Source organism: Suricata suricatta, chromosome 4 (genome assembly GCF_006229205.1).
Source record: "Suricata suricatta isolate VVHF042 chromosome 4, meerkat_22Aug2017_6uvM2_HiC, whole genome shotgun sequence".
NCBI lineage: Eukaryota > Metazoa > Chordata > Mammalia > Carnivora > Herpestidae > Suricata > Suricata suricatta.
In genome coordinates, this window is record NC_043703.1 from 5,394,561 (window position 1) to 5,465,996 (window position 71,436).

Below are 71,436 nucleotides of genomic sequence, written 5' to 3' on the forward strand. Positions count from 1 at the left end.
TCCTTTCTAAACCGCTGGCCCCGAACTCTGCGCGGTCCAGTTAGTGCACTTGATTTTAAGGGCGCTCTCTGCCCAATCGTCGGGCCCTGCCCAGTCGACGCGGCTCCTGAGGCCCTGGCGCTTGGGGAGCCTGGGTAGGAATGGGATCCTTGCATCCGACTTGGTTGTATGGAACCGTGTAGCCGAGGGAAAGCTAGGCCTCGTGAAGATTAACTTTCAGTGTGAGCTACCAGCATAAGGCATGTTTAGAATTTAGAAAAGGCGATTCATCCCTAAATCTATACGATGGTGACCCTTAACTAGGTACCCGTGCGATCAGTTTTGCATATCAGCTCCTTCTTAGGGTACGTTTCGAATCAGATGCGAAGGTGTTTTACAGAATCATGGGGTTTTTAGCCTGGGGAAACTTGGGGAAAGTGTGGAAACGCTGGCTCGTTCCTGGATAAGCCTTTGAGTTGAGAAGGAAAATCAGTGGCCTAATTGAAGACAGGCAAGTTGGCCGTGGATTTAGGAGAAAGGAGATGGAGGATTGATTTACAAATCACATTTTAATGAAAGAATTACATCCACGCTTTTAAAAGTGATACATTTCAAATTCACCAGCCTGTATACCGAGAATTCCCTGTTATAAGGTCAAAAAACGTCCTAGCGATAAATCCGATTAAACACATTCTTGCAGGATGCTAGACGGCACTTTCCAACACTGCTTCTATTTAAAAGTTACTCAGTGCAACCCCCTCTCGTCCGCCCGGCCTTGGGACTACTGTTTTTTCCTTAAGGTAAGATCTGTGTTTGCTGAGAAAGTAGTCGGAGTGACATCTCTACACAGATCCGGAGTGGGGAGGCCCCCTGAGGTGCGGGAAGGCGCCGGGCTCAGACCTGCGCGCAGCGGCCTGCGTCCGGGCCGGGCGGTCCCCGGGAGCCGGGGCTGGGCGAGCGGGACGAGGCCAGCCTGTGTTAGCTTTGCGCCTCCAGAGGTCACTCTTCCCCGCGCAGTGCTCCCGGCGCCAGCCCTCGCCTCTCCCCCCGGGCTGTCTGCTCCGCTCCACTTTGCACTTTCACTGACGGATTGTTTGGGGAGGTTAGTTCCCCTCCCCCCGTCCCTCCACCAGGATTTAATATTTACATTGAAATCTCTCCTCGGAAGAAACTCCCCATTAAGCCTTCCATTGCTCAGCTCAGTGAATATGTGTCTCTGTGTTTACTCCTCACTGTGTATCCGGAAAGATTAGCAATGTCTACTTGGAAGAAAATGTAGAACAATGATTATTCCCACCACAGACATCAAGATCTTCTTTTCCTAATGTGTTTGGGGTGGGAGGGAGGTGACTGGTAATTCCGCTCACCATCCTGATGATTAGGGTTGCTCCTTTTCTGTGCTTGGGCCACAGATCCGGAGACCCGCTGGAGGCCTGAATTTTGGAGAGGCTGGGCTTCCCTGCCCTGATGAGCGGGGTTTCAGTTGGCTGTGACCGCTCCAGCCCTTACGAGTAGAATTTCTTTTAAAATCCTCGTGATAATGGCTTGCCTGGAGGACTGGATAATTTGTCCCTGGAAAAGGTTTACTTAAGAAAGTATGCAGCTGAATGCTAGCTTGAGAGATCAGAAAGATTTCTTCCTGGAGCAATGATATGAAAGAGCCTTTTCTAAGTTGGAGGATGAATAAAAACCCCTCGTGCCAAGGGGTTGCTTTAGTTGGGGGAAGTTGCCTCTTTATTTTCAGGGAAAAGTTTCAGTCTGTAAATGTGACGCGGCAGGAAGGTAATCAAATGCATGGAAGTTTCACATCAGTTCGTATGGACTGCGGAAGAATTCACTTGTAATGAAGCAGCTATCAGTAATTAGATTTGTTTCATTCGGAGGTCAGCTTTTTTTTAGCAGGTGGTCCGCTGGGGAGGAGGAGCAGCTGTTTGGACGCAGGGTCCAGAAAATCCTTTGTAAGTTCACCGTCTCCATAACTGCTTTAATCACACTGTCTTCTGTCCCTTGGAGTTTATACAGCCGTCAGAAGTTCTGTGTCCTGAAACGTTAGCGGCTGCCCTGTGAGCTGGGTCACCCACATCTCACCCACAGGCTCTGGTAGGCTTGCCTCAGTTTTTGCCCAATGTTTAAGCCTCCCCACCACCACCACCCCCCAACATAGCAGAGAATAGCAAAGCCTGGCTTTCATTTCCAATTAACATTTCAGTAGAACAGCTTAAACAAGCGTGAGGTTTTTGCCAGAATAAACTAGTTGCCTCTGCCTAAAGATGGCCATGTTAGAGCGAGCAAGGCTGCAGGGCTGGGGTGCCCTGCAGTGCAGCGCACTGGCCTCCTGGAAGGCTTCAGCCGAGCGTTAATTTCCTACGTGGAGGGAGGCTGTTCCCCGTGCACCACATACTAGTTAGTTAACAAAGCCTTCTGCTTCTCCCATGTCATTTTTCCCTGCAGAATGCTGAATTCCTGTTATCGATTGGCTTCATACAAAAGAATGGCTGGATAATATCCAGATAACCTATGATACGTGGGCCCCACCGCAGTCGGGCTCTGAATAAATAGGGACCTGTCAGAGATTGATAAAATAAACTACAAAGGATAGTGCTGTTTAAACAGTCCATTCAGTGCCATATATAAGCCAGCCTGCCTTCCATTGTGTCTGAAATTCTTATTTTTGTAGATAAACAAATGCACATTCAATGCTGATTGAATAGCCCCTTGAACTATGCTCCACAGTTTGCGTTTGGGTTAATCTTGTCGGTTTTAATATAGAGAGAAAAAAGCGCAAAACACCAGGGGTGAAATTGTTAGTACTTTCCCATCCACATTCCTCGCGCTTTGTCAGGATGATAAACTGTAGGTGATGGAGTGTCGTTGTTCCACAGGACAACTGAGCCAGGGCGAGCACAAAGACGCAGCTAAAGCGGTATCTCACAACGTGCTTGGTCGCCTCCTTTTGAGGCAAGAAGAGAATTTATTTGGGAATCGTGTGTCTAGGGACCGCACTTTTTAACCTCGGCAATTACAGCTTCAAGCCTCAGAAACGGGAGCTGGAGGTTAAGATGATTTGTTAAGCACTTGGTTCTAAATCTTTACAAAGCTTAGCTGTTGACACTTGTCCTACGGATGTAAAGAAATGCAAATGACTGCAAATTTCCCCGTTGGCTTCTGACTCCCAGGCTGTGGTGGAAGGACAGGTGAATTCCCCCGGCCCCCAGACCAGCTGAAAACTATCGATCGGCACGGTGTCTCCCTGTGGAGTTAGCTGAAGAGCCATCAGGGCATTTCGATTCCTTATCGGAAAACCTCTTATCTGTAAATTTCCTGAGAGAAATCCTTTGGCTGGTGGATCAGTGCAGTAGTTATCCTCAGAGGGACACTGCAGCGGGAGCAAGTGGATCCGTGCTACCTCGCCTTCCCCTGAGAACTCGGGGCAGCTCCAGGGAGGCCGAGGGGGACGTCTACCTCAGCGTGATGTTTCCCAGAGCGTCTGCCTGATGGGGGACGATCTGAGATCCCTGCGTGACTGCGGCCATGCGTCATTGGGATGGGAGTGGCGGGGAAAGGAAATAGAGACTATAGACCCTCAGCAAGAAAGGACGTTTTCTTTTTATAGGAAGGATATTTCTTTACCGTCTTCCGAAAACTTTATTCTTAAACCGTTCCATCACAAAGTCGACAAAAAGCAGGGCTCTCGTAAGAGAAATCGTGGTGAAAATGGCACTTCTGTCTGTCTAATCTCTGCTTTCGTTGGCTGCTGACATAAAGAGCCTGTTTTTCAGGTCACTTATCATACATCTACATAGATTTGCTTATGAGCTCAGCCTTTGTGTAGCGGAGGAGAGCCTTAAATAGGAGTGTTCAACTGTTTAAAATATTTTGATTAAAATATGCAGAACCCATAGAGCTATAAGCTTCTGGGCAGGAATTAGCTCTTTCAGAGACCAGCTCTCCCCCCACTCCCCAACCTTTTTTTTTTTTTTTTTTTTTTTTTTTTAAGGGATGGGATTAGAATGGGCTGGGAAGAGGGATGGAAGAAAAGCAAAGAGAAGGATGGCAAACGGGACAGTGTTCCGAACAGCTTGGAAAAACTCCTGTGGCTTCATTGTCTCCATAAAGCCAGAGAATACAAAGACATAAGGAACTCAGCCCTTCTCCCATGATGGAAAATGTAAACCGGTGACATGGGCCCCTGTTTAACTTGTTTAATTCTTGTTTTAAATTCAGTGCTATGCGAGCCGTGTGAACTCTGAAGATTTCTTCAGTAATCCATTTTGTAGTTCCGACTCAAAAACAAAGTGAAAGGGTCTGACACAATTTGCTTTTATTTTTAGGCAAATCAACCCTGGTCATAGTTAATAAGGGATTACAACCCAGACTAGGTCTTTACAGATGTAATGTAAATCAAGCGCAGAGTATAAAGAAACTGATCCCTTTTGATTGAAGTATGGTAAAAAGGCATAGAGAACCCAATGGCAGTAATCTGATTGTATGGCAATAAAACCACCATTTTCTGTCTTTCAGATAAAAATAATGTGGTAAATCCATGCAGTTCATAAGATGTAAAGGCAGATAAAGGGTGAAGCCATGGCAACATATAGATTAGCTTGATGTTGGAAATGACACGTCCCTGAAAAGGGTGTGGAGGCGCAGCCCCCTTGCTCCAGGCTGCGGGCTATTATGTGAGAACCACACAGACTTGGAGACTCGGATTAGAAAGTATGAAAGCCCTACTTGTGGCCCGGGATGGTTAAAGCAGCAAAGAAAAGCAGCTCAGTTCTTGCTCATTGATGGTGGATAATATGGCAAAGGTAGATTGCATTGGCCGCCCTTTCTCTTAGAGGTTGAGATATGGGGCTGATTAAAACTTCAGATCACCGCTGTGGTGAAAGCCCGCAAGATTTTCCCTTTTAACTCCTGGCCTGACAGCGACAGCCATTCTGTAGGATTAACTGCCCCTGGCGGTCCTCGCCTTCATCTCTTTGGGCCGGAGGCAGGGCCATGCTGGGAAGGCTCAGAAACCAGAGGGGAAGGTATGGCCGGAGCTGCCCGCAAAGAAAGGGAGACCTTTGGATTGTAGCCAGGTTTCCGACCCAGCACCATCTCACACCGTGTGGGAGAAGCAAAGGTAAACATTCCACATTGTTCCTCTCCCTGGCCAGAGAGCTCTCCTCCAAGTTTGGTCCTTCCCACCCTGGAAAAGAATATATAATACACTAAATACCAAGGGTGGGGGGTATTTTCATTCCAATCAGCAGCAATCCAATACGACCCAACCAGTGGGCTCTATCTAGATGACGTTTTACTCATCAAGGCGAGTCTTCACCTTCAACTTGAGTGGGATATGGGATGGTCGCCCTTCTCGGTAAAGGGCAGATTGTTAAGTGTTAGCACTGCCCCGCTTTAAAGTTAAAAACAAACACGAAAATAATCCCCATGCTGGAGGGTCGTACTGCCTTTCTGTCTTGAACAACCTTGGGAGTAAGCTGGACTTTTGTTTTTGCCTTCCGCGCTCTCCATTTTAGTCATTAAAACAAGCCATTGAAAGCACGGTTGGGTTTCAGGCTGGGTGACAGCCACCAATTGGGTCACGCCAGAGAGGAAATATTTGCTTTATTGCCTCCTATTTGGTGTTTTAGAAGAGTCTCAGCGTTTCTTTGGGAGAGTCTGAACTCTCAAGACGTTGACAATACTGAAAGCTACAAACACCCCCAGTGTCTTTCTTGATGGAGTGGGTGAAGGGGGCGCCATGCTGTTCTCTGACAGCAACATGGAGCCCTTCTAGATGGACGGACTCACTCTGGGAGCGGCTGATCTTCCTCAAATTTGAACTATCCTATTTCAGACCCATTGCGTTGATTTCGTTCCGAATACACAGCTGACCGACCCTCTGCTTGGGGCTGGGATTTATCACCTGTCTGTTCTGGTCACTACTGTGTCGCTTTCATAGATCAGAAACCATTTAAAACTTCCCTCACAGGCACTTGCCCAGGCCCGGTGCCTGCCACGTTACCTTCCTTTCTACTCTAATTCAGTAATCCATATCAAAAGATCCTTTGCACTTGTCTAGATTCCCCAAAGAGAAGGGACACCCCCTAATTTACAAGCTGGTCACATCCAAGCACCTTGCATTCTACATTTGACAATGATTGCTAATGGCCCATTCAGCTAAAGTATTTGCTTGTTAACAGGGAACAGAGCATGATAAATGTCCAGCAAGCTTGCGGCCTCCTTCAGCTTTTCATATGCAGACTGGTGCATATTTATGGCAGGCGAATGACAAAAGGAGAAGCTGAATTGCCCTGGCCTCCGGCTTTCTGCTAGGAACGGGGTTAAAGTGATTAAATGGAGCGGGCAGCCCTGCCTCCGGTCCCGGGTCCCGACCCGTGCGGCGTGGAGGCCTCTCCTTCTACCTGCAGAAGCCTGTTGGAGCAATCCCAGAGATAAGGATGGTTGGGTCTGGTGCGCCGGTGAAAAAAGTAGGTGATCAGTTATGACATGTTTTCCATGCACACTGGATTCCAGGTGAGCCTATTTCTGCCACTCCCGCAGAGAACTGGCAGTGGCTCTTTATTTTCCTTTTTCCTGTATAAACTCAAACGTGTAATTCTAGTTAAAAGCATTTTGTGGCTGGTGAGTGCGTGCTTGCTGAATTAAAAAAAAGAAAAACTAGTAGGAGAATGCTCCATTAAGGGAAAAACAAGCCATTTCTGCCCTTAGTAATTCTCTACCGGAATATGAAGGGGAGATGGTTGCAGTGAAGTAATAATAGTTGGCTATTTTCTTTTTTGAAAAGCACTGATAGGTGAAGGTTCTAACAACTCAGTGATGGGCAGACATTCAGGATTGTCGGAATCAACCACAGGTGACGTGCTTTGCTTTGAAACCTCGGTTTCTCCAGAACTATAGACTCTTTTATGCTTTCTGTACAAAATGAGAGAGGCTCCTGGGGGGCTCAGTCGGTTAAGCATCTGACTTCGGCTCAGGTCATGATCTCACGGTTCACGAGTTCAAGCCTGCGTAGGGCTCTGTGCTGACAGCTAGCTCAGAGCCTGGAGCCTGCTTCCAATTCTGTGTCTCCCTCTCTCTCTGCCCCTCCCCGCTCATGCTCTGTCTCTCTCTGTTTCAAAAATAAATTTTAAAAAATGGGAGAAGGGTCCAGTTTATTTTCTCAGTTTAAGCTCATTTGCAGAGGTCTTCCGATACTTGCTGGCGCGTCCCTGTTGTGCCCAGGGCGTTCCTCGTACAGATTCCTCCCGTGTCACCCCAGAGTAATTACGAGTGCTACTCTCATTTGTGACCCCAGTAGAGGCAGTGTGTATGTATTGGAGGAAAGTGATGGCGGACAGTCCTTTGGTTTGGGTGGTAGTTATGGGCTGTGTGCTTGTAATGCAGTGCCCGTGTGTGGGATCTCTCGCTCGCTCTCTCTCTCTCTCTCTCTCTCACTCACTCTCTCTCGGGTGTCACACTCTGCGGTCCGCCCACTGTACTGCTCCCCAGCCACATTCCCTCTGGCAGATCAGAGTTTCCGGAGTCTCCTCCACAGCCTCCAGGGTTGCCAGGAGTGACCTGAGGCACAGTGTGATGAAATGCCTTTGAATCCTGGTCCTTTGCTCTTTCCACTAGTTGAGCCGGCTCGCGGTGGCCTGACACCTTTGCCCTCGAGTCACGGCTGTCTTACGAATGAATGGGGCCAGGCCGGTCGTGTTCCGGGCTAGCTCGGAATGTAACTTATCTGCCAAGGAAGTTAGAAAATGCCAGTTTTCAGCTAACTACCAGAGCTAAATTTGGGGTACATGTTAGATAAAAACAAGCCCTTGTTAGTCCCCAACTCCCCCTTGTCTAAAGGCAAATGGATCTGTGTTATTGTAATGGACTGTCTCATAAACCTTGCAGATTCCCCCAGCTGAGGACCCTCTTTATGACATAGATCGAACATAATTTCTTTAAATCTTTTCTCCATAATCCCACAGCTCTTTAGTTAAATAACTAGGGTATAGAGAACCGTATACACTGCAGTGTCATGATTCATACTGCAAGTCTTAATCCCCGTTAGGGCCCTCTCTCTCCTAGGAAGCAGGGACAGGGGCTTTTCGATTTTGGCAGTCTCCACCTACCCCCCAGTGGTGACATCCAATAAGAATTAGTCCAGTGACCAGACACAACCCAGGTATATGTTCATGGCTGCTCGTGTTGTGTTGACATGTCACTCTTTACTAGAGATCTACCCTCCAGAGCAGCGGCCCTAGAACTTGAGGCCACAGAGTCACCTGGAAGGCTTGTTCAAACAGGGTTTTGCTGGACCCCACCCCGGAGTCTGCATTCGCAGGTCTGGGCGGGACTTGGAATCTAGTTTCTCACCAGCTCTCAGCTGATGCTGCTGCACTAGGAGACCACGCCTTCAGAATCATTGCCCTAAATCAACTTTTTTTTTAAACAGCTCAACATGAGCTCATCATTTTCTAAGGCTGTTTTGAAATCTTGAAGACACCTGTGGTCCTTGCCCTGTTGGAGGCCATAGAGGTCATCTCTGCTCTGATGAGAGACAGAGCAGTTGCTACCCTCAAGCTACCCTCAAAAGACTTAAATCCTCAAGTGAGGAGAGGGAAGCCATGGTGGAGATGCAGTCCCAGGAGGTCTCTGAAATACACAGGAAGCAAGGCAAAGTAGTAACATTGCAGCTGAGAGACTGTGTGTGTGTGTGTGTGTGTGTGTGTGTGTGTGTGTGTGTGTCCAGCAAGGGTACATCCGTACTGCAGACATCTGAGCATAGCTCAGAGACGGACCCTGCAAATAGGGCACTGTGGGAAAGTGAACAGTGATTTCAGCTACCTTTCTGGATAGGACAGCTAGCAGTGCCTACTGGTCTTCAGGACGCATGCGATAGTCATGGAAAGGTCAGGCAATGTGATTTAGCCAAGACAACCAGGCAAGTGCTATTTTCGTGGAGTTTAGGGTACAGGCTTTGGGATCTGGCTGCTTGCGGCCAATCCCAGTGCAACTCTTTACTCACTGTGAGACTAGGGGAGTAGCCTCCGTGTCCCATCTCAAAAATGGAGGCAGTAATCCAGTAGTGCTGAATACAAGAGTCATAAAATTGTGGTCAGGATTGAAAGAGCTTAGCTCTGTACTTGGCACAGTGAAGCAATAAATGTCAACCATTGTTAATAAAAACCAATTGGATATCTGTGTGGCTGGCCATGGTTCACTTTGCCTACTGTTCACAAATGCAGAAGACATAAAAATGACGTTAATAAAGATGACAACATGACCTGTTCACCTTTTAAGGTTTGTTATGTTGTATTGTGTTCACCTGCCAGACTTCTGCTCGTCCTCTAAGACTTCATTGTTATGTGAAGCACTTTACTTTCCCTCTCCTATAAAGTAGAAGCTCTCTCCTCTCTTCCTCTACCCCTGATGCTTTGTTGTAACATTTATAACACCGAAGAAATCCGTTTCTCCACCGTGGACTGAGCAGAGCCTGAGCTGAATCCACTCTTTGTGTCCCTGTGCAGGATGGAGTAAGAGATTGTGTTGTTGAACATGAGTCAGCCTGTAGGGATGGGCAGAGTAGCATTTTTCGCATTACTGTTTCATGTTATTTCTTCTTTAGAAACCTACTTACCTGGTGGACTCAGCTGGTTTTAACAACAGTGGGACAGAGTTCCTACTCTATGCCAGATGCCTCTCTAACAGCTGACAAATACTGACTCATTAAACCTTCACAGTAACTGTCTGAGGGAGGTGCTTTGATGATTCCTGTAATATCGATGGGGAAACCAAGGCACGTTAATTAACTCGCCCAAAGTCATACAGCTATTAAGTGGTAAAGTCTGCATGTGAACCTGATAGGACCCCTTCTCCTCTCTGTCTCTCTCTCATGTGATTGCACAGAGTAATTAGAAACCGTGTAACTAAATTAAGCCTACGCTTACCAAAAACAGTGTATCCAAGGTGGGTTAGGAAGAAAAAAGTTTGAGGTGTAACTCTTTCCTTGTCAACTTTGATTTATAACCTTTCCTGTGACAGATACTCCAATTCTAAATGGCCCCTTTGAATCTTTGATAACAAAGTTCCAGCCCATGGAAACTAGACAGCTATGAAAGTATGTAATATTAATGGCATTTATCGAATATTATTCCTCTGACTATTAACATTATCCTCTAAAAATTTAAATATTTGATCGTTTCTTCCCTGGGAGATAGAGAGGTCAGATTTCCGAGGAGAGTTGCATTTGGTTAGGCGCTGAGCATGTGTGTCAGGCAAAGGAGATAGTATGACATCTTTTTTAGAGTCTAGTCACAATTAAATGCCATTTTATTTTGGATTTTGGGAGCCATGCCAGCTTCCAGCTTGTCAGAGCTGAGAAGACTCAAATCAAGCCCAGGCCTATTTCTACAGCAAACTGGGATCCTGGCGTCTTGCCTGTGGACCCATTCAGTATATCCCATCTGGCTTTGGATGTTCTGCACGTTTGAGGCAGTTGGTTTCAGGAAGCCAGGCCGCCGGGCTCCTCCTTTCTCCAGAAGGAGCCTCTCTGCTCGCTTCGCCCCCAGGACGAGGTGTCCCGGCTGCTGACCACACAGCGGCCGAAGGCCTCAGCCAGGCCCTCCTCCCCGGCAGAGCGTCTCCCCATCTGGCCACGTCCTGTGTCCCTCCGTTCAGTGCAGTCATGCAGCCTGCTTGAGTAGCTTGAGTGTTTCATTCCTGAGCGTTTTGGGAGGTTTGGGGGAAGCCCCATCTGAGCTGCTCGTGGTGCCTGAGCAGGGCACATATTGTGCACAGGTACAGCCATGAGCCGTGGGCATTTTCCTCCCCTTCTGGGGGGATCTGCATGGAAGGTTCCAGTCGGTCATTTTTGTGATGTCAGCAGGCCAGACCAGGCTGCTGTGGGCCCCAGTGTACTTCTCCCCTCCCCTCTCCCTGACTCTCTGGGCTGTCTCCCCTCTGGCGCCCACAGCACACCCATCCCTGACCCTGCGCCCCAGCCTGGGAAGCAGGAAGGGTGCTTCGGTGCTTGGTTGTAACTCAATTGCGCACAGCCTTGTGAACTGTTGGCAGGATTCTACCAAGAAAGGACAGAGATTTGTCCCTTCCGAAACCATACTTATTGAAGTGCTCGTTTGGAGCGCCCTCTCCGTGCAGGGCTCTGGGGTGGAGGGCCCGGCATCCATCCATGAACACAACAGGCTCACTCTTGGGGTCACACCCAAGCCTGAGGAGCAGGAATGGAACCCCCCTCCGTGTGCTTCCTTCTCTCAGCGCTGGTTTCCCCACCAAAGGGGAGAGGTTTCATTCACCCGTGAAACATGGGCGAATTGCTTTTCTAAATAGGCAAGATTTAGAATTTAAAAAAAAAAAATGTGATGATGGGGAAGAAAAAGATGGAGGGAAGAAACACCCACACTGTAGACTGATGTCGCTGAATGTGCAGATCTTAATTCCATTCCTTCCAGTGTTTAGAAGGCCAGACTCCTCCCTTTTGTGAATTACATGTGCCTTTCAGCTCTGCCATGTTGCCACTCAAGTAGATGAGCAAACGGACTGCACACCTCTGTCTAAAACAACAGAGACCATCTGGAAATGCCCCTTGAATTTCTATATGTATGTGAAAGCCACTCTTCTTTCTGGTGCCTCACCTATAAATAACAGGAGTCCCACCTTCTTTCATAGACTCTTGCTCGGAGCACGGTCTGGAGCAGGACCTGGCAGGTGCAAACACGTCCCCGTTGGGAAAGCAGCTCGCAGACTCTTGCCTCAGCGGGTTCTGAAATACCTGTTTCGCTAATGGGACTGGCGTGGATCACCTAGCCTGACAGACGTGGCCTGACTGACTCACCTCCCTCTTGCTTCCCCACCCCGCCTCCCAGCACCTCACTCTTGCCTTCTTTAGCCACACACTTCATGGGGCGACGTTTTTGAAAGTTTTGAGAGAAGGGGGAGCTTAGATCAGTTCCCATAAATAACAACCTCTATTTTTTGTGGTGAAGTGGCCATGTTTGTTTTTAATTCCATGGCAGAGATCAGCTCGTCTCTGTGAACCTGGGAAGAGAAAATAGTGACACGCTTACAGATGAAGATACCTTTTCCTCTTTTTCATTAAGTTTTTCTTATTTTAATTCCAGCATAGGTAACACGGTGTTACATTAGTGTCAGATGAGTAATAGAGCGACCCCACAATTCTCTACATTACTCGGTGGGCATCGTTAAGTGTACACCGATACACCGAAAAAGTACAAAGATACTTTTTCAACCTCAGCTCGCTGTAGGCCGGCCTGTGAATTGGAAGTTTTTATTACAGAGGAACAGATAAAACTTAAATAAATCACTTGCACTATTTTCCTGAATGGAAACATAAACCATGAGAATATTTGAACACCCTAAAATAAAATTTACTTTAGCCCACCAGTGTTTGAGCACTATGTCACAAATAAAAAACAAGATTATCATCAAAAGGAGTCAGTTTTCATTCAATTGTGCAGCATTCCAGGCTGTGAAATTTAATATTATTTGGACTCATACAGTAATTGTAGAATGACAGGGAAACGGATTACATTTAAACAAAAGCTTACACAGCCGTGCACACAGACGGTCCAAGGCAAGGCGAGGTCGTCGGCCGGAGTGAGGCCTCTGGCTTCGCATATAGGGATTTTATAAATAAGGCTTTGCCTTTAGACTGGAGTTCAGTGCTTTTTTCCAGAATTCACAGCAATGAAGAGGCACAAATACTATCCTGCCTCACCTTGGAAAGTGGGAAAACTGGTTTGTGCAACCATCGACTCCCAGTGCGTTTGAATTTTGTGCATCTCAGCTTTCCTTTTCTGGAAAAGATTCTGCTTGTCATTGGTGAGAAGCTTGAAAGGCAGCCCTGCCCCCCCCCCCCACAGAGCCCCCCACCCCCAGCTCTCAGATTTATAACACTTTAATGGTCCCAGATTGTGTAGCCTGCTTTTATGCACAACTTCTTTTCCTTGAATAAACCAGGTTCATGTTGCAGATGATATTTGTCTGAGAAAAGTGTGGAAGAAGGGCACCTGTGAAAACAAGCAACTGTCCCAGCACCCACTTTCGGATTAAAGCAGAAAATGTCAACCAGGACCTCCAGTTCCCTCCTTATTTCTTGGAGGTCTGGAGGCCACGAGCTTTAAGGTGATCACCTGCTACTTCGAGCCGTGGAATCTGGTGACCTAATTCTGGATAAAGCTGACACCCTGTAGCGACACCCTACTCTCTCTCTGGTTTTAGAGAAAGTTTGTGCAGAATCTTGTTCTGATGTGAAAGTGCAAAAGGGGGCAGTAAAGTGCTATCCACACAAAGGGAACTTTTTCCAAGTCTTTCTCAGGGTTGATACAGCCTCTGTCTGCTGTGGGCCCTGCTTTTATTTCTTCCCTTTGTAACAAACCCTCTGTGCGGGACACTCAGAGCCTGTCTCATTAAGCTGTGGCTGCGATGTAGCATTGAACGACGTGATACAAGGAAGTATTCTGCTTGTTGATGAAATCCACATACAAAGTCCTGCTTCTGCAGCATTTCTATTCTCTGGGACACAGAGGGTTTCTGAAGGGATCTTGGGCCTCTGCGTTGGAGCCCTTCTAGCTCTGTGTGGACGCGGAAGGCCTCCGGGGCATGGGGAGGTTCCTGGTCATGCCCGGGTCTGGGCTAACCCAGAGCCATGTGCACTGTCTGTCTGGGGTGACCAGAAAGCCCAGCTGGTGCCTGCCAAACTACAGAGGGCTCCTCCTCATTCAGATGTGAGACGGACTCGTGTCCAAAGAGCCGCTCCTTTTCCCTGCAGCCTTTGACATTTAATTAAAAATAGGAGCATCTTATGGGAAAAGGGCATGTTTTCCAAAACGTAGTGAATGCGAAGTGTCCTTAGTCTAGAACTCTGGCTTGCAAATAAACCCATTCCGTGATCGGATGTGATTTTTTTTTTTTTTTTTTTTGGTGCCAGCTCCTGGGGCAAACCAGCTTCTAAAGCTGGAATTCAGATTCCCTCCAGTGTTAGCCAGCTTCCAGAGTTCTGCAGCACAGTGATTCAGCATAAGCCATTCCCTTCCCGTATTTTTCATTCATGTGAATACACTGCTTGTGCACTAATTACTAGGCTTTTGTGGACTCAGGAACTGATTTCTTAAATAGGCCACCCTCCCCCCATAATAACTTTATTTAGTTACTTTCTAAGGAAGGGCACCACAAAGGTTAAAACGTCTACAGGCTTGATTTTTAAGTGCGTATTTTTAAAAACCAGAATTAGGAAAGATTGCTCAGGAAGAGGCGACAGTTTGTTCTCTGAGACTAGACTCCGAACATGATGTCCCAGCCTGAGGACAAAAGCATTGAATGTTTACCGTAGAAACCTCTGAAAACTGCAGGACGCTGGGAATCACCCTACACCTTCCACCCGGGAGCCCAAAGCGGTCTCAGGCACAAGCCCTCAGTTCGATCATCGGGGTGGGTTTTCTGTGTCCCTAGCAGCAGCAGCAGCAGCACGGCGTTGTATGTGTGCGTGTGTTTGCAGTTGAAATCAACCACGTTCTTGACGATCGTGTGCTCTGATGTGGCTCTGAGACAAGGAAGTCGACCCTCCATGAAAAGAGTAACGTCTGTTCATTAGGGATCTTGTTTTGCTCTGTCTGTGCTCCTGAGGTAGCACATCAAGGCGCCCCCCACTGTCTCCCCAGTTTGCCCACGGGCAGGACCTGACAGGGGCTTGTTCTCAGGACCTGCCACCTAATGTAGAAAGATTAGATGCTTAGGTAGATTCCGTAGGGACATAGCAGTAAATAGAAGTGGCTCTGGACCCAAACTGAGAGTTTTTAAATTAGAAGCGCAGTCATGACGTCTGGCTGGAGGGGGGTTGCCAGACCCAGTTACTTGTGCGGACACAGAAACTGGTCAGTCCTGTCCGCATCCTTTTCTGATCTCTGCTCTTCTGTGTCAGCTTGGTCTTGCACGTGGCTCCCACGCACCGAGCTGCCCTGGCTTGGGTGGTGCTTCGGCGCGTGCTCGCGTCGCTGGCCCTCCCGGGACTGGCTCGCTCAGGAGAGCCAGGCCTTCTCGTTTTCATGTCTGTTTTCACAGACGGCAGCAGCGTCGGGGCCCACTCGGCCACGGGGCCCCTTCTTCTGGGCTACCTGTGGGTGGGCTCCTTGAAGACACGTGTAGGAAGTCATCGAATGTTCGTCCCGAGGGGCGAGTGGCCTGCTCAGGGACAACCGCAGGACCAGGTCGGGGAGAACGTGGGGCATCCGTAAGTGGGGTTGGAGGTGCAGTCATGGTCCCCCAACACAGCTCTCCCTAAGCATCTCAGCTACCAGCTTCCCATGGGCCCCCCAGTCCATCTGGCCAGGGTCTGACGTGGATGGGGCGCCCCCCAGCCTCCATCCAGTTATTTCCCGTGAACCCCCAAGTCCTGGTGATGAAGCACGCGTCAACAGACGAATCCAGGCATGAGGTCACACATGTGAGGTTCTGGTCCGTCAGAGAAAATCACACGTTGGGACCCCCACACGCGTACATAGCCGGTTTATACCTTAAATGTGATGATGCTAGGTTTTTTTTAAGCATGGATTCCTAGTGTGGATTAATACAATAAGTAATATCATGTCACACAAGAGCTATATTATAAATAGTTGCTACAGTAATGAATATGAAGTTGAAATGTCTAATTTAGAATATTAGAGATCTAATTTAGATTACTAAATATTAATGTCTAATTTAGGTTATTAGATTGATTCAAAGTATTCCCTGTGGGAAACCTTAGAGTCTGGTTTAGTGAATAACTTTAAAAAAACAACTTGGATTATATTTGATAGGTAATGAGAAGATAAAAAACATTCTACTATCAGATCTTTTCATTTCATGCAGGTGAACTTTGGAAAGCCTACATAGGTTTCTGTTTTATTCCCTATTGTCTCTGTATTTGATTCAAAGCCATCATGTCCATTGTATTGCTTGGAAATGGCTCACAGGGGAAAAACACAGAAGCTGCCTGGTCGGGCCCAGTCTTCCCCTCGTAGAGCATTCTGGGGGGCCCTCCAGTGAGATGCCCGGCCACGTGCCAACTCCAGGGGCAGCCCCAAACCCCAGCTCTCCTTCCCGTCCATCGGCTTCTCCTTCCTTCCCAGCAAGATGGCAGCTGACTCCTCCTGCCTTGGAGTAGCCTGACTCAGGGAGCCGGCTCCATTGTACCTGGGACACAAGGCTCTGTAGGTCTTTGTTTTCTGTTTTGGATTAGAACCCAGCAGACTTTATTAAGTGAGACCTATAACTACTTTTTGTTGGCGTGTACTTTAACAGAAACCACCTCCCCTGCGTGGGATGGCTTGTACCTGGGGGGCGTTTCCTCTGTGCTCCTTCTGGTTAGAAGATAAATGTTATTTCATCACACAGAAAGAAATCTGCGTCTGATCCCCACAGTGGAGAGCCAGGCTAGTGATCTGAAATTAGCCCACTGTTACCCCCTCCTTCTGTGGCTGTTTCTGGACACTTCCTATGTTGAAATAGGAGACGTGTAATACTAAGTACCCAGGGCATAGTTTACGCTGTGTAGTCTGACTTATTAAGGCCTCTTGGCGATCTTGAGGTCATGAAGCCCAAATAAAAATGACCTACCTTCAGAAGCAGAACTCTACTACGGGTTCTGATTTGATTTTGGCATGTGGGACAGCAGTGTTCCCACTCAAAAGGGGCATTATTAGGAAACTTACCCCGTTGTGTTTTCATTTACACTTTGGATTCTCAGGCACTGTCAGGAGGCCATCCATAGCATTCTAGTCAAAACACAAACTTCCAATAGTTGGTTAGTTTCTTCCTCACCTGTTGGTTCCCAGCCTCCTGGGGCGTTCCCCCCGCCTGGCATGGAGCTCGACGCCGTGTGGCGCTCGCAAGCCTGTGCGGCCCTTGACTCTCTCTTCATCTCCCTTAGCCTCGTGGCTTATCTGTGCAAAGCTCAATTTAGAAAAACTTGCATTTCACAAACCCAGATTTACGCTTTAATGGGATGCAGCGAGAACTGAAAAGTGTGCAAAGGAAGGGGGCTTTTCCTGTCGAGCCGCATGTTTGGCACAGCGGGTCTTCATCTGTTTGGCGCGTCTGGTGCGTGCGAGGTGATTAAGCGCAGGATGATACGGTGCGGAGGGCTTTGATCAGTGCGTGGCCCAGAACAAGCCCTCCGGAGCAGCGGTGTTCCTGTTAGGAGTGGTTCTGGGGGGGCTCAGTGCCCTGCACGTCAGAGAGGAAGGGACTGTACAGGACGGCCTGCTCCCAGATCCTTCTGGAGAGAATGGACCCGAGATGCAGGCGGCACTGCTGTGTGCTCTCTGGAAACACCGCCAGGCCTGGAGTGAGGTCCTGAAAACGCCATCTCCGCCGCGGACATCGGACATCGCTGTCCTAGCCCCAGGATTCTTCCATGCCCGTGATCCGCCTGTCGCCAAGGGCACGGGATTTGACTTGGGTTTAGGCATGTGTTATCTTAGCTTCCACTTCTGTTTTTTTCTCAATGAGTAAGTTATTTATTGAGCATTTACAGCCCTTGGGCACTGAGTACTCAGATCTGCCCTCAGGGAGCTAGACTGTGCTCCAGTGGAGGGGGTCTGGGGAGGGGCCAGGGGAGGGACCTGGGTAGGGGGCCTGGGGGGGACCTGGGGAGGGGGTCTGAGGAGGGGCTCTGGGAAAGGGCCTGGGGAGGGGCCACAGCCTGTGGCTCAGCGCACCTGGCAGGAAACAGGTTGCCTTAGTCGAACTTGCTTGACTCTTTGCTCTCGTGTTGCCTTAGAAACTGAGGGTTCCTGGGAAGCAAAGGAGCCTCTTGACGGCTCACGGTGGTGATGTAGGCGAGAAACTCATGATTGAGGCTCCGTTTCTGCTGAGAAACCCTAATCTCATCAGTTGAATGATGTGCTAATCAGTACATACATGTGTATTTATATATATTATATATTTTGTACGTTACATACATTATGTATAAATCATGTTGTATATAAACCAGTTTGTAGGTAAATATATAATATATCGTGTATGTGTGTATACCTGTGTATAAAAGTAAGTAAACCTTGGGGTGCCTGGTGGCTCAGTCGGTTAATCATCCAACTTCACTCAGGTCACGATCTCGCAGTTCATGGGTTCGAGCCCCACATCAGGCTCTGTGCCGACAGCTCGGAGCCTGGAGCTGCTTCCGATTCTCTCTCTCTGTTTCTCTCTGCTCCTCCACGACTCATACTCTGTCTCTCTCTGTCTCAAAAATACTCAAATAAAAACAATTTTTTAAAATAAGTAAACCTTTAAAGCATTCAAGTAAGTGCTGGGTCTTTCTTTAAGGAATTCTTGAAAGGGAAAAGGATCAAATCCTTGCCTTCCTTTTTGGCACAGCGTGTTCTGAAAAGCAAACAGACGCTTTGCGAAGCACTTGGAATAGTGGGCTTCATGGGGACTTACTTTTTATGAGCATATCAGATAGGCTTATTGAATTGGAGATTTCTCCCCTTCCCTTTCATTTGGCCAAGGCTTCGCGTGGCTTAACCCTCCCCATCCATCACTCCCTCATCGCTGCTTTTATGTGATTTGTGCCTTCTGAAAATACAGTCTAAAACATGGTGGTCCTCGCGGCCAGACTGGCCCGTATGTCGTAGGTTATTGACCTCAGCCGGTCAGCCGCAGCCAAAGCTACAACTCAGACTTGGGGAGTTTGAAGAGACCATCACAGGTCATTATTTATATGACAGGGAGGATCTGCGTGCTTCTTTAGTTAAGAGGGGAAAAATAGCGGTCTCATGAAGGATATGGGATCTAGGGAGCATTTTGAATGAAGAAAGAGCTTAGTGCCCCACGGGGTGTGATGCGGGTGAGTTCTGAGAAGTGTCCATGATGGTGAGGCTGGGGGGCAGGGTGGGGGGTGGGCAGGGTGACCACATTTCCTTAAAGGAACTGACTGGCTGCATGAGAAAATGGGTCCATTGGGCTAAGGATCCCGATCCCTGGAGAAATCATCCAAGGTCAGAGTTGATGGATGTGAAGACCAGAGCTTTGGGAGGAGCCAGACCCAGGCCCCCAGGCCGCGGACCTTAGCTGGGGTTCAGGAATTTAGCTTCTAACTCAGCTAACAGGTGCCACCCTCTCTCTGCCAGCTCCCAAGGGAGCAGATTCAGGATAGAAAATGTTTGGGGTGCGGTGAGCACCCCCAGGCAGGAATTGGCCTCTGGTTCTTGGGCGGAGTGAAGATTTCCTATGAAGGTCCAGGAATAGAACCGGAGGGAAAGGATGCGTTAGGAAGGCAAGCAATGTAAGGCTCACCACGTCTCATTCGCACGACTGCCAGGCACCCTGCCCGGCACCCTGCCCTCATTCGGTGACCACAGGGACACACAGCCGCACTGTGTGGGGCAGGAGTAAAGCCTTTCAGTCCGTGCCCCAGAACCCAGAGTCATGTTTGACCCACAAGAAAGAATTGCCTAGAGAGAGCACACTGGCACTTAGGAGGTGGAGGGGAAAGCCTGGGACTTGAATTTTCAAAGCATCTCCCCAGAAAACTGTATCAATGGCCAAGAAAGTCACAGAGAAGCTCTTACTCATAGTGGTCCGCATTTATGGGAAGTTTTAGAAATTCTTCAAGGTGCACACATGGTTGTTTGAAGTTTGTCATTGTTATTTTAAAAAATTGCTCATTTTGAGAAAGATTTTGTTAGATTCTCTTTTTTCTCTGTCTCTTTCTATGAATATCATGTCCTTGCTAAAGAAGCCCAGGAGGGACCACACTCTCTTGGGGACTGTAACTGACACAGTCCCAAGGAAGATGATCACCCCCTGGGCAGCATGCATTTTTCCTGCTGTGAAGGGTATCGGTTTTTAATATCAATCTATATGATAGTTTGTTATGTTCTTTGATGCTTCAACCACCTCATGTGCTTTTCAGAAAATGAATACCATTCATCAGCATAAATCATAACCTGTATCCTCACTATGTATTTGAAATTGGGGTGCCTCATCATCCAGGCATGTGTGCTCTCTCGCTCGCGCGCGCTCTCTCTCTCTCTCTCTCTCTCTCTCTCTCTCTCTCTCTGTGAATTACAACCCATTAATTGTCATGGCTGGTGGGCTCCCCTGGCTAAATAAAGGATTGGATTGGAAGGATTCAGACATGATGCTTTGTTCTTGGGCTTTAATATTTTAATGAGCCTACAGGCTTGGCTGCGTGGAGGAGGAATGAGATGGGGTTTCTAAGTGTGTTGTTAGTGTTAGCACTTGTAGATGGATGTTCATTAGAAAGCTCTTGTTTCAGTTTCTCAGGGAAACTCCCCATTAGGAAAGATCTTTCAGCAGCATGGCAAGCCAGAGGGAGAAAAGAGAGGAGGGCAGCTTTTAGCTGGAGGCCTTAAAGGGACATTGTATCAGTCATCTCGGTTCTAAAGATTTGCTTCTGAGAATTAATTGGAGCAGATACATCTTCAAGGCAGAAAAAAAGGCTGGTGAAGCAGGGGCCGTAGTGGCTGTCCTTGTAATCTGGGGACTCTTCCCTTCATCTTGCAGCTGAATCAATACTCCAGGGGAATTATTTCTGGTTATCTTTTATGGGTTTGTAAGACATTTCTTTTGTTCGGTCTAATAAAAACCCCATTGTTTGATCAGTGGCTCACTAATTACGATAAGTCATTAGAAACATTCTTGATGAAACTTGTCTGTTAATTAACATCAACAGCGAATGGAAACTAACAGACAACAGAGTGGGAGCCCGCTGCTCCCTGGAACCCATGGCCTCTTTCTGTGGCATGCCCAATAAACTAAAGCTGCTGCTGGTTAAAAAACAACAAACAGGTGTGATGATGTGACTCACCACGGAGGAAAAGTTATTGTGCAGAGATACAAAGGAGCCCTGAAATGTTACAAGCGAGGAGGTGGCACAAAGAAGTGTCAGGAGGTTGACTGATCCCATTGCAGAATCAGGAGGGTGGTTCGTGGTTTCTTTTCTCTTTTTTTCTTTAAAGCTTCATTCCTAAGTGCATTTGCCCCATGATGGACCGGACTTAGATACCTCGGGTGAATACAGGTACTGACGGGTAACATTGCGCTCTGGAGTCATTGACCTTGCCTGGCTGTATGTAATGATCACTAGTACTGTGAATGTTTATCAACTCAGTGGCTTTTTTTTTTTATGCTTTTAGATTTCTCCCTGGACAAGGACTGGTACTGTACCCACAGATAGGAGACAAATTGGATATTATTTGCCCCAAAGTGGACTCTAAAACTGTTGGCCAGTATGAATATTATAAAGTTTATATGGTTGATAAGGACCAAGCAGACCGATGCACTATTAAGAAGGAAAATACCCCTCTTCTCAACTGTGCCAGACCAGACCAAGATGTAAAGTTCACCATCAAGTTTCAAGAGTTCAGCCCTAACCTCTGGGGTCTAGAATTTCAGAAGAACAGAGATTATTACATAATATGTAAGTACAACTTTATTCATTTATTTTACAGAATATAGGATAAGCTAAATAGGTTTGTATCCATTTTTTAAATTATCATTATGGCAAATAATTCGGTGTGAATCTTGACTGAAAATTGTCCATTTTTTAAAAGAAACTTTAATTGAATGAGGGACCCTATACTCATAGTACTCGATAATATAAATTCCCAAAGAGGAAAATAACCTCCTAGAGTTTTTATAGTTCTGAAATAAATGGATATCTATGAATATACTCAGCATCTCTACTGACAAAAACATTTTTAAGGACCATTGGTGAGATCTGATAGGTAAATCTTGTGCAATGACTTTTCTCTCATCCATCCATCCATCCATCCATCCGTTCATTCATTCACTCATGCATTTAGTATTTACTCTGCACCAGAAATGGCATAAGCCCTAGGGACTCCTCAGTGAACAAGGTGGGAGGATTGTGTCCTTCCTCATGGGACTCTCAAAGGATGGGGGTTATAGGCCAACCACAATTAGAACAATAAGGCAAAAACTTGGGTTTGTTCAATGAATTCTTTTTTCTGTCTACATCGTAAAATGACACATTGTTTCAGGAAACATACTGTGTATCTGTGTGTCATTGGGGCCATATCTGAACTACCACTCCAGCCCCAAAACTGTGAGGTCCAAGGATGCCCTCACCCAAGCACATGCCCCCTAGGGGCAGATTGCGGTATTGCAGGTTGGCAGGAAGGTAGGGTTATTCCTGGTCCAGGGTTTTGTCAGAGTGCAGTGTCTGTGACTGAGGCCAGTGATTACATCACTCAAGCAATGAGATGTTTTTTCCTTCATGTCTTTGGTCTAAAGCTGTGCTCGGGGCTGGGTTGCCCTGTGCACGCACTTGTTACCCCGGCTTCAGTCCGTCAGGGAATTCAGAGCTGCTGTTCGCTGGGCTGCCCCCCTCTGTCTTGATCCTGTTGAAACTGGCTTTCCCAGCCCACCAGCCGCTCTTTAGTGTGCAAAGTCGGTCACTCCCTGAATACTTACCTAGTACTCAACAGTCCGCTAGTTTTTACCCCGTTCATTATTAAGATGAAGATGGCCCACACTGCAAGACGTGAAACACGAGAGATTAAAAACTGATTTTTAAGCCAACATGACACCAGGAGAGAAGCTTAGCAAGAATAAGTACCACGAAGGAAGGAAAAAGGGTAAATTGTAGACTTAAAAGAATAATCATCATAAAATGAAAATAGAAGTATTCCGATGGAAGAAACAAACAAATGGGGTGATAAAGTCTATAGAATAACAGAGAAATCTTTGAAAATATAGAATAGTTATTAGATAACATAAATGGAGCTACTAGAAGCCTAGCAGTTTATATATTTAAAGACTTTTTCACGGGGCGCCTGTGTGGGTGGCTCATTTGGTTAGGCATCCGACTTCAGCTCAGGTCATGATCTGAGTTCAAGTTCTGCCTTGGGCTCTGTGCAGACAGCATGGAGCCTGGTTGGGATTCTCTCTCTCTCTCTCTCTCTCTCTCTCTCTCTCTCTCTGCCCCTCCCCCACTTGCGCACACTTTCTCTCTCTCTAACTAATAAATAAGCCTTCCAAATTTTTAAAAAATTCTTTTAAAGACGGTTTCCCAAGGACGCTGATGTTTAGGGCAGGGAACTGAAACTGACCCCAGATGAACTCACTCAAGAGCCTGTTGCCCAGAGGAGGTGGGAGAGAGCAGGTGCAGTACCCAGAGGGGACGCTCTGTGGTTCAGTGTCTGTCACTAGAACTGCATGTGCAGCCCAAGTCCACGATCTGGCTCTTCCATGGAGAGAAGCCAACACCCAGATTTTGCTCGCTGATTTTTGTTGATGATGTCATAAAGAAGGATTTGTACATTCTGCGTCTCCCCACCCCCCGCACTGAGCGCAGGTGGCATTTTGTCACAGATGGTGGGATTTGACCTTAAGTGTGAGGTCCTGTGTGCGAATACAGACACTGTGCGCTTGGTGTCGGCACCTTCATGTTAAGGGGTGAGCGGTGAGTAGCCACGTGGCATCAGTTCAGGGCAGGTATGTACTTAGAATTCTGCACAGTTTAATTTACGATTATAATATTAATCCAGACAATCATGGCGTCTCTTACTGTTCTTCTATTGGTAAAAACTCATTCTTAGCTTCAGGAGCAGGTAGCTTGCAGGACTCGGCTCAGAGTTCAGGTTTACTGTATAAAACCACACGGTAGCTTGGGATGAAACAGTCTTTCTTAAACTAGAGGTAAGGGCTTCGAGTGGGAAACCTCGAGAGGCCGTTTGAGCGCTGTCACTGGGAGGCTGACCCGGGACACTGTCACTCACTAGGCAGCTCGGGGACCCCTGTGGTGTCGCACACACAGGAAGATACTCAAGCCACAGGCTCCTTTCTTACCCCAGCCCCACAGCGGAGGCCACTGATAGACAGCTTGCCCAGGAAAGAAGGTGAGAGAAGAGAAGAACACATTTTTAAAATAGTTTAAAAAGTTAATGCTGACTTCGCATTGCTTCTCCAAGAATTTCAAGATTCTTAGATGTCACCGATTCCCACATCAAACGATCACTCACACACACCCAGGAGTCCCACTGGACCTGAAATAGTGCTGTTCAAGGTCGCGGGCGGCATGCCCCCCAGCTTCACAAGTGTATTTTTAACACTTCAGGTCATCCGTTGGCTTCGAGGCACTTGATGCCATTGGGTGTGGAGGATGCTGTCCTACGCACAGTGTGTGTGCGGTTCCTTGTCAGGGGAAGGACAGGAAAGGGATAGTGTGGAGTCAAGCTACCCCAGAGGGAACTTCCAGGTCCAAATTACCCGTGGGGTCCCGAGGTGTTGGTTCATTCCCTGGATAATTCCCAGCAGCCCAGAGACTGGGTTCTAGTCCTGCCCCCTGTGCTTAAGGAGGAAGCCCCTTTGTTTCATTGAATTTTAATTTATTTTCTAGAAAGTTCATTCATGGTTGTTGTCTATGGCCCATGATGGAGGTCTGCAGTTCCACACCATCTTATGGTTGGATATACACGTCCAGCGTAGAGTCTCCTGTTCATGTATCTTTTCTCCACCTGAAATGGATGGGATCTGCTATGACTTCTTTAAAGACATTTAATTTGTTACCAGATCCAGAATATAGTCCCCACGCTTTGGAGTTTTAGAAGTAAATTTTAGTCCTTAATTGGAAGTGTATTTTTAAACCTACCAAGTAGCCACTAAATTCCCTGAGGAAATGACTTGACAAAATGATACGCTTCCTCATTAGTTTTTCTCATAGATGGTTATTTGCTGTGACATGTGGCAAAATGACATATGTGGGTTTTCTAAAGGTTTAGAATTGACTTTCTCAAGTGACCTATTTGAGTAATTAGCCTTGGGCCTAATTTGCATCAAAAAATCTAATTTTAATGAGTAAAAGGGGGATGTTATTGCCAGTTGGTCTGAAAAAGCCTCCCTCCTATTCTTTATCACATTCAGATTCTTTTTTTTCTTTTTAAAATGTTTTATTCAATTTTCGAGAGAGAAGGAGAGACAGAGTGTGAACAGGGGAGGAGCAGGGAGAAAGGGAGACACAGAAGAATCTGAAGCAGCTCCAAGCTGTCAGTCCAGAGCCCATCATGGGGCTCGAACTCACGAACTGAGGGATCCTGACCCGAGCCGAAGTCGGAAGCTCAACTGACTGAGCCACCCAGGTGCCCCGATTACAGGCACCTCAATTGCCTTAAAAGCATAGTACGCATTATTTTGTATTACCTATAGTTATTTTTATTTTGCCTTTAAAATATTTTTAAGTTTATGAAATAACTTATCTGTTCTCAACTGTGCATTTTGAAGGGAAGCCCTGTCTTGGTAAACAGTCCAACTAACAGAGGAGGAAAGCCTTCCCGACTGTGTTCTCAGCCTTCATATTTGTGTCATAGACTTTTCTTGTAGATACTCTCTGTGCCCCGGTTACAGTTCCTCCTTAGAGACCATAAGCCCGAGCCGAGTGAGTCAGCAGTTTTGGCGTGTTGGCCCTTGGCCACCTCCAACTTTAGGAGGGCTCCGTAGGTTGGTGATCCAGGCTCGCACAGGACCTTGCAAAATACCTACAAAGGGGTTTTCATCACACTACCAAAATTATGTGAGTCAGAGACTGGTGACAAGCGAGTGCCACTGTGTTCATACTTTTAAGTGAACAGTGGCCACACAACAGAGCCGTGTGACAAAGCAGACCATGTGTGCAAGCCCCCCCCACCCCGCCCCAGTTCAGCCTTCTGTAACTTTTACGATATTTTACTTCAAATCCATAGCCAAGACTTGGACTTGGGGACTAGTCCGAACGTCGTCATTTCCAACGATTGTTTGATTAAAGGCTGTTCTTCAAGGTCCACCCTATGGCGTTCACAGCGGTCCTTCCCAGAGCTGCCTCTCCCTGTCTTTGCCCTGGGAAGGTCTTCCCTGAGGAGCAGTAACCAAGTCTGCATGAGTCACCATTTCCTAGGCCATTGATTTAGTTCTCTAAAGCAATTTTTTTTTTTTAAAAATCAGAGCATATAAAATTGGAAGGCTCCACAGTCAGCTTTGTTGCTATTTTTTAGGTATAAACCACTTCTGAGCAAAATTGCAAAATAAATCAAAATGCTTGCATACAAATAGTACAAAACACTACCCTTGAAGAATCAAAGTAGGGGAATAGCAAAGTCCATTTCCTGCACTTATTATAATTATTCTTATTTAGTTACATTTATCTTCCTTTGGGGATTGTTTTCCCTTTGGGTTTTCCACGTACGTATTTCAGGGGGTAGTAGGTCCAGCAGCTGGCGCTCAGACACGCTAACCTTTCCCGGCACCATCGTTGTGCGAACTTCCGAATGTCCTTTTCCGTGCAGATTTCTTTTCAGATGTATAAGAATGTGTGGCCTGTGTAAAGTGATTATGGGTTTTTGCTCACTAATTATTTTATATGATAAATGGAGCAAAAGCTACACTTCCATCAGGTTTAGTGACATGACAATATCAGCCTGTCACTCATACCCCCGACTTTGGAGTGAGGAGTTCTCTTCATACCTTGTGTACAATTTGCCAAATCCCAGCATTTAAGCACATGTTTATTTCTAAGTTACAACTGTCATCGTTGTCACCGAATGTCCATCAGACACTTGGGAGTCTGGAGGATTATCGGCGCACGCCGTGCAAAGTGACAGAGCAGCCCGAGGTCAGACAGAGCTGGGTTCTAGGATGCCCTTCGATGGGGGGCCACATCAGCCCCTGCCCTGATCTCCTCATCTGGGCACTGGAGAGGTGACTGTACCTGCCTTCGCAGGGACACAGGAGTCAAAATGCGTGATCCATGTAAAGCGCTCGTTTCCGGGGTTGGCTCCCAGCAGGCACAACCCCAGGGCCCCCTCGGAGCCGAATGCGTGAAGCTGGAGACCAAGGGCAAAGCAATGCTTTCCTGCCAGCTAGCGGGCGGGGAAGATGTGCTCGCAAAGTATAATTTATTTGCAAACCATCCGTAAAATGAAACTCCAGAGAGTTTACAAGTTTCAGTAATGCTGCATAACTTAATTATAAGATCTCTTCCCTCCGTCTTCCTGGAATGTTATAAAAGTTCTTTTGTCCTTGGGCTCCCTTGACAAAGAAACATGCATTTATGTATCTTTTTGTCGGTGGAATTGCCAGGGCTTGTTAGCAGATCCTCTGTGAGACCCAGAAGAGCCAGGGCGGGAGGAGGGCTCTGTCCACGTGATCCTTTCTGCACTTGCATTTCACCAGCCCGGCCAGGGTCTCTTCTCAGGTCCCCGGCACACAAAGGAATCACTGTATTTTTATCGATAATTTCGGCAACATTCTAACATGGTGTAAATCTCCTCCTAGAGAAAAGGGCGTCAGGGCTGCCTTGTCGCTGAGACAGGCTGGGAAAGAACATTTTTTGTTAGTCTGATAATTAGAAGTGTTGTTTCTATTATTTTTTAATGTAACGTGAAATCCTCTTCTGACTGTACTGAAGGCACTTCTAGAATGTATCCGTGAGACTCCTTGTTGAAGTTCCTACGAATAAAGCTTATATTCCTTGCCCTTGAGGAAGAAAGTCTCAGCTTCTGCTTAGCTGGAGATGGAGCTGAGAAACTCTGGCTTACGGGCCTGATGGAGGCACGGCGTCGGGTATTTCTCTCAGTGGGTCCCCGAGGGCACAGAAGGACGAGGGTATTGGAGAACGGACTCCGTTCACATCCTGTGGTGTCACCTGGGCAGTCCTGACAGCTCATTTCATTTAAAGCTAGACAGAGAGAGTCCTGTGAACGCTATGCCTTATCCCCAAAAATCACTAAGGAAAGAAAAAGACAGCCGATTCTTAAACAATGGGAAGGCATTGAAGGGGGGGCAAGACTGAAGAAAAACCTCATGTGCAAAATAAGAGGAAGCAAGAGCAGATGAGAAGTGAAGATTCCTTGTAGAAATCGGAATTCTTTAGGAATCGCTCAGAATAAAACCGCCTTAACGTTTCATAAAATGCATGTTAATATCCAGCACTTGTATTTATAGCTTTGTGAAAGTCCACTTAGCCTTATAAATAAGCGAGTGCTGCCGGAGACCTAACACGAGCATGAGAGAGAAGGAGTTTCTTTCTTAATAGCCTTTAAATACTCACCTTGAAGATCAAAATTTAAAGCAAACTAAAGCACTTTTAAAAATAGCCAAGAGGCATAGACAGACATAAAACAATTTTTTAGAAGATCACTTGGAGAAAACTTGTGCAGTTCTTAAGAGTCACATGTTTGTTCCTTCGCTTCTGAGATCCCAGGCTAGGCGTTTGATCACAGAAAGGGAAGCGCCTCACACGCTCTGTGTCACTTTGCAGTCTCAAAAACACGTGGTGGAGACATTTTTATCGCCATGAGAAAACCAGAGCTTGGAAAGTTCACACGGCCATGAAATGCCAGAGTCCAAACCCAGACCAAGGCCAGGGGACCCCGAGAACAGCATCGTGAGTCCGTGACGGTGCTCCCGAGCCTCTCGCCCGGCAAGAGAAGGGGGCATACACGTGTGCCATCGCACGCGCGGTGAAGACTGTGTCCTCGTGCACCCCGCGGACTCAGGGACAGTAGGGAGGGGGCTCGTGGACCCCACAGACACAGGGACAGTAGGGAGGGGGCTCCTAGCCGTACAGAGAAGCTCCCACCACCCAGGTACCTCCTGCTCAGACGCAGAGGCCCTGTACCTGTCGTGTGCCGTGGGACTCAGTTCATCAGAGGCCCCCGAGTTGAGACCAGCCCACGAGCAGCAGGAAGGGAGCATGGCCCCGGGACAAGGTGGCTGTAATAACAGTGTGTCCAGTCTACCACGAAGCCTCTTTATTTGTAGGTCTTTTAATCGATTCCGTTTCTTTTTTTTAAAACTTTTTGAGAGAGTGCGAGTGCATGTGCATGAGTCGGGTGGGGTCAGAGAGATGAGAGAGAGACTCCCACGCAGGCTCTGCACTGTCAGCACAGGGCCCGATTCGGGGCTCCATCTCACAACCTGTGAGTTCATGACCTGAGCCCAAATCAAGGGTTGGATGCTTAGCCAACTGAGCCACCCAGGCGCCCCATCAATTCCGTTTCTTACTAAGACTGTGCTACTGTGTGTTTTTAAAAAGTTATCAAGTCCTTCAAGCCCTTCAATGGAAAGTTGCTAAATAGCAGAATTATAAAGATTTTAAATTTCTCAAATACACAAATAGAGACCATGAGACTTCAAAGTTCCATCGTCAAGTACAAGTGCTACAATTTAGTTGGACGGATGGATGGGTGGATGGAGGGATGCTGGATAGATGGATGGAGGGGAGGAGGGTGGTTGGTTAGATGGAGGGTGGATGGGTGGATGGGTGGGGGGAGGGAGGGAGGGTGGATGGATGGATGCTGGATAGATGGATGGAGGGAAGGAGGGGGGTATGGGTGGATGGGTGGGGGGAGGGAGGGATTCCATTACCGAGGAAGCCTGTATTAACAGCAGTTACTAACAACAGTTCCCCTTTGAAAATGGCTTTTTGCATCAGTGCAATAGCCTGGTTTCATTGTTCCTGATGTTGAACCAAGAGATGAAGGTATTCTTTTATTGAAGCAAACATGTGGAAAATTGCTCTAGGTTCCTAGACTATGAAGGTGTTCCCTGAATGGAATAGGGTTCATGTGTAGGGCAGATTCAGACAGGGCACTTTATTGGGGTTACCAGCGGTCTCTAGATGGTCAAAGCAAATACCATCACGTCCATCTAAACTCCAGTGCCACGGAGAGAGGGGCGCGTTTTCTCATCTGCAGAGTCATATTCTAAGCTGTCAGCAAAGTGAATTCAGTCACTAGTAAGTCTTACCGCCCAGAGACAAGCTCTGCCTCAGGTGGACGTTTGCCACTCCAGTGCTGCACCCGCCCAGTTACTGGGCCATTAATATCATTGCGTCCGATTAGTGACAGCAGAATGAGCAAGGCATCCGGGGATGTGCGCCCTCCCCACCGTGAACTTTTTACTCCGACCCTTGGCAATCCAGTCATTTCCATATCTCCACACAGATACTTTAATAATTAAGACTGTCAGAAACCCGGGAGTGGGCAGCGGACAGTGGGCTGGAAATAATTCACTCAAACACATGCTTCTCCACAGTTCAGAATGTTTTCATGAGATATTATCACGGTCTCTTGACTGGGAGGTCTGTTTTACAAATCTGAATGCTTAAGTAAGGCTAATGTAGGCAACGGGGATGATGTTTTATCTTTTGACCTCCTACATCATTCTTGCTGGTTTGTTTTGTTTTGTTTTTTTAATGTGAGTTTGGTCCGTCTATCGAAATGGTCATCTGGCCACCTATTATTTTTTAAGTTTGTTTTATTTATGTTGAGAGAGGCAGAGACTGAGCGGGGGAGGGGGAAAAAGGGAGAGAGAATCCAAAGCAGGCTCCACGCTGTCAGCTCGGAACCTGACATGGGGCCCAAACCCTCAAACCGCAAGATCATGACCTGAGCTGAGATCGAGTCAGACACTCAACCAACTGAGTCACTGAGGTGCCCCCGGCCACCTAGTTTTAAGATATAATTCCTAGGGCACCTGGGTGGCTCAGGTCATGATCCCACAGTTGGTGAGTTCGCCAAGCCACACGAAGCATGATTCCTTTTAGGAGGCTTTGGCCATATTCAGGTTGACTCTCATGTATGAAGGTAATTTTACTGCTGACTCTCACATCCCCACCATGTTCACTTTGCCTGAACTGCTGTGACAATAAGATAAATCCTCGTAAAGCCCACTAGATGAAAATTTGTCTTATGAGAACTTATTGAAGTTTTTTTTTACCTAATGAAAGTTTCCATACATAAATCATCCTAGCTTTTAGCCATAAAATCTTAGACGTAGAAAGGGATGTTTTCTCTCAACAGAATTCTCCATTAAAAGTCAAGGCACTAAGGTGTCGGAGGTGTAGTTTTAAGGGGAAATAGAGTAAACTACCCCATCATCAGTCTCATGTGATTAACGGGCCTCTAGAAAAAGACGGGCAGGGAATCTGTGGCAAAGACTGATCTTTCTCAGAAAAACGTCAGTGCGCTGCTGCAGCCTGAAGGGTATTTCTTTCACTGACATACACCTCTTACGTGTGAGCTCGCACACGCATGCACGCCCACACACACGGCTATGGCCTCTCCTTTTCAGTCTGGTTGTATGTAATCAGTGACTTCTCAGGACTGTGTTATCAAAGGTGACCTTGGCGCCTAGCATCTCCCATGATTGCCACTCACTCATCTTTGTATACGGTTCTTGATGGTTGAAAGATTTTTGGAGTACTGTGATAGGATCGCTCACGTTCTCGATGTGCAGACTCTCACTTCGTACTGTTCCTGTTCTCTCCACACGTTGACCTCCCTCCGTGTCCAGGTCTCATGGGGTGTATGAGACCTACAATACGATAAATAAGCGGCACCTTCACACTCCGTTTACGTAGCATCCTCTTATTTCCCCTCTTCCCCCCAAATTAACATAAAATGGCAAAGGAGTATGGGTCATTAAGTCTTCTAGGGAACACACAAAGGTCACTAAACTGTTTCAAGGTTGTTAAACATTCTTAAAACCTTCTCAATTCTGCTATCAATAGGACATCCTATCATTGTTCGTGATGAACACGTGAAACTGAGGAAATAAAATTATGCTCTTTTAGTCAAGAGCATCCATTTATATTTGATACCTGGCATCTCTCCTTCCCGCTTACTGCTAGAACGCAAGCGGGAAGGTCGAAGTTGCGACTCCATTTTTAAATTCATTTTCCCCAAACCGTTCTGTCTAGCAGAGAAACTAATTAATTGTGTTGTGCAGAAGTCACTGGGGCTAAGCCAGTTATTAATTCTTAATGCATGATTTACTGCCTTGAAATTTCAAAGCACAACCATAGTGATGTGGTTTTACTTCAAGTGATCCTTCTTAACCATAGTGGGGCAATGTTTCCTCGGGGTGGGGGGTGGGGCCTGCATCCCAAGTCACTAGGAGCCTCTGCCATGTGTCAGCTGTGCACTGTTCCCCACACACCACAGTCAGCTCATCAAATGCCAGCGAGAGCGATGGCATCAGGCAGAGATTAAAAAAAAAGAGGGGCGCCTGGGTGGCTCAGTTGGCTGAGCGTCTGACGTCGGCTCAGGTCATGATCTCATGGTTCATGGGTTCGAGCCCCATGTCGGGCTCTGTGCTGACAGCTAGCTCAGAGCCTGGAGCCTGTCTTCGGATTCTGTGTCTCCCTCATTCTGACCCTCCCCTGCTCATGCTGTCTCTCTCTCTCTCAAAAATAAATAAAAACATTAAAAAAATAAATAAAAGAAACCCTTTTTGTGGGTGTATATTTCACTTTGAAAAGATCTTCCTTTGTATATTTCTTTCTTCCCATGGAGGCCATTTTAAGAAGTGTTTGTTTCTGTAGCAAAGATAAGGCAAGTTCAGTACTATGGGATGAAATGCCACGTGCTTTGAAATCATGCTGAATTTTCTTGAACATTCTGCCAGAGAGAAATATTGAAGCCCTTGGAAACCGATGGTGACACATTCCCCATTTCTCACACGATAAATCCACAAAGAAACACGTGAAAAGAAGTTAGCAGAAGCGAAGCTCTCTCCTTCCTTTTGGCACACTGTACAGCTGTTTCTGTTTCAGAAGTTTTTATTAATTACAGAAGAAGGCCTTTATTTTTGCCCCTCACTGAACATCATCGTCTCCATGTTTAGAATCTTCTCAGCATCTGAAAGGATACTTCTGATATCCTAGGCATCGAGCTGCCTTGAGATCTAGAAGTTAAATCCCCGTCTTCATATTAGACAATTTGAATTGGAATTGATGTCAGGGTTTTAAGTGGCTCTCGGTTTCCCGGGATTGTGTGTTCACAGTAACCGATGACATTTTATCAGGCTCCTTCGTTTTCACCGTACAGATCTCATTCCAGCTTTTTTTTTTTTTGCCTTTAGACTCTCAAAGAGTTGCAGGCGCTGGTAGAAGACAGCTAGTTTTGTACCACGTTTATTTGAAGGTCAGGGCTTTACTCTCCACATCTCTTACTTGCTTCTGCTGCTCTGGGTTCCTCAGATTGGCAAGTGACAGGCGTCTCGTTCTGGGTCTGTGTTGAGCATAAGGAGAAAGACCAATGTGCAGGAAGACAGGCCTGAAGAAGCCGAATTCCCAGGGCCAGCACGTCGTTACGTGGGTGGAAGAGAACCGGACACAGAGGATGATCCCGTAGAGACTGGTCATAAAGGGCTGTCTGTGGCATCATCAAATACGAGCAAATAGGTGTGGCTTTATATAAATGATATAAGATAAATTATTCTTATTAGGAAACTGATCTCTGCATCTTTCTTGGTCCTCTGTTCATCATCGGTCTCCCATCAGTAGGCTGCTTTGATGGAGTGGAGAACAAGGTTTGCTCTGAGTGTCCATCCGGGCCCGGCCCCATCCTGGGAAGCTACCTTTGCACATAGTTCAAATGTAGTAGGAGCATGTTTTCTCATCCTTTCCAGAAGGGCCAAGAAAGTTTCTTCCTGGTGATGTTACATATTACATTATCCTGGAGAATTTTTTTGTGCTGCTCTTGTTGCTGACCTCTTTGTGCATGAGACCCACATAACGGCACCAAGCCAGCAGGGACCCCTCCACCTGGTTCGCACAGTGTCACCCCAGTGAGCGACCGCAAACAGCCCAGAGCCCGTGCGGCAGAGTGCGGCGCCTCCTGGGCGCAGGGCAGTGGCCGTCAGATGAAGACCTGTGAAAACGCACTGTCACTTCCTCTCCGTGGGCACAGTCTGGAGAACACGCCAGAAAGCTTCCTGCCCCTTCCATCTGCTGTATTCACTGGGTCATCTCCCCGGATGGCCAGTGAGTGGGGGCTGCCCCATAGGTCCGTGTGCAAATGTATGGGAAGCCGCAGATGTGAACAGTGCGGTTTTCAGACGGAGACAACTTTTAGGTGGTGTGAACTCGGGGTACTTTTCTGCTGAGCAATGATCTCCACCCACTGGAAATCAGGCCCCAGGGGAACAATCTGGTAATTTCAGTGTACTTACTACATGCAATTAGATCCCTGAAGCAGAAGCTTTTAAAAGCAGGCTATAAAATGCCCATGTTTCTTTATTAAGCCCATTTTCTAACTGGATAGAGAAACTTTGCTAGTAATTTTTAATTTTATAAAGTCTGTATTCTTTCTAGGCCAAGGGGGAAAAATGGGCACTGAAAGCTTAGGTATGACAGGGTTGCTTTTCTATCTCCAAATAATTAAGTGCAGTCTCATCTGTTTAGAAATACTCTAGTTGTGGCAGCATTAGATAATGCTGGTGGATACAAAGAAAAACTAAGTGTAATGAGGTAACAAGTTAATTTTACCCTTTCTCTAAGTTAAAAATTCCGAATACGTTGAGATCAACAATAAAATATATTGCAAAATTGTCTCCTGAAATGAAATTAGATATTCTCCCCAAGCGTTGGCAATTTCTTGTTTCCCAAAGTGATCCACCACTGTGCCTTTTAAAGGTTCTGGGTGCCCGGGTGCTATGGCAGAAATCAGAGGATTCATGAATCCTGTGGCTTTATTTCAGAGGGTACTGCCATAAGGAGGCACCATGAGGACAGGACACTTGTCAGTGTCCTTGCTCAAGGCGAGGGACAGGACGACCTCTACAACGAGAGCCATACTCCCTCCGCTCCCGGCTGAGGAGGTAGTAGGGAAGAGTGAGGGGAATTTTCATTACTGGATCAGCTATAAGTTCGAGTCACTCTAAGTTATTTCACACTTGCTATAGCGTTTACTTTCCGAAGCTCCCGTTGGTTCCTGACAGCTTCAGCACAGGTTTTCCGTGACCGCTCGGGTCATTCCTAACTTAGAGCTGGGCAAAACTCCTTCACAGCAAACAGCTAGCTGTATCTGATCGTTTATTCCCTTTTTAAACAAGCAGGTGTTTGGGACACTAGGTTAATGTTAGTAATGAAGTTTTCAATATCTTCCAGTCCTCCCTTTGCAACTTGCAAGTTGACTCAAAGGGGAACGAAGCAAGCGTCTGGGATGCACATCTCAGTGCTCTGCCTCTTGGCCCACCCTCCCCCGCCCCCTCCAAACCAGCGTCGGCCTCTGGTGTCCAAGAACTGGGCAAAGGCACAATCTTCCACTTCCCTCCGTGCGACTCACGGCTTCAAGGCTCTTCTCCCCCCACCCACCCCCCTCCAAGGAATTAAAAAAAAAAAAGTTTCAACTGTTAAAGATGCAGAGCAGATTCATTCTCCTGCTACGCAATTTTCCTCCTACATCTTATAGTCCATGGACGCTAAATTGCAGATGGTAGTCTGATCTGAATACTCTGAGCTCTTCACATCTGGGGGTACTTGGACAACAGTCAAGGTGCACCAGCAGGTGCTCGGCACGGACGCATTGGTATTCAGAAAGGGCGTGGACCTACAAACTAAAATCGAGAGGAAAAATTACCCAAACAGGGGCACGCCTCATACTTCCACACGGACAGCTGCAGTGAGCAGCTTTTCCCTCCCGGGTCGCGGGTTTGAATTCTGTTCCTCGGTGACTCTTCTCTGCCACATCTTGTCAGACCCGTTCTGGTGGTCATCGTTGTTTTCTCTCAGATCCTGATCTTTGACCGTACCACCTCCGGGTTAAAACAAAGCTCTCCCCTCCCCCCTTTTCTGTGTGCCACTCTTCAGATCGTGGTTTTAATGTATTTGTTAAGCTGTTAGGCAGAAAAAGATCATTTCACTGTGCATTTGGGTGCACGTTGGCGTGTGAGGGCATTTATGTGCCTATGACATAGAAAACTTTGAGATTCTGCTTGAACTAAGTAAACTAAACTTCTGAAGCCATCGGCCAAATATGGACCTCAGCTTTCCAGATGTTTCAACATTGAGACAGAGCCTATTTTTTGAGAAAGAGCAAGTGAGAAAACTTAAAATAAGTAAGGGGAGATGATGAAAGCACAGCTCTGCACTTGGCCCCAAGCAGTGCCTGCTCGTGGACTGCCACACTGTTTGGTGGCTCTGGGAGGAAAGGAGACTTAGACATTTGGGAAACTGTCAAATGGAGGGAAAAGAGAAAGCGGGTGGAGACTTGGGAAAGAAAAAAATGATTTCTTTTCATTAGAGTCACAGAGGCATATAAAGTGTTTAGGTATTTGTTTTAACTTCTCTGCCAGACGTTTTCTCAACAGTCTACAAGAGGGTACTGTCTCCTCTTTACCCCAAAAACGATTATGGTAGTTCTGCCCATTTTCCCAGGAGAAACCTGGTGCCAGGGTCAGTGGACGAGTGAGGTATGATTATAAGACTGTAAACTTTAAGGAAGCACTCAGATAAGCAAAGAGATATTTATACACAAGAAGCGGTCATTGTTTTTAAGGAAAACAGTGAAAGTAAAAGTTGTAACTCAAGAGCATTCTCTGCAGCACACATATTTCTGAGTACGCGTGTAGACCTTGTTTGCCGATCCGCTATTTGGAAAACAGCTCCTTAAGAGAGTGCCTTTGGATGTGTTTTTATCAGAAATTCTGGCCCTGTTTCCATGCCTTGCAAAGTACAGTGTTAGTAGACAAACCTTTGATAATCAGAGTAGAGAATGATTTGCGGCGCAGAAATGTATATGAAACACTTCTGTGCCTTGCCCCTTGAACTTCGGAGGAATGGAAATGTCTAGCCCTCTCCACCTTCTTTTTCTTCTGGAACTTGGCCTGCAATTCAAATCCTCCTCCTGAGCAAAGTACCTGACAGCCTGTCTTTTTACAGCTTTAGTTACAACACTATTCCAAGAACTCGCCGTCCAAAGGAGACACAACAACAATGTGTAAATACAGTAGAGCATAGGCTGTTTTTCTAAAAGTACAGACAGTGGTCACATGTCCTGTCTTCCTCCCTCTTGAGTTGGGAAGGGAATTGAGCTAGGAAACAGGAGGTATGTGGCTGCCAGACAGCCTCCCCTCCTACCCCCAGGTTGCCCCAGGGCCCTGCCACGGCAGAGGGCATGTGTGGTCCCCTCTGTTGCCCAGCGCATAGCATGGTTGAGGAGTTTGTCTAAGGTCGGTCTTGGTGATGGTGCCACACTTAATATTTCTGGTCCAGGGCAAAACTGATGGAGAATGAAATTCAGAATGTGAAGACCTGAGTCCTAACATACCTCTTCATCTCACATCAGGCGGGGAAAGAAGAGGGCGTGTGGGAGTCTCCTCTCTTAGTGTTTACCGAACTTGGATGCTTGGCCAACAGGGAGCGCCCAGCTAATTGTTCTCAAAGCAGGAAATCTGTTGTAGAGGAAGCAGGTGTTGAGCGATGATTACCATGTTTTAAAGTTACTATATTAACTATTTTGCTCTTTTGAGGCTGACCCCGAAATAGTAAGCTTTCTGGAAGATCCTGTCCCTTTCATGTATGGACTAACCCTAAATCAGTGGATACTGAAGGGAGGAGAAAGCACCTAAGTAAACTTGAACGCAGATAGCACACATGCAGTGGTGTTGACAGGATCCATTTTTCTTTATTTTCTTTATTTTTTTATTTGTTGGCTTTCAGCATTCCATATGTTCCAAAAACTTGTGACTAAGAGTGAATTCTTATTTTTCAAATTGTTTTCAGACATTTCATGTTCATGTAAACTTGGCTTATTGAGTTCCTGATTTTTCTTTATTTTTTTGTTTTGTCCATTTTATTTTTGATCAGCTACATCAAATGGGTCTTTGGAGGGCCTGGATAACCAGGAGGGAGGGGTGTGCCAGACAAGAGCCATGAAGATCCTCATGAAAGTTGGACAAGGTAAAGACCGTCTGCTGCTCCACGAAGCCACCATAACCTATCTGGTTGAGTCCCCGGCAAGCGTGGCACCGAGGCCATGAACGCCCGCCTTCACGCACTCATAGCCTAGTTTCGAAAACACATCCTTCTCTGCGCCTTGAGCCACTGACAGAATTCCTCCAGTCAGTGGAACAAACTTCTTTTATTGGAGTTTCCTCTCACAGTTAAGGTCAGCCAGGTACACTGTCCATTGCCATGTGTGTATGTACATATAGCTCTATACACACTTTTTTTTCTTATGAAAAGTGAAACACCTCTTTGGTTCAAAAAAAATATTAAGTGACCCAGAGTGAAAACTTAGGCTTCTGCCATTTGGTCCATTTCTGCATCTTGGGTACTAAGACTAGCTCACTGAACCTTGTCACACACAGATAACCTATTATGCAGAAAGATTTATTCTTCTAATTAGAAATTGGTATCGTAGTCAATCAACTTGCTCGTTTAAATTGACATGTCATCTGCAATGCTCTGCCTGCCAAATGCAAGAATCCCTATGGTTTCCACAGATGGCCCCACGGTCTAAACCTCTGACATAGCACCGTTTCGTTTTAAAAGGAAGATTCTATTCTTGTGTGTCACAGTACTTTGCATACAGAATCTCTCACGTTCATTGCTGTCTGTGCCTCTTGAGATTTACATGCGGTAGCTAGAGCTAGATCTCGTGAGGTGTCTGGGCCGTAAGTAATCACTGGTTCCTCATATAGATGCGAGTTCTGCTGGGTCAACCAGGCACAACGATCCAACACGACGCCCAGAACTAGAAGCCGGTACAAATGGAAGAAGTTCAACAACAAGTCCCTTCGTCAAACCAAATCCAGGTATGGCAGCCGTGAGTGTGTGTGGACGCGCCTGCATGTCCTGTGCGCGAGAGGCAGAGCAGCGTCCAAACACTTGGACACAAGTCCGTAATCTTGGCTCCCAGGTGCTTGTTATTAATTGCTCCATAAGAAAATCACACATTCCCACGGAAGTTTCCCACTCAAAGGAGTAGAATTCAGCAGATCGAAGTGCCAATTATGAGCACCAGTCGTGCAGAGCGAAGTTCTTTTTATTGGTGACACTTAATCGTGCCTGTTGCAACACTAGCATAGAGCTGATGTTCGTGTGGATATAATTAACGTCCTAATCTCTCACCTAATTACGGCTAATCCACAAAGAGCCTGATGGATCCTGTTCTACATTGTAGGTGATGGCATCCTAAAGCCTGCATCATGCTGTGTTCTTCAGGTGGTTACAGTGACATTTTTTTTTTTTTACATGTTCAGCTGAAAATAAAATACCCATCGCATCCCTGGCCCAACTGTAGAATTCCACATAAAGTTGGCCGCCATTGATGTTCATTCTCTTAACAGCCCTTGAGCAGAGAGCCACGTGTTTGTTTCCAGGCTGAGGACATTTTTATATGGTCACTGCTAGGCAGACGTCAGGGGTCCTGCGTGAGGGACCAGTGCGCCTGGCGGGTGGCCGGGTGTGGTCACTGTCTCTGGCCATTGCCCCCTCTTTGGGGCACCGCAGAGGGAAGTTGTTATTTCTACCTTTTAGGGACAAGTTGTGTCAAAATCTTGTGACGAACTGATAAGCGCATAATCTAATAATGCCAGTCCGTCCCTCTGTGCTTCATGTTTGGCTTGGCAGCCGGTTCAGTGTGAGACCCTCTGCTGCCTTATGAATATACTTAGGTGGAAATCATATAATACAAACGAGTTACAAGTGGCGCCATGGCCCCCTGGCTTGTCTGGAAAGCAGGTGGCCACAGATATCCTCGGGTGGGGCCCGGAGGGGGTGGGGGGAGTACGCCCAGACGGTCAGCCCTGGGCCTGGGAGGTGGCCGCTTCCTTTGTGTCCGCCTGTCCTCACCAGTCCCCGAGGGTGGTGGGCGGTGACACCTGTGGTTGGGAGCGGCCAGGAGCGGAGCCCAGGTTCCTTCTGGTCCTGCCAGGTGTGCGCAGGGGCAGGGGTCGGTCACGGTGCAGGCCAGCAGTGGTAACCGGGTCACTCCTTCCCCTCCCCGCCTCTCAGGTCCCAGCACGGACGGCAGCAGCGCCGGGCATTCGGGGAACAACATCCTCGGTTCCGAAGTGGCCTTATTCGCCGGGATTGCTTCCGGGTGCATCATCTTCGTGGTCATCATCATCACGCTGGTGGTGCTGCTGCTCAAGTACCGCCGGGGGCACCGGAAGCACTCGCCGCAGCACGCGGCCGCGCTGTCGCTCAGCACGCTGGCCACCCCCAAGCGCGGCGCGGCCGCCAGCGGCTCGGAGCCCAGTGACATTATCATCCCGCTGAGGACTGCGGACAGCGTGTTCTGCCCGCACTACGAGAAGGTGAGCGGGGACTACGGGCACCCGGTGTACATAGTGCAGGAGATGCCGCCCCAGAGCCCGGCCAACATCTACTACAAGGTCTGAGCCGCGGCGGCACCTTCGCGTCCGGAGGAAACCCAGCGTCGCTGCCCCAGAGGGGCGGGTGGCCCCCGCGGCTCAGCGGACCGGAGCGCGGCGGGGACAGGGAGCACTCCTTCTCCGAAGAGCGCTGTTGAGCTGGACAGCTTACCCAGTCCGTAGCGCTCGGACCGCGGGGAGGAGGACACCGGCCGCCGCTGTCGGCGGGGAGGAGGCCGGGTGGAAGGTGCCCGCCTCGCCCCTGCCGCCTGCAGGCCCTGCGCCATCACCTGGGCCTGCGGGGCGGGGCGGGGCGGGGCGGGGCGGGCCCTGAGCAACTCGGCAGGTGTCGCCCTCTCCAGGAGCACCGGGACTTGTCACACGGACCTCTGGTGGGGGGAGGCTTTCCGAGGCCCCGGCCTGGCCCTCACCGTTGTTGCACACACCCCTGCCGACCTCTGGGGCTCTGCAGCCAGCCCCTCACACCACACCCTGCACCTCGGCGCGAACACTCACCTTGGGAGTCTCCTGCCCTGCCCGGTCCTCAGCAGTGGCGCCATGGGTGACACGCTTCTGGAAACCCTGTCTGCTGAGGAGCCTTCTGCCGCCAAGACCAGAAAGCCCAGGAGTTACTGGCCTGGGAGCAGGGCCGGGGGCTGTCTGTGAATGCGTCCGGAGCAGAGGCGGAGGGGGCCCCGGGGGTGGTACAGCACTTTGGTTGGCTGAGATTTTAAGAGGCAAGCAGGAGGCACCACACAGGCGGTGGCGCCGGGGCCTCTGAGGGTCCGCTGGTCGCAGGGCCGCGCGCGCAGGAAGGCTGGAGTCTCCCGGGGCAGAACAAAGGGGCGGTGGACCACCAGGCGGAGGGCCGCCGCACGGACCTGGGCAGGACTGCTCGGTACTGGCAATAAGGCGTCGGCTTGGGCGCTGTGGGAGAGTCGGTCTGCTCTGGATGACGTTAGGGCAGACCCTGCTGCTATTCTGGTCACATTTATGAAACACAGGGAAAGCATTGAGGAGAGTGGCAGGGAGCCAGGGCTGACCTAGCCCTTTCCAAGCCAGAGGTCAGAGAGGCTGCGGTTCCATCATCATTCACGTTAGGGAGGCTTCTCCTCTATAAAAGGTAGGTCAGATTCCCCGTCCACCCCTCCCCCCAGGGCCCTCCGTCCCCTCTCCCCCCACCCCCACCTGAGCCTCAGGACCCTTTGGTCTATGGCGGTGCTGTCCTGTCCGGCTGCAAGGGCGGACGCGGAGGTACCAAGCGAGGCCACAGCGCACCCGTGTCGGGTGAAGCACTCTGGGAACCTCTTTGAGTCCTTCAGACGGAAATAAATGATGATGTCGAGGGGAAGAAGGAAGAAGGCTCGTATTTATAGTAGGTCTATAGAACACAAGGGATAGAGAGCGAAAGATTTGTACTAATATATACATTAAGATTGCACACAAATCACAGCAGAGAGATGTGAAATTCACCTGTGGTAATTACGCGGTCCCAATGCCCAGTGCTTACAAAAGAAAAACTGGGCAGCTACTTCTCGGGAAAACAACCTCGCTCCAAAAATGACAATAACAGGAGTAAACACAAAAATAACCCAGTCCTCCGAAGGCATCTCCCGTCACCCTAGACTAGAAAACGCAAGCCCCACCAACCAGGAAATGGATGTTACCGCATCATAGAGTTAACAAAGGCAAGCAAAGACGCTCCAGCATTTCTGTTTCTGTGTTGTGTTTTATGGCTAAAGTGGTCGCTGAGATCCACCAGGTCCCCTCGGAGGGGGTTTGGGCTGAAAGTTGAGCTCCGGCCCCCTCCCCCCGCCCCCTTCCCCATGCCCTCCCTTTTGGGAAACAAAAATGAGTAAACAGGAAACCTACTTTTTGTGTGCTATGCAAAATAGACATCTTTAACATAGTCCCGTTACTATGGTAACACTTTGCTTTCTGAATTGGGAGAGAAAAAAAAATGTAGCAACAGCATTTTAAGGTTCTCAGACCTCCAGTGAGTACCTGCAAAAACAAATTGTCACGGGGATTTTCATTCTCCATTTCCTGAACCTGAAAATGATGTTGGTCCAAAGTGCGTGTGTGTATGTGTGAGTGGGTGAGTGGTACACATGTGTACATATATGTATAATATATATCTACAATATATATTATATATATCTATATCATATTTCTGTGGACGGTTGCCATGGTGACCAGCCATAGTACATATGTAATTCTTTCCATCACCCCACCCTCTCCTTTACGTGCATTCGTGCAAGATTTTCTTGTAAGCCATCAACAATTACCTTTAGGATGGGGGAGAGGGGGCAAGAAGGGGAAAAATGGGAAATAGTCTGATTTTAATGAAATCAAATGTGTGTCTCATCAGTTGGCTACATTTTGGTTATATGCTAAACTGTGAAAAATCAGATGAATTTGATGAAGAGTTACCTGCAACCAATTGAAAAGTGTTCTGTGCGTCTGTTTTGTGTCTGGTGCAGAATATGACAATCTACCAACTGTCCCTTTGTTTGAAGTTGGTTCAGCTTTGGAAAAAGTTACTGTAAATGCCTTGCTTGTATTATCATCCCTAGTCACCTGACTTTGGAATTTGCACCGTAAACGTTTAAGTGAAGATGCTGTAAATAGGTTCAGATTTTACTGTATATGGATTTGGGATGTTACAGTAGCCTTATTCACCTTTTTAATAAAAATACACATGAAAACAAGACAGAAATGGCTTTTCTTACCCAGATTGTGTACATAGAGCAATGTTGGTTTTTTATAAAGTCTAAGCAAGATGTTTTGTATAAAATCTGAATTTTGCAATGTATTTAGCTACAGCTTGTTAAAAGGCAGTGTCTTTCCCCCTTTGCACTGTAATGAGGGAAAAAAAATGGTATAAAAGGTTTGCCAAATTGCTGCATATTTGTGCCGTAATTATGTACCATGGATATTTATTTAAGATTTCGTTGTCCAATTTGTAAGTAACACAGTATTATGCTTGAGTTATAAATATTTTTTTTCTTTCTTCATTTTATTTTAATAGCCTATCATAGGTTTTCAGTCTGCTTTCCTTCCTTCCACATTGCAGTCAGCCCCCCGAAACACAATCCGTGAGGTCCCATTCCACGTCTGTTTCAAACTGAATTTGTTCTTAAAAAAATAAAATATTTTTTTCCTATGGAAAAAGCGCCTTCAACGTATTTTCCTTTCCTTCTTTTTTCTTTTCTGTTTTCTTTCTGTTTTCGCTTGTATTTTATTTGCTTTCCACTCTGTTTCTCTGTGATTACAGTTATCCAGAACCTTCTGCCCGTGGGCCCAGTTTTCAAGTCAGGACACTCGCATAATGTGAGTGTGGACCTCGCAAAAGGCCATGAGCGAGCCCGTTGACTTCCCCATGAGACTCGAACTCACAGCTTACAAATCCTCTCATCATAAAGTTTCACATAAAGTTGTAATCACCCTGAACCGAAAGCCTCTCTGGGTTCCCCTGGATCACCAGTCTCCAGGAGCGACCTAACTAGCGGCCAGAGGAAAAGGAGGGAAGTGCACTTCAGCTCTCCCAACACATAATTCCAGGTTGATCTAGCTCCGGCAAAGCAGTTTGCTGTCGAAGCCTTCATTTTCCCTCGAGGAATACTCCTGGGAGGGAGGAAGGAAGAAGCCCGATGTTCCTGGTAAAACGTCAACGCAGATGAAGGCATGTTTGGTGACACCAGATTGAAGCAAGCCAGAGGCCGGTGGGGACTTTTCCACCACATTCTCAATGCTGGCCTTCCTGGGGAAGATTGGGGGGCGCCTGGGGGTTGGGGCTGTCTCTCCCTGCTCTCCTGGCCTTTCAGATCTTGAGCCCCATCAGCAGGCCCCACGCCCAGGGGGGATCTTCCTCACCTGCAGGTGCTGGGGGGGGGGGGGCATCTCCTAGTTACCAGAAAGTTCTCAGCTCTCTGGCTGCCTTACCTTGGCCCCTCCTTCCCTGAGGGGGGAGTTGCGGCAGGAAGGGAACCAGAGGAGCCAGGGGTTCTAGACAGTCTTGCCGCAGATCACTGCCCCAGCCAAGTGAAGAATTCCAATGTTTCCAAAGACCCCCCCCCACCCCGCCCTGCCCTCCAAGAGGACCTGTGAAAGGCTGGTTTTCCAGGCAGGGATCTCAGCGGCACCTTCCTAGGGCTCTTGTACTAAAGAAATGTTTGCCGATAAATGCTTTCCTTCCCCGTTCTCCCTCCCCCTCCCCGGCCCCCCACCAGGTGCACCAGGAGCCCACAATTTCCGGTGGGGTAGAATAATAGTCCTACCCACTCGCATGGCACCTAACTGCCCTTCACGGCAAGTCCGAGTCCCAGGGCACAGTTTACAGCCGAGTGACTAAGGAAGTTCCACCCTACATACCAGGGCCCCTAATGAGCAGTCTGGGTGAAATGAAAGAACGACTGCCAAGTCTTGCCTTTGCAACTTCCATTGTGGCCTTTGTAAGATTGCGACTTAAATTACCAAATGCACCGCGTCATTGTTTCCACCCTCTTTTTGAAACTGTGTTTCCCAAATCAGGCAAGTCAAACTCCCCTAAGAAGTAAGATGCCCCCACTTGTTACTCTTTTCAGCTGGTGAGAAGGACGCTTACAGGAACTTCTCCCAGAGGTAGTCACAGTCAGGTGCTCTTAGTTCTGTATGAAAGACAAGGAGGGACTGTAAAGTCCCTGCCTGGCTTGTCATGCTCTCCGCACGCACCCCTACTCCATCCCACTCTATTCTCAGGTTCCTTTTTGGTACAACAGTTGCCCATTGAAACACTGTGACAAACAGGCCCAGTAGAAATGAGAAAGAAATCAAACCATCAGTCACTAGGTAACTGCTGTGCACCTTGCTGTCAGTCTCTGAACCTAACCTGGAGAAGAACCGGTGAACGTTAAGAAACAACCCAGGGAAGTAAAAGTTATTTCTCTAAAGTGTGTGATAAAAGGATGATGACCCTCCTCTGTCCTTCCGGAGCAAGTAGGTCTTCAGGTGGCTCAAAAGGAGACATAATTGCTACTGTCAGCACAAAGGACATTAACTGTGTATCCCACTGCTCTTTGTTTCTGGCTAATTTGGGCTTATGTTTGTGGTATTCACGCTATAGACATACGTACTTGAAGGCAGATTTTCTTTTTTTCTTTATGTTTGTTTATTTTTGAGAGAGAGACAGACCTTGAGTACAGGAGGGGCAGAGAGAGAGAGAGAGAGAGAGAGATGCAGAATCCGAAGCAGGCTCCAGGCTCTGAGCTGGCAGCACAGAGCCAGGACTTGGGGCTCGAAATCACAAGCCATGAGATCATGACCTGAGTTGAATTTGGAGGCTTAACTGACTGAGCCACCCAGGTGCCCCTGGAAGGCAAATTTTTCAGCATTGTAATGAGATAATCTTGCCTCTCCTACTGATTTTTCTAGGTCATGTAGTTTTCATCAATGATGGGGAGGCTATTAAAATGCTATATTTAGGCTCTTTCCATGATTTGGCTATTGTAGAAAGTGCCGCTATGAACATTGGGATACATGTCCATCACCTGATGAGTGGATCAAGAAGATGTGGTATATATACACAATGGAGTACTATATGGCAATGAGGAAGAATGAAATATGGCCATTTGTAGCAAAGTGGATGGACCTTGAGGGTGTCATGCTAAGCGAAATAAGTCAGGCAGAGAAGGATAGATACCATATGTTTGCATTCATAGGTCTAACAGGAGAGACCTGGCAGGGGACCATGGGGAGAGGAAGGGGGAAAGAGCGGGGAGAGTGAGGGACACAGATCAAGGGAGACTACTGAATACTGAAAACGAACCATGGACTGAAGGGGGAGGGAGAGGGAGGGAAGGGGTGATGGTCATGGAGGAGAGGGGGCACTTGTGGGGAGAAGCACTGGGTGCTATATGGAAACCAATTTGACAATAAACTTAAAAAAATAAAAATAAAAAAATAAAATGCTATATTTATTTGGAATAATACATAGCACACCAGGAAGATGAATCAAATTTTTAGTGATTAAACAGCCCCAGAAGCTAAGGGTGCATGCCACTCAAGATTTTTAGGCTGCGAGACAGTAACGAAATCTCTTAAAAAACAATTCTTTAAAAAATTTTTTTAAACATTTATTTATTTTTGAGAGACAGAGATAGATCATGAGCAGGGGAGGGGCAGAGAGAGAGGGAGACGCAGAATCTGAAGCAGGCTCCAGGCTCCGAGCTGTCAGCACAGAGCCAGATGTGGGGCTTGAACCCATGAACTGTGAGATCATGACCTGGGCTGAAGCCCGAAGCCAGACGCTCAACCAACTGAGCCACCCAGTCCCCATTTTAAAACAATTCTTGATGTGAAGTTAATTATATTTTAAGAAGCAACCAACACCCTCATGAAAAGAATGCCCATATATAGAAGGACACAGGAGGAGGGAAGTAATAATGCCAACACAGTTCATGACCCACAATCACAGATGGTCAATAAACGTGTTAAGTGCAAGAAAGGGGAGCGCTCACTTGCGGCTGTGTTTCCCGCCCCATCGGGGCCACGGTCTCTCAACGCCTTCTGAGAGCAGCTGCCTCACCTGTAAAGGGAGAGGGCGGGACTCCCCCGCATTGAAGGTCACTTTTGACTCAGCAGGATTTGAAGTATAGCCACTAGCCTTTCTCAGCTGAACAAAAGTGCCTTGATGGAAACTGCGCCTTAGCCTGGCATCCCTGGGGCGAAGCTCTGAAGACCTCCAAGCGTTCACAGTCACACCCCGCCCACTTTGGGCTGCCCTTGAGCATCCACCCACCCCCTCCAACAAGATCTCCCAGGGGCCTTGGGGCCCTGCTGCTCCCCAACCCTTCCCAGCATGGTAAGAAGATTCAGAGATGCCCTACCTGGCAATGGAGACACCCTGGTAAAACCTGGGAGCTGTGCTCTTGTATTTGCAGCCTTTTATTCGTAATTGTTAAGTCCATCTTTTTTTCTTTATTGACACACATTTTCAGGTCACTGCAAGCAGGTCCCCAACTTCCAGTTAAATACCTCATTGGAGGGGCGCCTGCGTGGCTCAGTCGGTTGGGGGTCTGACCCTTGATTTCCACTCAGGTCATGATCTCGAGGTTCATGGGACCGAGCCCCGAATCAGGCTCTGTGCCGAGTGTGGAGCCTGCTTGAGATCCTCTCTCTTTCTCTGCCCCTCCCCCGCTCACACACATGTGCTCACACTCTCTCAAAAAAATAAACTTTAAAATACATACATGCATACATACATAGTTCATGGGAGCCCACCACGGGCCAGGCAGCGGGTTTGATGTGGGTGGTGGTCTCTCCCACCAGCTCACTGTCCAGCTTTGCTCCATTTTCCTTATAGACATCAGACTCCCTTGCCCAGTATTTGATTCTTTCCATGCTGGTAAATGGAGCGCACCCCTGCCCTGTGTACCTCCTCTGTTGTTCACACCTCTGCTTCTGTTGTCGAAGGCAAAAAGTGTATGACTGAAGAAACATCTTTTGGTTGATAATAGAGCTATTGTTTCCCAAGTGCCATTGGTACTTAATAGATGACAAGAGTTTTGAGTGTGTGTTTTGTTCTTAAAGCCTCCGTGACTCTATCTTGAAAAGTCCAAGAAGAGTAGGGGAGATAAATGTCATCAAAGACAATCGCTTAAAGTCAACTGAAATCTTAAGGGAAACCCAACAAGATTGCCCTCAGACATGTAATTTACTCCTATACAAGGGCATCTATAATGCAACATTAAAGGAAGACCCAAAAAAGTGGTGGAAATTAACATCTAGCCCTAAGATCCACCACGTGGAGAAAATTTAACTGAAACAAAACAAAACAAAACAAAATGCTACAGAAGGAGCTCCTGGCTTCCCACATCCTTCTCTTGGGTGGTAAGTGTCTGGTCTTTCAGTTTTCCCTCATCTGGTTAAATCTGCATATTACTCAAGATGCTGAGGAAGATTCCAAGGGTTTCTATAAATGTTAACTCCCAATGTCAATGTCCTCCGTGTGTACCTGAAGGCAGTTTGGATTCCTTTGTGTCCTTTGGCTGAAGTGCCAAGTGACCCTGAAGCCATGTTGGCTGGGGCACCTCTTGTCTGGGACCCCAGGCTCCCGCTGGATCCCAGGCAAGACGCACGGTTGCTCCTCCCCCGAGGCCGGCCATCGGATGTGGGTTCTCTCGGAAAGCCAGTAGGGGCTTCCCAAGCTGTACCTCAGTTACACGTGCCTGGTTTGGGAGCAGCTTATAAAACACAACAAAGCAAAAACAGACAAAAACAAACAAACTAACTAACAAACAAAAACCCAGTATCCTGGGGGCTCATCAACAATCAGCAAGCACAGGGTAGGGGAGAAAGATGACTTAGAGACAGAAAGAGCACCAGGGTCCCCCAACCTCAGTGGTCCTTTCATCACAGACGGTGCCCAGGAGCCCAGGCGGACAAGCAGACTCATGCTCATCTACAAGTCTAGAAGCTTCTGTCCAGTGAACACACACACACACACACACAATTCGTTCACTTGTCACACACACATCTACTTAGCCCTTCGCGTAAGGCAGGCAGTGTGCTAAGTACGGGGGATGGTGACCTGGAAGACGCAATTCCTCCTCCTGGGGAGCTCTGGGTCCAGTCGGCGAGCCAAATCTCCCACGAGTAACTGTTACGAGTCTCACGTGTCTGTACGAAAGGAAGGAATGACAGTTATAACTGCCAAGGGTTTTATTCCTGGAGAACCTTCTTCAAAAAAAAAGTGTGAGTCTGTTCATAGACTTCGCTTCATCCACCTGCATCTTCCGTTCCTGTAGGTTAAATTTCTTTCCTTTTAAATCTTTCAGTACATATATGCCAACTGGTTGATTAGGATGCTAAATTTAGAATAACTGCTCTTCCAAACATCTCAGGAGTTTGCCTTAAGTGCCTGCCTCTGGCCTTAAAGGGCAAATCAAAACATTTCCAATTGGTTTCCAGCCCACATTACAATGTGCATGTGAAGGACTGTTTCTTGGCTGTAATTGGTAGTTTTCCTGTGGCTCGTTCTGAGCAAAGAATCGGGAGAGCTTTATGTCTGCTAACAGTCGTTAGCGCTGAGCTCGCAAACAGCAGGGGGAAAACTGAAGTCTGAGCGTCTGGGAGGTTTGCCAGCGGGACCTACAAGTTACAAGGAACATACGCGGTTCAGACGTGCAGATGCGCGTTTGCTCCTGGAGAAACCGGGTCTCTGCCTTTCAAGGGTCCTGCTTGTGAAGGGGGAAGAAAGATCAGAGGCTCCCACCAGCTCCCTTAAATATTTCAGATAAAAATAATGACTGTGTTCCTCTCACTTTAACCGGACCCAACGCATTCTTCCATACTGTTGCCTAAGGGTCAGGAAAAGACTAGAACACACCATTTTCTAAGAGCGCCTGTGTCCGAGGCCACACTGCATGTAACAGACACACACAGGTCTGTGACAACCATCTCCTGGACGTGGCCAAAGCACTGGTCACCGATTCCAAAGAGGAAGCTATGATTGACTGTGTCCAACAATGGAAAATGCATCTTGTTGGTCCCTTCCTCCCAGCCACCTGAGCACGCTGTGGGAACTGGGTTCTGGTTGCAGAGAATTGCCAGAGTGTGGGAAACGGATCAGAGGTTGTGCCTAATGCAGTGAGCAGGACCCATAAACCTGTGTGTGCGGCAACCATTAATGACACAGGGAAACGCGGCTGTTGGCTGAAATGGCAGCCTACCTCACCTCCTGAAGAATGACCTGTAGGGACATACTTTCTCCCTGAGTCACCACCACCTCACAGACTCGCGAGAGAATGGATTAAAGTCAGATGGCTTTTCATCCCCCCTGTGCATTGTTTTTAAGGGTCTCCTGGACGCTAACTTTTAAGAACAGATTTCGGAAAAGTGTTTCAAATATGGCAGACTTCTCTAAGCGGTGTGGCCAGCCAAACAGGTACCATGATTACGACAATCATTAAGCAGTTTAAAGAGTCTGGTTATGCTTAATAAGGTCGCCCAGCTTTTTATTGGCCTGAACAGAAATCCTTCTCAAGAACTCGTTCTCTGACAGACCATTGTCACCACTGTTTTCTGTGATGTGTCGTGACTTCAGATCCTGAGGTCTGGTTTCTGACATTTTAATATGGCCGCCTCTGGACTCCGTCTACATCAGCCCGAAGGTGGGAAGACGGGAGGTCTGTGAAGCTCTCTGTTTTTCATCGGTGTGCTTTTTTATCGCCGTCTTTCATTTTGTGTTCCTCAGCTTTTTACTTGGGGAATTTTCAGATATACAGAAAAGTCGACAGACCGGAACAGCAAACTCCCATTTATCTACCATGGAGATTCAACAGTGAACGTTTTGCATGTATGTGGACACTCTGTGGACACGCACTCGCGTGTGCACACATACACATGCACATACGTGCACACGCACACACTCCCTGACAGGCACACACACGCACACATGCACACACGCACACACTCCCTGACATGCACAGTTCTTCAGCCGAGGCATTGGAAGGTCGTCGCTGGCCTCATGACTGTCCTTCCCGCATCTTAGCCTCTAATACAAAGGAATCCGCCGCAAGTTACCAGAACGGCATTATTAATGGGGGCAATTAACAAGAATTTCATGATATGATCAGCTAGTCTGTTACATGTATCTTTCTTTAACTTTTTCATTTTGGATAAAAATAGTACTAGACTTTCATCTGGTAAAAAGTATGTTTCCTAAAAAAATAATAAAGTAAAATTTGAGGGAAAATATTTCCTTTCCCAGCCCCTCTTCCACTCCTCAAAGTGGCCATCATAATATTATTTGCATGAACTTTCATATAAATGCATGTTTTTTAAAAAATATTTTTCTAATGTTTATTTATTTATTGTTTGAAAGAGAGTGAGAGACATTGTGAGCAGGGGAGGGTCAGAGAGAGAGGGAGACACAGAATCTGAAGCAGGCTCCAGGCTCTGAACTCTTAGCACAGAGCCTGACGGGGGCTAGAACCCACGAACCGTGAGATCATGACCTGAGCCGAAGCCGGACGCTTAACTGATTGAGCCACCCAGGTGCCCCTAAATGCATGGTTTTAAAAAATTATCTCTATAGAGATTACACTATGCACATTCGTCTCCATCATGCTTTTTAAAATGTTTTTTAATGTTTATTTTAAAGAGAGAGCGTGCAAGCAGGGGAGGGGCAGAGAGAGAGGGAGACACAGAATCCAAAGCAGACTCCAGGCTCCACGCTGTCAGCACAGAGCCTGAGGTGGGGCTCAAACTCACCAACTTTGAGATCATGTCCTGAGCTGAAGTCAGACGCTCAACCAGCTGAGCCCTCCAGGCACCCCTACCTCATGCTTTTAAAATAAATAATGCGTCTTGGAGATCTTTCTTCATTGGTACATTCGGATTTAGTTTTTTTTTAACAACCGTATAATAGGCCACAGTTGATTTAAATCACCACCCACTAGCAAAGTTTGGCTTTTAAGCTCCTACACGCAACACATCTTGAGTATCTTGCGGTTAGTGGCAGAGACGATGGAGCCCATCAGATCATTTACGTCCTCTCCTATTTTCCCCAGCCTCACTGGAGATTAGGTTCCTGAGGGCACGGCTCAAACACAGTGGGCGCTCGGTCAGCGTGGGTCCAGAGTGACCGAGGGGAGCCGAGTCCCCCACTGATCTGTGTTACTTTCTGGGCTCTTGGCGTGAGAACCGAGATTCACACGTTATGACAGGAGATTTGCAGGCTTGTCTGTTACCACAGCACGTGCCCACCCACCCTGATTTACATGTGCTTTGCATCTTCTGGTATTTTCCCAAGGCATATTTTTAGTGGTGGAGGCACTGGGGAGAAAAGATTGCACATCTGGAGTTTCGATAGGCACAGCAGGCTTACCTTCCAATTTTCTCTCTCTCCCTGTTTTTAAAATTTTTCTAGTTTAAATATATAACCTCTGCTCCCCTTCATGGCCTCTCTTCTCCAGTTTGTGTTTTGACTGTGTGATGTCCTTAGAAACGTACAAGAGGCAAATGAGATGAAAAAGGTTAATAACATTTCCTCCGGTGAAGTGTCGGACTTCAGCTTGGGTCATGATCTCGTGGTTGGTGAGTTCGAGCCCTGCATCACCGGGCTCAGTGCTGATAATGCAGAGTCTGGATCCTACTTCAGAGTCTGTGTCTCCCTTCTTCTCTGCCCCTCCCCTGCTCACACTCCGTCCCTCTCTGAGTTTCTCTCTCAAGAATAAAGAAACGTTAACAAGAATTTAAAAAAAAGAAAATTCCATCTCTTTAAGTAGCAATTGTTAGGCCACTATTTGCTTTGGTGCCAGGCTTTGGGAATTAAAAACATCAGATAGATCGAGCGACAGAGAGAGAGGGAGAGATGGTGTGTGCGTACATCAATGTTCATTAGTGTATTTGAAACTAATTCGGGGCCCAGTGTGTGCGTCCAGACTTGTGGTCTTGAGCGGAGATCGTGCAGACTTCTATTTTGCTTCCAGGAGAGAAGATACTGTGGTGTAAGGTTACTGGCTCGCAGTTGCCTTGCCAACGGTCCTGAGTACCTGGGATCTAATGTAACTTTCAACTAGTAAGATTTAGGCAGCAATTCCCTCCTGAATGTGGTATGCTCTGTGACTTCTGTCTTTGTTTTCCTCTGTGCACGTGGAAACAGCCAGAGCTAGCATTAATTGTTCTACGGAAAAGCTGCAAGAGACGGGCTTTGTGTGCTGAGCCCCTGTCTCCAATGTCTCCTCATTTGCCTAAAATGTTCTGGAAGCTTGGAAGGAGAAACGGAGAGTACCAGAGATAAAGCTTCTACTGATGCAGCAGTCACAGCCTGGGACTTTAATCTTGGTTTTCCAAAGGAACATATTCTTTTTTGGAAAATAAATTTTGTTCTATTAAAAATAAAATTGGGGGGAGGTGGAGAATTGTTCTAAGAGTTATGACTGCCTATTAAAGCAGTTCCATAAATGTTGATTCTCGATTTTAATATTTATTTATTTATTTATTTGTTTGTTTATTTATTGAGACAGAGAGAGAGAGAGAGGGAGAGAGAATCCCAAACAGGCTACACACTGTCAGCACAGAACTCGATACGGGGCTCAGACTCACGAACTGTGAGATCATGACCTGAGCCAACACCACGAGTCAGACACGTCACCGAGCCATGCAGGCGGCCTTGATTCCCCATTGTACAATAGCACTTCCTGTACCCAAAGTCAGAGGTCCAGATCCCACGAGGGCTGGAGAGGGATCCAGGAATCCCTTTTTCCCAACAAGCGTGCAAGATGGCTGACAAATACATGGCTGAGAGCAGCTTGATGTTTTCTCTCTTAGGGACTCGGTCTCTTCGGTTAATGGAGATAAACGCCTGAACATGATTCCATTTATCAGCAACGGGCTGGAGCAGACATGCCTCCAGTGCATTGTGGTCCTTGGACAATCATTTCAAACTCCTCAGAGCTGGGACTCAAACATAGGGCTGGAACCCCCTAGACCAGGCAGCACATATGGCTGTCCACCTGTTCTTGGAAGAGGCTCAAAAAGTCTCCATTTGTGGACGGACCTCTGCTCTCAGCCTCCACAGTGCCGTCTGCCCCTCGCTTGTCTGCACATCTCACGGAGGGTTAAGAAATAGTGATTCGGCCAGCAGATTAGGGGCATTGCACAGAGGGGCTAGCGCATGGATGGATGAGCCCTTAGGAAAAGGGTGCAGCTGTTTTTTGAGTGGGTTTTGTGCATCTCTGCTTTTTCCCCCCTCCCGGCCCTCCAGGCAGCGTGTCAGGGACCTCCCAAGTAAGTGGGCTTGTGTTCTCCGAGCTGGCCCCCAACATCCTATCCCACTGGCATGAATTGCACCCACTGCAAGCTTCCTGGTTAGTAGACCCCCAAATTTATTTTAATTTAAATTTTTTTTACTCTTATTTATTTTTGAGAGACAGAGAGAGACAGAGCATGAAGAGGGGAGGGGCAGAGAGAGAAAGAGACACAGAATCTGAGGCAGGCTCCAGGCTCTGAGCTAATGGTCAGCACAGAGCCTGACGCGGGGCTTGAACCCATGAACCGTGAGATCATGACCTGAGCCGAAGTGGGATGTTCAACTGACTGAGCCCCCCAGTTGCCCCAGTAGACCCCAAATTTCAACTGTCTCATCTGAGGAACTGGTTCTAGAGGTCAGAGGTCAGGAGAAACCTGGTTTCTTTCCCTCCTCATGCCCATTTTTCCTGTTTTTCCCAAGAAAATGTCAGCTTATCGCAAGTCAATATAGAATGACTTTTTTGGCAGTAAAAACTATTCCGTAACATTCAACTTATGCCTTCCTTGTCCCGATGTAGAAGGGGCTTTGACTGCCGTTTTCTGCAGAAGTAAGGACCAACATAACTGGTTTCTCTTTTCTTCCTTCCTCTTTTTTACATCGTGAATACTTTCAATTTTTTCTTCTCACGGGCATTGAGCAACTGGGTGAGGCTTTTAATTATTTCAGCAAACACACAACCGATCGCTAATGATGATAACCAGAGAGAGAGAAAATGGAGTCCATTTGTTTTTTGTTAGGCTCTTTCCCTTTCTTTTTTGCCAATTGCCACATGCAGGGAAATCGCTCACGGGTCTCATGTTCTGTGGATCCGAACCACAGGAGGTTTCCACCAAGCATTATGCAAACACACCAGAAAAGATCACATTGCAAGGGAAGAGCAGGCTTGGCCGGCCAGGGCTCTCCCCTCCCTGAGCTGGGAATCCAATGGAACGCAGCTCCCTGCCCTGTTCCTCATCACATCTTTCCTACTTCCTGTGCAAGATCTGTAAGTGGTGGTCCCCCTGGCCCTCCACAGCACACGGGGTTTGGCGCAGCGCTGGCACGTCACAGCCCTCACGAAAGCTAGTGGACACTGCATCTGCGGTGGCCACCGATGGTGGCGGGAATGCGCTCCTGCTGTGGTACTTGCTACAGGTTCCTGAGAAAGCTGCTTGACCTCCTGGGACCTCTGCGTCTTCCTCCACCTTCCATCCACCTTGAAGGGCTGTTGTGAAGCTTAGTGGAAAGAGCATGGGTAAATAGTTCTGGAAGATAATACACTCAGCGATGATCTTTGAACAATGTTTCTGTACTTTAAGTAGCTGATCTGAAGGCTTGGCTCTGTGATACATTTCACTATGGCCACATGTGATCCCAGGTTGCTGATTTTTTAAAAATACTTTTAGGGGCGCCTGGGGGGTTCAGTTGGTTAAGTGTCCGGCTTCAGCTCAGATCATGATCTCACGGTTTGAGGTTCGAACCCCTTTTCAGGCTCTGTGCTGACAGCTAGCTCAGAGCCTGGAGCTGCTTTAGATTCTGTGTCTCCCTCTCTCTCTGACCCTCCCTGGCTCGCATTGTCTTTCTCTGTCTCTCAAAAATAAATAAAAAACACCCAAAAAATTTAAAAATACTTTTATTGTTTATTTATTTACTTTGAGAGAGGGAGAGACAGAGCACAAACAGGGGAGGGGCAGAGAGAGAGGGAGACACAGAATCAGAAGCAGCTCCAGGCTCCGCGCTAGCAGCACAGAGCCGGACTCGGAGCTCGAGCCCATGAATCACGAGATCATGACCTGAGCCGACGTTGGACGCCTAACTGACTGAGCCCCCAGGTTCCTCTCCAGGTTGCTGATACTTTTAAACCTATACATCCTACTGGACATATGAAGCGCTGATATTAACATTACGTTATACGTACAGGGTCACTAAATGTCTCTAAACAAAAGGGGAAACCATTCACAATTTTTTCCAGACTAAAGAAAGAACAAACTTTCTTTGCTCCTCACCTTTAGGCCTCTATTATTGAAGCCAACATATGCTTCATATTAAGGTGCTGCTGATTCAGACCCAGAAGTAAAATCTTGTTTTTCTTGGTTTGCACAATAAGCCAAACTACAGTAATATAAAGGTGGACATCGAATGCACCGCTGCCAAGGTTCCTAGTATTCTACATTTGGAGCCAGAAAACAGAGATGAGGGGTGAAGGGAGGTGTTCACAGCCACTGAGTTCCAGAATGAGTGGGTGGGCGACAGCTTCTGGACGCAACCCCAGTAGTGTGATTCGCACACATTGGTAGAGGATCTGACCATCTCCACGGTGTATTTCATGAGGGCACAAATCCCCCTCCAACTGAATGTTATCAGCAGAATTGTGATCCTTCCCAAGTTCGAATGTTGAGTCCTAACCCCCAGGACCTCAGAATGTGACCATACTTGGAGACAGGGTCATCACAGAGGTGACCAGGTTCAGGTGAGGCCATTAGCCTGGGCCCTCATCCAATGTGGCTGCTCCTTATAAGAAGAGGGGATCTGGACACAGACGTGCTTGCGGGGAAGAAGATGTGAAGACACAGGGAGAGAAGAGAGTCGTCTGCAGGTCATGGACAGAGGCCGGGAACAAGCCCTTGCCCCTTAGTCCTCAGGAAGGAGCCAACCCTTGCCAACCCCTGGACCTCAGTCTTCCAGCCTCCGGATGGTGAGAAAATACACATCTATTGTGTAGCCACCCCGTCTCTGGTATTTTGTTACATCAGTGCTGGCCAACTAATACACCAAATATCTCCTGCAATTCGTTATTGGTCTGAAAGAAATTCCTGGACTCCTCGTCACCTGCTTCCTATAACATACAAAGTGGTGAACCTTAGGCACTATGAGGAAGAAAGACTTCAGTCGAAAACCAGGGCTGGTGTGGAGGAGAGGCCGGCAGACGTGTTCTTGTTCTGCGAAGGGCCGGACAGCGAACGTGGGGGCTTTGCTGGCCCTCTCTGCTCTCTGCTGGGCTGCTGGATCCCGAGGTGTAGCGTGAAGGCGGCTGTGGGCCGCACGTAAACCAATGGGAAACGCTCCCTCCTAGAAACTTCCCGGAAGCAGGCGTGGCCGGATGTACAGACCCCTGGGGGAGGGCACACCACTCCGCTTAGCCCGCTCGGTGCCTCCGACTGCTCTGCAGCTCTGTAAGGGGCAGACCCCTGAAACCAGTGCAGTCTTGTCTAAGGACATGGAAACGAGTTCTGTCTGGTTGAGGTGGCAGTTCAGTGCGCTCTCCCTCTAGGCTGGGAAAGAGGCCGGCTTTGCCATCGTCGGCACATGCGTTCCCATATTCCTGATGTAAAACTGTGTCTGTCCTTTGTACGGCCATTTAAAAAAATTTTTAACATTTATTTATTTTTTTAGAGACAGAGACAGAGCATGAGTAGGGGGGGGCAGAGAGAGAGAGGAAGACAGAGAATCCGAAGTAGGTTCCATGATCTGAGCTGTCAGCACAGAGCCGGATGCAGGGCTTGAACTCACAAACTGTGAAATCATGACCTGAGCGGAAGCTGGACACTTAATTGACTGAGCCACCCAGGCGCCCCTTCTACTTTGTATCATCTTGTACATCCTACCAGTTCCCTTATTAGTGACTTAAGTACAATATTTCTTTTAAGTTTATTTATTTATTTACTGAGAGAGGCTGAGAATCCCAAGCAGGCTCCGCACTGCCAGCACAGAGCCCGACTCGGGGCTCAGACTCAGGAACCGTGAGATCACGACCTGAGCCGAAATCAAGACTTGGACGTTTAACAGACTGAGCTACCCAGGCGCCCCTAAGTGCAATCTCTAATGTGTGTCCATTTTCATCTGATTTCATAAAATCAGAGTCATAATTCAACCTGAGACACTGACGACGCTGTCCTGCAGAAACACGGAGAAGCCCAAGTGCACGAGGCAGTGGGTGATCCCCCGCTGAGGTCCTTTGTCCTGGGCTGATGGGTGCCGCCAGGACCCGGGCAGCCCGACTGACTCAGAACTCAGCACAAGAGGCTAGAGCTCAGCAGACCTCGGCCTGCGCGACAGAGGAACCCCTCATTGTTGGTGACCTCGGGCAGTCCTGAGTTTCCTCACCGGAAAATGGGCACAATGGGAGGGGCGGTGGGATAGGCATTGAAGGAGCAACGCCAGTGAGAGGTTGGATGCACGTGTGGCACAATTAGCCACACGTAGCTAAGTAAATGCAGGCAGGCTTTATTACAGAGACAAGAATGAAGACGCACAGAGCTTGCACGGATATGCGACAAAGCAAGGAAAGGCCCTGCCCTGCCCCGGAGCGTGTCTGGATAGCAGCGTGTCGTTCCTAGAGAAGGCTCTGGAGTAGAAAAGTGATGCCGTGGCCGGACGTCCAACGCTTCCCTCTCCCCCAACCTGATAAGAGCCAGGAGTTTCCTTGCAGGTTTTCTGCCAGCGATTCATACTTGCAAATTTTATGATAACTTGGAAACAAAAACACCCCGTCATGCAGCCGTTCCTGCCAAGGGTTGGGGGTGGGGGACAGGCGCACCCAGCACCCAGAGACTCTGCTGCGTCTGGAAGGAGCCCCAGGGTCAGACTTCGACGTGGGGCTGATACCATCTAGTTCCTGAGGCCACAAGTTTGTCTTCTTCAGAGTCGCTCCGTATTTCTTAGCTCAGCTCTCCTCTCCGTTGATTATGCGCTCATCGAGTCCCAAAGCACGCCGTGTGAGACCAGCAGACTTGGCGCGCATTTCTTTGAAGCGATTATTAATTTTATTTTTGAAATGATTCTGTTCAGATTGTGTTTCCAAAGATGTCTGCACGCGCCAAAAGCAAACTCAGCAAATAGCCCGTGATCTTCACCTGTGCCAACATCTAAGCCAGAAGCAGGAGGGATCCAGAACAAAGCTGGCTCAGCCAATCACCAAGTGCCCTTAAAACCTCCTGGCGGGCATGCCCGGGTGCCCGGGGGAGGGTGTAGTGTAGGGACTCTGTTAGTGCTGCTGCTCTGACCGTGGCCTCTCCCGGTGAATGACTGTGCCCGGGCTCAAACACAGCGGCTCCCTCATGGCCAGGTTAGCGAAGGTCACTCTGGATGAAATGCCCATGCGGGTCTGCTCCAGAAGAGATATTGAGGCAGGAGGGCAAGGGAGCCTTGTCACTGCGGCCACCTTGTGAGTGTCATTGTAAGTGACACACCATGAGTGCAGCCTCAGGCCTTGGGGTCTGTGCTGAACTCGTGCCATGAAGATGACATGCTCGTTTCGCTCTCTCCGTGAAAGACAGCTGCCGTTGCGCTCCGGAGGCACGGGGGCATGACACCTGCGCTCCGAGCTCAAGGAGGAAGTAGTGGAGAATCTTCAGGCAAGGTCCAGTTAACGCAGCAAGAGCTTCACCCCTGGAGACACCGTTGGGCAAGTTCTCTTGACCTAACCCAGTTTTGTGCTACACCATTGCCTAGCACACCCTCCCCTGCGCCCACCACCATACAACTGATACAAAAGTATCTGAAACATTTACCCCTGTGATGTGCAATGTCCTCTGGTATTTTGTATACTTAAAAAAAGAAACTAACTCATTACGTTTATTTCACAATTTTCCCGCAACTTCTTATGGGTCAAAGCCCACAATTTGAAAATCACTGAAAGAGGGGCGCCTGGGTGGCTCAGCAGGTTGAGCGTCTGACTTCAGCTCAGGTCGTGATCTCACAGTTCGTGGGTTTGAGCCCCACATCGGGCTCTGACAGCTCAGAGCCTGGAGCCTGCTTCCGATTCTGTGTGTCCCTCTCTCTCTGCCCCTCCCATGGTCATGATCTGTCTCTCTTTGTCTCTCAAAAATAAATAAATGTTAAAAAAACTAGAAAAATAAGAAAATCTCTGAAAGAGGAGTTTTATGATTCCTGAGAGGAGTTCAAATTCATGGAGTTCAAGGAGTTCAAGGTCAGTCTCAATGCACTTAATGACTTGATCGATAATCTCGCATCCACATAGCGGTACTTCTCTAAGTTTTGCCTCATGAGTACAGCTTTCTAACAGTCTTGGCCTCAGTTTCCCTATGTGTAGAGCGAGGAAAACTCACAGCACAAACCTCAGAGAGTTGTCACGGTGGTCATAAAGGCTAATAGAGTGCATAGAACAATGCTGTCTGTGGTAAGACTGTTAGCCTTTATTGCTACTGCTGCTGTCTTTGTGTTCACATAGAGCAGATACGGTTTTTATTTATTTATTTTCATTGGGGAGTGACTGTCCTGTAACATCACATCCATTTCAGGTATTCCATATTTGTGCAGATATGTGCATACATGATTCCATATTTACACATACTGCAAAACAGGTTTTTTTTACGTTTATTTATTTTTGAGAGAGATTGAGAGAGAGAGAGAGAGAGACAGGGCATGAGATGGGGAGGGCAGAGACACAGAATCGGAAGCAGGCTCCAGGCTCTAAGCTAGCTGTCAGCACAGAGCCTGATGCGGGGCTTGAGCCCACGAACCATGAGATCAGGACTTGAGCCGAAGTCGGACGCTCAACCGACTGAGCCCCCCAGGCGCCCCCCCCAAACACTTTTTTAAACGATTATCTGCTTTCTTAAACACCATGCCTGAGACTAAGAGTCTCATCCGTTTTAGGGCAGCCATTAGAAATTGCAGTTCTAGTGCCTACGAGAAAATTAGCAGCCCCCACAGGGTTTGTCTTCCTAGTCTTCACCGCTTACTTACAACTGACACCATTCCTAAGTGATCTATTATTAACACAACAAGCCAACGAAGAGAACACGCACACGCCTTTCTTCCTTTTGTGGGAACCACAAGTTGCCCCCACAGACCCGGCCAAAGCTGTGCTCTGGTCTCACTGAACTTGAGGACAGCCAGACACTCAATTCCAGAGTCACGTCTTGTTGTTCTCCCGTGGGGTCGGATGTGGGCCTGTGCCTGGCCTCCACCCCCAGGGTGCACCCCAGATGGTTTTTTTTTTTTTTTTAAGCAGCAGTTCCTTTGCTGGTGCTGCTTTCAGGAGTTGCCATGACGGGGGAAAAGGAGGGGGAAGCAGGTGGAAAGAGGAGGCTTGTCTCTACCACTATCCATTTGGACACAGAGCTGAACATACAAGCAGAGTCACAGCCGCCAATGGGATCTAGTGGCACAGAAAGACCAGGAGCTGAAAGGGGTGGGACCCGGTGCTGGCCTGCCCGAGGCTTGCGTCTGTGGGGAGCCGGGGAGCTCCCTGGGAAAGGACCTCCGGAGAACCAGAAAGAGACAGGGCTCCCCGGTTTGAGGCAGGCCATGTGCCAAGGTGCCAGAGAGCGAGATTCAGGACACAGCACTCTGCCCCCGGGAGTCCCCTAGCCTAGCGTGTGGTGCTCATCACAGTCCTGCCCCGGCCAGGAGCTGAACTCAAAGCAATATGCGAATTAGAGGAGAGATTTCCCCAAGGCCTCTGTTGCCTGGTGAGAGCACGAGGCCTCTAATTCCGATCCCACGTGAGGCCTGTCTCTGAAGGCACAGCCACGCTGGGGGCTGACAGCACCAGCAGGCCCACCCCGGGCAAGACTGTCACAAGGCAGGGACCTCGGTGGACACCGGGTCACTCGACAGCAACGGGAACCTTTCATACTTGGCTGGACTGTGTCGTCTGCAGGAATTTGTTAATGCCCATCAGACCAGCCTGGAGAACTCCTCCCCTCGCTCAGGGGGGCGTCAGGAAGCTTGAACGGGGAGGGAGGGGTTGCCGTGTACAGAAATACTGAGTCATGCGGTACCAGGGAACCCGCTTGCCCTCGATTAGCGATCTCAGAAACACAAGTTATCTTTCCAATCATCCACAACTGGAGTTTGACAGCCAGGCCCATGGGGGGCTTTATGGATATTATTTGGGGATCCCTGAACCTAAAAGGAAATCAAAACCAAACAAAAACTGTATCTTTAGTTTCACTGCCATCTAATTGATACTTACATTTCCTAAAATAAGTCAGAGAAAGACAACTATGATCTGATCTCTCTTACGCACGAAATAGAACAAAAACAAAGCAAGTTCACTGATAGAAAGGGTGGACTGGTGGGTTTCCAGAGGCCTGGGATGGCGGTGCGAGAAATGGGTAAAAGGGCTCAATTTTAAAAAAAAGTTAGCCTTTCCTTCCATTGTGAATGGAAGCATTCTCCTTGTCACATGCGTATTTCGGTTGCTGTGTGACTTGATTGCAGGATGCCCCTCTGTTGGATTGGGTGGGCTTGGTCAGACAGGTGCCTTCTAGAGCGATGGCTTCACCAAGGGGCAGGTGACAGGGCTCTGGTGGCCAGGAGTCAGGTCCCAGAGGATGAGTCGAAGCAGAGAAGGAAAGTCAAGAATAAGAAGTGGGGATCAGGGGCACCGAGTCCAGTGGAGTCTGGGATCCAAAAGGTAGGATGAGAAATGCACCGGGAGTCTGGGCTTTGTAAAAGGAGGTGGGTGTCCTTACTTGGTCAGTTCCCACGGCCTCCTCGGACACAGTGACTCAGGCTGGGCGGGGCTGCCTTCCCGGGTGACACCCACTGACTGCCAACCGCAGAGCCATGCCTCATCTCTGTGACAGGCACTGGCCTTTGTGGAGGAGAAACTAGGTTCCCCGTTTTCAAGAGCATTGCTTCACAGCCGGAGAGGCATGAAGTCCGGGCCCAGGACAGGCAGTGACAAAGGGATTCTTAATTTTTGAGCCGAAGACTCCTTCAGCCATCAACCGAGCCTGAGGAGCCTGACCAACGACAGCATTTAAAACTCCATAACATAAAATACATAGAGCACAAAAATATTGAATGACTATGATGTACACCCAAAGATAACAAGATGATGTAAAATATAGAATAAATTAATATTTTATGATTAAAAATAAAATGAAATACACAAGACACCAAAAAAACCAACCCAATTATATTGAAACAGAGTCATCACGGAAAACCAAATACCGTGAAATCTGGTTATTCAAATATTGGAGACATGTTTTTGTAGAGACGATGGGAGTTTCCCCACTTTTCCTAAGTAGTCCGACGCTTCCGGGGGAGACCTCACTGCTGCTGCTCTTAGTCCAGGCCCCAAGTGAGAAACTACGAGAAGGAAAGTCACCGCATGGAAGTGTCACAAAGCGGCTTGAACACATGGTTTGGCGATGAGCAGGCGCGTTGCGGTTAGACCGGCTGCCGGGATCCTGGCCCGATCACCTGCTCCCTGTGACCGGAGGTGAGCCCCTCCACTCCCACCAGCCTCAGTTTCTGCTCCTACCATGTCAGACCCCTTAACTCATGCGTGGCTTTAATCAGGACATGCTCACCCCTGGGTCAGGGCTTTGTCCACCAGCGGCTTCTTCACTCTCGTTGTGGGCCACCCGGGACAGATCCCTCCACCCTCCCCGGGGCTGCGTCTCTGCAGGCAGGTGCGGAAGGTATCACACTGAGAGTTCAATGCTGGGTTTCAAAAGCCCCTGTATGCGCCAAGTCAGAAACATGAGTTTCTCCATATATGATTCTGGGACTGGCTTCGCGCTGCTGTGGATTGGTAATCATCATCAAAGTGATGTCTTCTCAGTCAAAGCCCGTGTGTGGCTATGCCCTAACTGTGGCTGGTGCCAAGGGCTGGACCGTGGCCAGCAGGTGGATTGAGGTGAAGGGCGCCATGCCTTTCATGTGCCCGCACAGATAGAGCCTTGTGCCCAGATCGGATTTCGGGACACTTGTGAATTCTGCCCCCACACCTGCAGGGAAGAGGTGTTTTCTCTATGGGGTGAGAGGATTACTCGTGTCCTCCATTGTGGGTTGGTAAGAAGTGACAAAAGTCCTTTCTCTGTTTTTTAAAGAAAGGGAAGCTTTAACTGCGTATTGCTGTGTCTCCAAGGCAACATGTGAAAAAGAAAATTGAGAAGAATTATGTGAGCAGTTGTTAGGGTGATTTTTTAAAAAAATAATTCATCAGTGGTTGTTAGTCTAAAATATATTTTGTCTTGGATCCCAAACTCGCAAGGTGTCAATGTGATGATCTCAGAAACAATGTGATTATGCAGTGAATGTGCAGGGAGCCACCTCTAAGGTTGAGACCAGGGCACAGAAGGAAGACTTTGCAGCTTTTAGAGCAAAGCTGGATCTGAACTTGCTGTCCTATATTCTTGCACATTCGCCCGTCCCCAGAGGCCGGGGTTTGAGAGACCTCGGACCTCTTCAGAGCCCCCACTCTGCCTGCTTCCAAGCCCTCACTCTGATTCGTTTATGTTAACTTCTTGCATGAGCTGCTGTCTCTTTTCACAGGTCTGGCTGTGTCGCACCCTCTGGGTGCTTGACTGTGGCCTCCATGCCCACTGACAGGCTGGCCGGAGCACCCTGCTCTCTGTCACCACCTGGGACCCTCAGTGGCCTCCTCCGCCCAGCTGATGCTTCTGATGGTGCCATCAGCCAAGGTTGCTGGTCCAGATGGGAGAATCGGGGTCTGGCAAATGAAGCCCCGTGTTCACATTGGCAAGGAAGCCTGGAGGTTGACCTGTGCCCGAGGCCACTAAAACTCTGGCATTTTCTCTCGTGATCCAGTTCTGACAGGTTCCTGGGTGGAGGAGAGCACTTTGACTGCATCCTGTGTCTTCCTGGTGAATCATCGACTGAGGTGGCTGGACTGTCTACTTGGATACTTTAGAGAAAGTTAAAAGAAGATGTACTCGGCACATCAGTCGTTGGCTCCCAATGCTTGTTTGGCTTCTAAAAGAACAGAGTGAAAGGCCCCAAAAGGGAAAGGTTTAAGGTAGCCCTCACACCCGCAGAGGGGAGATGTCAGCCCAGCAAAAGGGCGGGTCAGAGGGGTCACCGGCGATAATGGAATTTCAAAACCATTGTAAAGGAACTGTCAGGCCTGGACACGCTGAGAGAGGGGTGTGCTTGGGCTCCCAGGAATCTGATGTCCAGGAGTAATGAAATGATGAGTCTATTTCACACAATGGACCTGTCAAGAAAAAGAGTGTCGCTTCAGAGAAAACCTTGGAAGCTCTCCTAGTGGCCTTCAAAGTATCAATTTTCAGGTGCTAAGTGGTAATTAAAGTTAGCAAGTTACAGTGGCATTCAGTGAAATTAGATCATGTCAAAGCCCACAGAAGGGGTCAGGATTAGCGTTCCTTCCCATGGATGGGACATTCCAGGCTTGCTGATGGTCACAACACCGGACAACACTTTTAGGCTGAAAAGGGGAAGGCATCTTTTTATGTCCTCCACACACTGAGTTCCTGCAGGGCTGAAATTGCCCCTACAGGTCAGGATCTCAAGGTCCATGCGTTCAAGCCCCATGCCAGGCTCTGTGCTGACAGCTAGCTCAGAGCCTGCAGCCTGCTTCGGATTCTGTGTCTTCCTCTCTCTGCTCCATCTCTGCTTGCTCTCTGTCTCTCTTTCAAAATAAATACACATTTAAAAGATTATTTAAAAAAAATTGCCCCTAGAGGGAAGGGTCTTCTTTATTTATCTCTAATACTCGGAGAAGAAGTTTGTAGTTGTAAAAAAATTATTTCTTCCTTAAGTCTTTCAGTTTTTCTGATCAGTTGCAGAAAAACTCGTTTCTCCACATGGACCAATATGCTTCTTTTGTCTGAGAATTAAGGCGCATCATTCGCATTCTTTTGTAGCTATATTTTGATGTTGCTTATTCGTCTTTGCCAGTTTCCACGGAGCTCACGACTATCAAAAGCACCATCTGGTTAACTACGGGTCAGCCTTAGTTCGTCCATTCACTTCTGCACTATTTTTTCTTGTTTTGATTGTTTTACCGTATTTCCGTGTTTCTTCTGAATATTTGTTTCAGAATGTAATCACAAATAGATGAGAATACTCAATAAGTAAGTTAATTAAGGAGTAAAAAGTCACACAAATTCAACTTCGTCGGCGAAGTGGGTTCGGCCTCCTGCCTGAGGCCTTGTTGATGGGCGCCTGGGTCCCAGGGGGGCCGGCCCAGGACGGGTGTTGACAGGAAGGTTGTTTGTTTTATCAAAGAGTCGGAGGAAAGAGATGAAAGCCAGAGGCTGAAGGAGAGCTGAGGTCACAGACGAAGAGAGGGTGGACCATGCATCACATCGGAATGACAAGGGAGGGCATAAACAGAGATTAGGCTAAGAGAGCGGTAGCAGAGGGGGTCGGAGAAATGGAGCGAGAAGCCAGGTGCAGGCTGAGTGACATTTGACAGTTTGGGAACTAAATCTTCCAGTGTTAGACATCCAGTGGGCATTTCTTTTATGTAGCCCGGGACCAGATAGCATCTGTACAGTATCCTTCTGCTGGCTGGTCAAAAAGCCCCCCAGGACTGACTGTAGGATCAATGGTGGGGGCATGACTGCCTATGTGACATCCCCTCTGTGAGTCCCAACGCTGGTGGATGGGACCGGGCCCACGCCATCCACCACAGTCACCGGCTCTCCCCAGAGAGAGCCGGTGCTCAGAGTTGCCAGAAATTGGAATTTTCATGGGAATGCTCTGAATGATTATTCCATGTTACCGCTATTTATGAAACAGTGCAGGCCAAAGACAAAAAAAAAAAAAACAAACAAAAACCATGAAAACATGTCTATGGGGTGCCTGTGACCTCCAGGCCACCTGTTTGCATCTTGAAATTCCAGAGCAGTATTTCAGAGCCTGCAAGAACACAACCCTGTCTCTGGTCTCTGCCACCTGCTGACCGACCTTGCCCAAGGACACGGCCACCCAGGAATCCTCTCCATCCACACCTGAACTCTGCTTCTTATCAGGATGCTCTTGTATGTGTTTATATCCACTTTGCCCATGTTTATGTTGAGGTCCAGGGAGAGGGGCACTATGATTTACTTTTCTTTGAGTTTCCTTTCACTCAACACTGCAACTAACACGGAGTAGGAGCTTGATAGATACCTGTTGTTTAGTGGGTACCTGTTTGAATTTCCAGGGAGTAGAGGGGCCCCCCAAAATACTGATGGATTTTGTTGGGAAGATAGATGGACTCCATAGTTTGAGAGACCAAGCTGGCAATTGCTGTTAAACTTTCAGGGACAATATTCTACTCTGCGGTGTATGCACTAGACACGTTCAGGCTTACGTTCCGAAGGAGGCATGAACAATGGTTTTGGCCACAGCACTGCAGATGGATGAAAAAGGCTTTAATGTATTCACATAATGGAATTAAAAGGAACGTACAACAGTTCAAATGATGGAACTAGAGTTGGTATATGCCTACAGTGCCATTGAACTGGGCGCAGAATAATTGAAATAAATAAGATAGCTGTGTCTCACTGTGAAGAGATACCAAACACATATTACGGAACCCAAATCAGCCAGGTGTGGTGTTATGTCGCACAGACACCATTATACATGTGCACTGAGAAAAGCGCGTGCATGAGTATGACATGGGCGGGAAGTACAAGCAACCAATCCCGAACCCATCATCTCTGAGGCTGTGAATCCGACTCCAGATGCAAAAGGGGAGGGGAACGCTCACATCACCAAAATGTTTTACTAGGTCCTTAAAAAAAATTAAAAGCAGCAGGTGTTGGCATTTGTGGATTCTGAGTAGTGGCTCTCACTGCTGTGTGGTTCCTTCTTTTTTGTAGCTTCCTGAATTCTTTATTTTTTTTTTCACGTGAAAGACAGGTTATTGTATTTGCAGAAACTCTACACATTTTTGTAAGAGTGTTTTTCCTCTGTGTGGCCTCCTGCACCTAAAGTTTTTTCAAAGCAGGTGGCTGCGTGTTTCTCCACGTATTTCGACTTTTCATCTGGTGGCATCAGGGACCCCGCTTCTACTCGCTATCTGGAAAGGATCACATGCCTTTTTTCCATTGCCTGAAACTTTAGGACCTCACCCCACCTTCAGGGCTGTCAAACCCCTGGTGTCTCCTCACCTCGGCACTCAGGGCCCCCCATGATTTAATCCTCTGAGTGCGTTGTGCTTACCCCCAAGGCCACAGGTACCTTGAAGAGACTGAAGTGAACAGCGTTGCGAGCTGTCGGATGCATTTACCCATGGCTCAAGTGAAGAAACGCTGTCATCCCTTTGATACACATCACTCCTCCCAATGTGTAGATGAGGCCACTCCCCAGCCTCCCCACCAGGCACGTGGTTCAGGAAGGTTCTGGGATCCACGCCAAGAAAGGTTCCCCACGCTTGGACAAATGCAGCTTCCTTAGCGTGCTTGGAAAGGCAGTGGAAGGGATATGGGGCGGTGAGAACAAAGGCTCGCATGCTACTGGCCAGTTTAATAAAAACCTTCATTTTTCCCCCCTGGGTTGAGGTTAGTGAACAACACTCTGTCTGATAAATCTCTAGATTTTTCTTTCAACTCTTGGGCTCTTTTAGTTTGGCAATACGACATCAGTGTGTCCACTCTCCGCAGCCTAACAGATGACTCTTAGCAACACTACCCATTCAAGTTGGCGGCTAACACTTCAGGCTTTGACATTGCTCTGGAAATGGCTGCCGGTCACTGGTAACTGAAGACTCACAGCAAGAAGGCCAGGAAAAAAAAAAGGAGCATAATAAAGATGCTTCCTTCACACATCGGCTAGCTGGGGGACGAAGAGAGTTAAAAATGTGAGCTGTTGGCTTACTCGAAATAATTTCTCCCTGTTGGTACCTTTCCCATTAAAGAGCAAAACTGTCTGCATCAATTTTCACCCAGCAGAACTTTCTTCTTGGAGAATCAGAAACTCCCCATGAGTCTTTGAACCTCCTAGAAATAGCCAGGGCTGTGTCCTCACCATTCTGGACTAGCCATCGGTGCTCCCGCCGCCCCTTCCCCTGGCACCGCATGTCCTTTTCAGGCACATGACTGCAGCCGAGATGTCTTTCTCCAGAACTTCAGATTTCGATACTAACTGCTGAAAACATCTTTATCTACCTGCCCCACAGGCAGATAGACTCAAGAGGGCCCAGGCCCACTTCAGCCTTCCACCCCAACCCAACAACAAAGCGAAGCGAAGGAACAAAGCTGGCTCTGCTTTGTGCTCTCCAGCCCTAGACATGGCTCATTCCTGTCATTCTCTCCCTTACGCCGGAACTCAAGCAGGCACATAATCCTTCCAGCTCCCCCAAACAGGCTTGTATCCCCACCCCACTCCTTTGGGCCATGGAGGCCCACCTTGACTGCCCCTTCCCTAGCCTGCAGCCCCCATAATCCATCCGAACTGGGTCACTGTAGAAATTCAATCAAAACTCCAGTCTCTCCACAACCAGTGTGCCTCCTGGGGCCCCCACTGTCCAAGGGCTACAGTGTGTGATCAGTAAAGGGTCATGAAAACCCCTCTAGGATTCTATTGTTTTTAGATCCCACTTTGTTCAGAGAGTCTCCCCAGGCCCCCCGGGCTGGGCACGGGTGCTGGTCTTCTTTCCGTCCCAGAAGAGAGTCCTTCTTCGTTCCCCTCCAAACTCCTCCCTCTCTGTCCTCCATGTTGCTAGGTCAATGGGTGTTGCCATTAGCCATCTTGGACTGACCTCTCAGCACCGTGTAACAAGGTGGCCCACTGCCTTCTTCTTAAAACCGCTTCCACCCTTGGTTCCATGAACTCCTGCTCTTCTGGTTTTCCTTCTGCTTCAGTCTTCGTGTAGTCCAATCTGCCGGTTCAAGATTCTTGCCTCGAACTTTGAATGTGGGGGATTTAATCATACACGCTTTTCTCTTTTCCTGCTCCCTGTCTCTGGAGGGTTTCATGCCCATCCCTGGCTTTCGAGGGGGTTACATACCTTCCTCAAAGCACTCTCTCTGTCAGCTTGCTCCTCAGGGGTACATCCACCTCTCCCGCTAACCTCTCTACTTGAGGGACAGCCTTATGTGTCAGTGTGGCGGACTATAGGACCCGGTTCTGTGCTCTTCCTGTTCTCAGAGGGTCTGCAAAGCCAAGCCTCCCATTGGCTAAAAGCTCCTCTCCACCCTTATAAGTGCAATTCTGAAAATTATTTTAATTAATTATTTATTTATTTGTTTGTTTATATTTGAGAGACCATGGGAGGAAGAGAAGAGACAGAGAATCCCAAGTGGGCTCCATACTGAGCGCTCAATCCCATGACTCTGGGATCATGACCTGAGATGAAATCAAGAGTCATTCAACCAACTGAACCACCAGGTGCCCCTGGAAAATTATTTCTAAGTGCATTGTGCAGGCATGGGGTAACTTCTTGCTGTAAGATATCAAACAAGTCAGGCAAACATGCATTCATTTGCTCATTCAGTCTTCAGCCAATCGCTCAAAACATAGGTCTATAACAGATCGTCAATGGATTTGGGGTCAGAAAGACCGAAGTCAGAATGTTAACTCCACTTCTTCCCAGCTGAATACTCTACTCTCTGATCCTGGGAACGCTATTTCGTGACCTGAGCCTCAGTATCATCCCTTGTAAAAATTAGGAGAATACGGGGTGGCTGGGTAGTTCCGTCCATTAAGCATCCAACTCTGATTTGGGCAGAGGTCATGATCTCACAGTTCATGAGTTCAAGTCCCTCATAGGGCTCTGTGCTGGCAGCATGGAGCCTGCTTGAGATTCTCTTTTCCTCCCTTTGAGCACCTTTCCCTGACTATTTGATCAAACACTGACACACATGTATCTGTAAAGGATTTTGTGGATGTGGTGAACACCTACAAGTCAGGTGACTTGAAGTGAAGCCAATTCCCCTCAATCCTATGGGTGGGCTTCCTCCAATCAGTTGAAGGGCTTATAAGCAAAAACTGAGGATTCTGGTAGAGGAAAGGATTCTGTTCCAGATAGTACCATAGAAACCTTGCCTGAATTATAAGCCCACCAATCTGCCCTATGTATTTAATTCCTTAAAATAAATGTATCTGTCTATGTATCTATCCATCCATTCAGGTATCCACCTACCTCCTTCCAGTCTGTTCTCTGGAGAATCCTGACTGACAAATGGCTGTCTCAAACTCAGCCTAGCTTGGACACTCACAGCCTGGCCCACTGCCTGCTCCGCATCACCTGTGCCATTGTCCCTCCCAATCAGGGGCTGGTCCTCTATTCCCTACCTCTGCTCTGTGTCCCAATTTGCATGGGACAGTGGCTTACATGTGCTAATCTTTCACTCACAAAATTGTCACTGTTTGGATGATAAATCACAGACTCTACCCCCACCAGTAAATTAAATTAAATCCCAAATCCGTCTACCTCTCCGCACCTTCTCCCTACTTCTCTAGTCCATGGATTTGCATCTCCGGTCAGGCTCCTGAGAAAGACCCCTAATGGCTCGCTCTTCCTCTGTCCCGCTCCCTGACAATCTGATCCACCCACCAGCTCCCCAGGACGGCCTCCACAGACGCAGAGCGGAGAAGTTTACCCCATCCTTAAAACCTTCCAGCTGTCTCCCATTATACTTAGAAAAACAAAACCCAAAATTCTAACCCTGTAAGCCCTTCCCTGATCTTCATCTGACCACCTGCCAGACCCAGACTCCTTCCGCTCTCCCCTGGGTCACAAAGCTGCAGCCACACTGTGTTTCTTGATCCAGCCAGGCTCAGTCCCAGGCCAGGGCTGCATCCTTGCTTTGACCTCTGCCTAGAACTCTCTTCCTCTCCATCTTCAGTCGGTTGCTTCCTTCTTGTCTTCCGGGTCTATT

The 71,436-nt window shown here is 47.9% G+C and overlaps 1 protein-coding gene across 1 annotated transcript; it reads left to right on the forward strand.

Annotated features, from left to right (window-relative positions):
• Positions 1 to 23,351: 23,351 nt before the first annotated feature.
• EFNB2 (ephrin B2) lies at positions 23,352 to 43,278 on the forward strand. The gene is made up of 4 exons (XM_029936453.1): positions 23,352 to 23,460; positions 37,592 to 37,684; positions 38,428 to 38,541; positions 39,743 to 43,278. Exons 2-4 carry the CDS (start codon positions 37,657 to 37,659, stop codon positions 40,129 to 40,131), a joined length of 531 nt encoding a protein of 176 aa, XP_029792313.1. The 5' UTR covers positions 23,352 to 23,460; positions 37,592 to 37,656; the 3' UTR covers positions 40,132 to 43,278.
• Positions 43,279 to 71,436: the final 28,158 nt, after the last annotated feature.

What these genes read in the sequence shown, in the direction of transcription:
- EFNB2 (XM_029936453.1), top strand. Translation starts at nt 37,657, where the DNA reads ATGAAGATCCTCATGAAAGTTGGACAAG. An exon ending in CCTCATGAAAGTTGGACAAG is followed by an intron (nt 37,685 to 38,427) that starts GTAAAGACCGTC and finishes TTCCTCATATAG; the next exon opens with ATGCGAGTTCTGCTGGGTCA. An exon ending in CTTCGTCAAACCAAATCCAG is followed by an intron (nt 38,542 to 39,742) that starts GTATGGCAGCCG and finishes CCCGCCTCTCAG; the next exon opens with GTCCCAGCACGGACGGCAGC.